This window comes from Podarcis raffonei, chromosome 5 (genome assembly GCF_027172205.1).
Source record: "Podarcis raffonei isolate rPodRaf1 chromosome 5, rPodRaf1.pri, whole genome shotgun sequence".
Taxonomy (NCBI): domain Eukaryota; kingdom Metazoa; phylum Chordata; class Lepidosauria; order Squamata; family Lacertidae; genus Podarcis; species Podarcis raffonei.
Window position 1 is genome coordinate 53451563 of NC_070606.1, and position 72089 is coordinate 53523651.

The 72089-nt window shown below is 39.7% G+C and overlaps 1 long non-coding RNA gene across 1 annotated transcript in view; it reads left to right on the forward strand.

Moving 5' to 3' along the window:
- Positions 1 to 582, forward strand: part of LOC128413430 (uncharacterized) — a 947-nt gene extending 365 nt beyond the window's left edge. Inside the window, exon 2 of the long non-coding RNA XR_008330339.1 lies at positions 139 to 582. This is a non-coding gene — a long non-coding RNA (uncharacterized LOC128413430). The remainder of the gene's footprint in view (positions 1 to 138) is intronic.
- The last annotated feature ends 71507 nt before the right edge of the window (positions 583 to 72089 follow it).

Here is a 72089-nt window from a genome sequence, read left to right on the forward strand (position 1 = left end):
TTTACGGGGTGCTTGAAAGGATAGACTGTGTGAAATACTGTGATGACTTGTAACATTTCCAACTAAAGAGAGCTCTAGTTCTGATTTATGATGGTTTTGGTGTGACGCGGATGGACTTGTTTCTGCTTTCGGTTTCAGAGAGGCAAAATTGAGCTGTGACGCACCTAGAAATGAGCTTTTGAAGGAGGGGCAATGTTGAAGAAAATTGACTGATTATAACGTGAAGGAAATGAAGAAGGTAAACAAATATTTCACACAGCTACAGGATATAATTTCCCTCTGCAAGTTAATGGATTTGGATTTATTAAACACAATCAAAAGTCATCACATCAGTGGCTGCTAGAACAAAGGATTAAGATAGGAATTGTGGAACTTGGACTAATTAAGAGAATTGGCACAGGATCAAGGAATATCAACTCCTGATAGCCGGAACACGGAAAGTCATCCAAATATGTTTCATTCGGAACTGTTTAATTGGCTCTTTTGATTTTATTGTGATTTCGCATGATTTGGCATTGTATTAATGTGGCCTCCATTGGATTGTTATTAATGAAAAATTAATAAAAATTATTATTATTATTATTATTATTATTATTATTTAAAAAGAGTAGCATTTCTTCAGGTGTGATCCATTTTAAAGTTTATCCAAGAACAGAGCAGCCTATTCAGAACTGGGGCAGAAATTAAATTTCACAAAATGTAAAAGTCAGTGAATGCTTAAATTTCAGCTTGTAATTTGGTGGAGAAATTCAGCCTTGGGGAATCCCAATTTGACAACAAAGTTAAAAAAAATCACCTGCTTTGACTTCTTTGAATGACTAGTACAAAATTCACTAAATTATATTGCAACTCATTTATCAGATGGTGTCAAATGTTGGCTGCTATTTGTCATCCACTTACTATTAGATATTACTGGTTTCTCATCAAAACTGTCAAATTCTGTCATACACAAAATATGGGAACTGTCTACATAAGCAGAATACACCTGGATGATATTCACTGTGAAAATTCTCAGAGAAAAATTTTAAGGAAATTCTGGGCAGATTTGTTTCAGTTATCATCATAATTACTGGAAACATCACAAGTGCAAAGCATGACTAATGAATATTTTTTGGGATCTCCCCCAATTAATTATAGGACGGTTTTATAGCAGCACATAAGAAGCTTGCAGCTGAGAGCCTTTCAGGTTTGTGAAAATAAATTTTTCATGAAGATATCATGTTGGTGAAAGTTAATTTCATTTGGTACGTTTTTATAGATTAAAAAACTAAGACACTGAGAATCAGTGGGAATTCCCAGCAATATGTTAATTATTTTGCTCCCTAATCCAAAATGTTGTCCTTTAAATGCGAACAATTGGACCATAACATGATGACATCTTTATCCAAAACCATGATAACACACAGTTCTAAATGTGATTGGCTGATATAATCCCACTGAGTGGAAGAAGTGATTGTGGAGAATGCGTCACCAATCAAGCCAGTAGTTGCTTGTTAACAGTCAATGGGAATGCTAGCAATAGTAGGAGCGGTGCGAGAACATGGAGAATGATGTCAAACTCTTTGAAGTCAAAACTAAGGCTTTTCAGAAAGTTTACAAAGTATTATTTGCTTTGTAAAGAAATTTGTATGGGTAGCTATTATACACACTTGGCTATTGTACTGCTTTTCAAACCATTTTTATGGAAATAGTTTTTTTCTAAACAATTCAGATACCAAGCTTAATCGGTCAACTGTAAACTGAGCTGCCTTTGAGATTTGCAATTTCAGTTTGAAATTGCAGTTTCAAAACTGCAACAATGATTGAAACCAGGTTGCACGGGAATCGTTTAAGTCACAATTATTAAAAGGGAGATGAATTCACGAGTGATTTGCTCTGGAATTGCTCTGGTTTTACTGGGGTTTGTTGCAGACAATCCTGGATTGTTTTCTCCACATTTTAAGGAAGGCTTTAAATGAAAGACATTGCTCCAGTCTCAGGTCCCTAGGCAAAAAGTTGTTGCATAATGTAACTTTTGCATTTCACAATAGCTTCTATTTAGTCCCTAACAAAAATCAAATATAGATAGGAAAACAAGGTAAGCTACAAGATGTTCAAAAGATCATTTGTGTCGGTTGAAAGGTGACATAAACTTGTGCTTTTACTCAAAATCATTCTTATTGTTTCTATTTAGAACTCTCTGACAGAGTAGCTCTCAATATATCTCTGAATAACAAACACTTTGCTCTTCTGCAACATTTCATTGTTAACTTCCTGTTGTTGTTGTTGTTGTTTTAATTATTTTTCAGTTGTAAAGTGCCTAACATTTTCACACATTGCACAGGGTTTAAAAGACACACCATCTCCTCTTTGCAGACTCATGATCTGAAATGTTTGATAGTAAAAGGAAACAGAATGGGGAGGGAAGCAAGCAAATTCAGGTACCAAGTCATACTTCAGCATCATCATCTCATCTGGAGTGGTAGGTCTCCTTGCCTTCAAGTACATGTACAGAATCCAGCAAACCATTACCCCTATTCCCTTGGTTCTGCAGTGCCAGGGCAACTCGAAGATGGAGCAGAGTGTTCTTTCTGGGAGAAAGGAGACGCAAGTTCTCAGCCACTGTTTTCTGTACACCACTTACAGATATTTTTATAGGGCTGCCATACGTCTGGGTTTCCCCAGACACGTCCATGAATTGTTCAGAAAAATGGCGTCCGGGCGGGATTTTGCTGAATCAGCAAAATATCTTGGAAAACCCTGACATATGGCAAGTTGGTCTATTTTTATAAAAAAATCTTTAAAAATCTAAGAAAAGCCCCAAAATGAATGTTGACTCATCTTTGACAGGCCCCCCCCCCCAAAAACCTCAACAACTCTGTCTGGATTTTCACTTTTGGGAATATGGGAACCCTATTTTGACACCATTGTCACTCTGCTGGCACATCACTCTCCCTTTCAGCTGACAAATATGCATGGATGGCGAAGGCTGTGAAAAAACTCAATATGGGGTTGAAATGGCCGAAATATTGGGAAATTGTGGAACAAGAGGGGGACAAATGGAAATTGCAGAGTTATGAGAAATTAAAAGATAAAGTGCGTGACTGGCTTCATTATTATCAAATAATGGAGGTCTTCAAGTCAGACAGGAAAAATGGCTTCCAGGTGGAAAAATCAAAACTGGAGACAGAATTGTTAGAGTCCAAAACTAAGAATTTGTCAAAAATGTATAACTTGCTGCTGAAATGGAATACACAGGATGAAACAGTTAAGTCAGCCATGATCAAGTGGGCACAAGACATTGGTCATAACATTATGTTTGAAGACTGGGAATGGTTGTGGACCACCGGTATAAAGTTTACGGCGTGTAACACCTTAAAAGAAAATATTATGAAAATGATTTATAGGTGGTACATGACCCCAGTCAAACTTGCTAAGATTTACCACTTGCCTGACAATAAGTGTTGGAAATGTAAAGAGAATGAAGGTACATTCTTTCACCTCTGGTGGACGTGCCCAAAGATTAAGGCTTTCTGGGAGAAGATTTATAATGAAATAAAAAAGGTATTTAAATATACCTTTCTGAAGAAACCAGAGGCCTTTCTCCTGGGTATGGTCGGCCAGTTGGTGCCAAAGAAGGACAGGACATTTTTTATGTATGCTACAACAGCAGCAAGAATACTCATCGCAAAGTATTGGAAGACAGAAGAACTACCCACCGTGGAAGAATGGCAGATGAAAGTTATAGACTATATGGGACTGGCAGAGATGACTGGCAGAATCTGAGACCAGGGAAAAGAGACGGCGGAAGAAGATTGGAAGAAGTTTAAAGACTATCTTAAGAAATATTGTAAAATTGTTGAATGCTAAGACGTTGTGGATTTGGAAAATATGAGGTTGTATGCTGTAACCATTATGCAATATGAAAAGAAAGGTTAAAATTATTTATTAGAAATTAGGGAGGGATTTGTTGATCAAAATTAATTAGGGATTGGAATGCAGTAAGGGGAGGTACGAGGAGGTCGGGAAAATAAGTTTTATGAAAATAAGGGATTGAAATTATACATGTGGTGTTTTTTGTGTTTTGTGTGTGTTTATGGTTTATGTTTTTGTTTTTTGTTGTGATATGTGTGCTTATAATGTGTGAAAAAGCTAATAAATATTTTATAAAAAAAAACACAAATATGGATGGATGGATGGATGTGCAGTTGGTGGGATCCCTGCTGGTGGAAACTGGCAGAAACAGGGCTCTCTGGGTCAGGGAGGGGGTGAGGCTGAGCTGGCCTGGCTACAATAGTGTGATAGCACCTGGTCTGATACAGACCCAATTGCTGCGCCAGCTAGAAACTTCAGCAAGAAGTTTGCATTGTTCTTTATTTTTTTAAAAAAAATCTTTTAGACTGTGCAGATGATGAACAAGTTATCTGTTGCATATTCAACATGAATTTTTAAATGTCCCTCAGTTGTTAGGAGGCCAGCAAGAAAAACAATAATAAGTGAACGTGTTATAGCTATTCAAAGCAGCTCTGGTTTATCGAGCTATAGAAGCTCTTCCTTCAAATTCCATTCTGGGAGAAAATCTCCCCTCACTACCATCAGCAAAAAATTACCATATGAACACTGAACATAATGAATCAACTACTTTTACCCAGGTCGTAGAGTCAATTCCCTTTGTAGCATAGGTCAGCTGTGTTAGTTCACCACAGAATAACGGATAAAATCATGAATGGAATATTTCCAAATTCCACTCTGGTGCTCCGCAGAAACTGTTAGTCTTTAATATATGTCAGGGAACTGCCATCGGCTCAGGGGTGAGAGGGGAAAAGGCGGATGGATTACAGAGAGCCCCCAAAGATCGTGGGAAACAGCACTTCCTCAGCGGAGGAAGGAAGCCACGCCTCTAGTGGGGAGGAGATGCAGGGCTCGGAGGATGCAAGGCAGTGCCAGGACACCTTGCCTGAGCAAAGCAGGGAGGAGGGAGGTCCCCCGTTACCCAAGCCTTCCTTGCGCAGTAGGCTTTTGCGCAGAGAGGGGAGGCGCAGACTAGGGGTCAAGAAACTACTCTGCTGGGGAAGATTTAAGGACCGCCCACTCTCAGATTCTGCCAGTGAATAAGCAAGACATGGAATTGAGGTGCTCTGCATTCTAAAGGGTTTTTAGCACCAATAAGAAAGCTTTAGAACAGACTAGTGAGGCATATTGCCTGATTGCTCTCAAGCAACCAACCGATACCCTTAACAATATAGAATATGAATTATAGGATTATATGAAACGGTCTTAGAGAGAAACCATTGTTTTCCATATATTTATACAGAGAGATTATATAATGTATGTATATTAAATTTAATACCACTATGGTCAGTGCTCCCAAACTGGCTTGACTACACTTACATCTTGCACCAGATCCTTGGCACCACTCAGAAATATGTCCAGCGTTACCTCCCCTCTGGTTCTTCTGCTTCGGCACAGACATTTAAGGTATCAAAAAAGTTTTACCTCTTTGTTGTGATTGGAACACATATGTAGTCTGCCTGTGTCATGATTGTGGAAGTCATCCAATACAACAACATTTCCTCTTTTGTCTGAGAGTGATAGCTCATCTCCAGTACAAAATGACTCTTAGGGCCCAATATTACAACCTACAGCAATTCTGCCCCTTTGGGGGTTTCTAGATTGTTGGACTCAGAGCTTTCTTTGATATACCTAGCAACACCACCTCCGGTACATCCTTCCCTGTCTTTCCTATGTATTTTATATCTGGAGATCACCAAGTCCCATTGATTCTCTCTGTTTTACCAGGTTTCTGTTATGCCCACTCTATCACTGCTTTCTTCTAAGAGCAAGCACTCCAATTTACCTAATCTAGTGTTAGTGTATAAGCACTTGCATACAGTCTCTCTCTCTTCAAGGGACTTCGGCATGTATTTTGACCTGTGGTGCTTTGGCCTCTCTTCATTGCTATTCTTTTGCAGATGTCAATGCTGAATGCGTGGATGTTTCATGGATGGAGATGGAATGGCATGAAATGTCAGGGATGGGGTTAGAAGGCATAGGGAAGACCCATTGGAAGACAGCTCATTGGCTTTATGAAGAAGGCCGGTGGATAGAAGAAGGAGACTTTGTGGGGGATTTGTTCAATGTGGTAACATCCAAGGGGCAATTTTTTTAAAAAAAAAATAGTAAAGAGAACTTTAGACAGTAAGTCTATACATGAAAATACAGTTTCTATGGATTTTTTTATAGAAACTAAGTTACTTCAAACATAAGGACAGTCAGCTGGTCTCCAAGACCAGGAGCAAATGGCTAGTAGTACTGTTTCTCAAACATGTTGTGGGATAATTTGAGCAAGAGTTCACATAGCTACTGGTACCCAAACCTGCTGGATAGGCTTTGTAGCAGTCCTCATGCTTCCAGCTGTGTAAAGGGCTGTGCAAATTGAAGAATATCTAACTTTTAGAAGACACTTGAAGGCAGCCCTGTTTAGGGAAGTTTTTAATGTCTGATGTTTTATTGTGCTTTTAATTCTGTTGGGAACCCCTCAGAGTGGCTGGGGAAACCCAGCCAGATTTGGGGGGGGGTGTATAAATTGTTGTTGTTGTTGTTGTTGTTACTACTACTGTGGACTTAAGTCTTACTTTTCTCCTGCATTGAGAACTTTTGTGAGTGGATGACATCTCCTGAATGAAAATAGGATTCTTTTGGATACATTCCAATGAAAACAGTGATCTTTTTGTGGCTTTATAAGTATGGTAAAGCTGAAAGTCAAACTTACTGCTAGGTATGTCCTTTAAGTCTGCAGTTCTTTAAAGAATTGCTATGCGTTTAAAATGAGTGGATTCTCTGCTATCTCTATATTTTTATGGAGAGACAGTCGCTATCTCTTGGCCCATATGCTCATTACTATTCACAGCAAAGCGTCAGCATAATAAGGGCATCTGTAATTACCTTCAGATCCCGTGTTGTACATTTCCTTGCCAACAGAACATTCTCTAGGGAAGCTTCCACCTTCACTCATACATTGCTTGGAGGTTGTTGGGGTGGTTTGTTGTTGTTTTTTGTTACATACAGAGATGCAGCAGTGACAGCATCCAATTGTTTTTTCTAGGCAACTCAGAAGAATACCGTATTTTTCGCTCTATAACACGCACCAGACCATAACACGCACGTAGTTTTTAGAGGAGGAAAACAAGAAAAAAAATATTCTAAACGAAATAGTGGATATATGATTTTTGTGGTTCATGCTGTGGCCACAGACATGTGATCTGACAGTGAGTTTGGAGTAGCCCAATGCAAAAATCCTGAGGATCCATGTGGATCCATGCTTTGTAACCACGGAGGAGGGAAGGAAGGGGAACCATGGATCCTCTGCTCACGACTGCAGCAGATCCCCCACCACCACCCGCAGGCATTCACTCCATAACACGCACAGACATTTCCCCTTACTTTCTAGGAGGAAAAAAGTGAGTGTTATGGTGCAAAAAATACGGTAATTCTGCTGAAGTTTATTACATCTTCTTGGTTTGGATCTTACCAGAGCAACCTTGGAAGGGTTGAGGAAGAAGTTGTGCCATTAGGATGCATCCACGGCACAGTTCCACCCCAAGTGTTATTAATACCCTCTCCCCAATATTTTTCCATCTTACCCACTCATGCTCCTACAGCAGTGATAGCCAAACTTGGCCCTCCAGCCTGTTTTGGGACTACAATTCCCATCATCCCTGACCATTGGTCCTGTTAGCTAGGGATAATAAGCGTTGTAGTCCCAAAACAGCTGGAGGGCCAAGTTTGGCCATCATTGTCCTACAGCATCAACTTAATCAACAATGTATCACTTCTTCTGTATCTCTCAAATATTTGTTGCTCTCCACTTCTTGAAGCTGGTGGATTCTGCCTCCATGCCATAGTCACATTCTTTCTCTTTTATACAGCTACATCTTACACATCTCAGATTGCATGGGTTGTGCGTAGGGTGACCATGTATCCTACTTTACAAAAGGCAAGCATCTTTCTGAAGGGCTGTCAGAGGATAGTCCTGTGTTCGAAGGTGTCCTCTGTTTGAAGGCCTGCCCTTCCTAAGCTCATTATAAAGAACTAAAGCCAAAAGAAGGGAGAAGAGCAGGGCCTTCAAAGTTTCCCGTGAAGAGTTAGCACCTAGACAGCAGACTGACACAGGTGATCAGCTACAACAGGCTTCTTCAACCTCGGCCCTCCAGATGTTTTGAGACTACAATCCCTGACCACTGGACCTGCTAACTAGGGATCATGGGAGTTGTAGGCCAAAAACATCTGGAGGGCTGAGGCTGAGGAAGCCTGAGCTACAGTCTTCCTCACCATGGTGAGACAAATTGCATTTCTATTTAAATTATACAATAGTAATAATTTCTGAATTTGCATCTCTACTTATAAATAAAAATATGCATTTTCCCCCTTCTGGGGGGAGATGCATACATGACCATCCTGCTTGCTCATCAATATATTCTTATCATAGCAACAGCTCTTGGGAATTGCTTGGGGTTGTGTCAAAGGTACTGCTAAATAAACATCCTTTCAGTGCAAGCATTGCTGCTTGTGCAACGGTCTGCACTCTCCCTGCATGCTCCCTAAATCTGTTCTAGGAGTTCCCCCAAGCCTCCGTAGATTTGGGAAGGGTGCAGGGTGCATGCAGGTGAAGGAAAAGGGGTAAAGTTTTCTTGCACAAGCAGAAATTGAATGAGTTGATAGCTGTGTAGCTATCAGGTTGCATCAAGGCCTGCTGGGGTCAAGAAACATAACAATGACTTGTAACCCTCTGTGAAAACACAAGACCTGGCTTTTAATCAGGTCTGTCTCCATCCTCGGATGAAGCACACAGGCTCCTTTGTAGGTAAAAAACAGGAATCAAGAGAAACTAGTCAGTCGTTATATAAGCAAAGTTGGAAATCAGTTGAAAGTTGTGTGCTGGGCAAAAAGTCAATAGAAACCAAACTGGATAGCTTTAACTAGCTACTCAGCAGGATGTTCCCTCAGATAATAAAGCCTCATCTTCAGGTGGCATGAAAACCTTTTCCTTCAGTTTAGGTTCCACTGCAGAATTACAGGATCCAGTATTTTCTATGCCACTCAAAAAAGTAAATGCAGCTATTTTGGCTCATATGAAAACTTCAAAATCCATATTAGGGAAATACCCTTATTAGGAAATACTTTATTAGGATCAACTTATCCCAAAATAGTATTAATGTTTGTCAGCATTTGAGGAGGCACTTAGGGATGCTTGAGTAATTTCATGCATATGGATTCCATGCCCAAAATACCCAATCTCCATCCTCGTCTTTACTGAGCCTTGCACCAATATTTTATTGTCTACTGGCTTCCATAGCTATTTGAATATAGTAACACAGCTCCTTAATTTTGTCTCTTTAAAACGCATAAAAATGGGGGTTTGGTCAACATGAGCATTAAAAAGATAATGTTTCTGTTTATGTGTAAAAGTAGATAGAAAGGCATTCAAGACAAACCATTACATTTCATCATAGCTAGTCAAGCCACATCTGTAAACAAGACAATAAACTTTTACTTAAAGTGCCGGATTTAAGCAAGGTAGGCTTTCAAATGCAAAATCATGTTTCTTTGAGGAGTCAAAATGAAGGAAAAGGTAGCATGATGATGGGTACTACAGGATACATACTAGTTCAGGAAGGGGAAGAAACAAAGGACTGAAAATTTGAGAATGCAAAGAAAAGCATGAAAAAGGAAAAATATGATAATATATGCAAATCATGGGGGAAATAGAATATGGAAGGAAAAGCTATAAAGAGAAGGTCAAACACAATCTTTTTTGCTCACATGTCAAGTGAAACTTAAAATGTCACAATATATACTTAACAATTCTTGTAGAAAAAATACATATTTGGGTGTTGGGTTTTTTTTTAATTCCCTGGATGGCTCTTCACTTCATTCCACATCTCAAGATCATATTGAGCAAATTCCTCTTTCATCTTTCCAGGCTGTTCAGTGCCCACTTTTGGTGCTATTTAAAAACAAACAAAGGCCTGGAGCAGGGTGGCTCCACGTTTCATACCAAGTGGGCCACAAGAGTACTTTGACATGGAACCTGTGGGAACACTGTCTTGGGCTTCCAAAAAGGCCTTAAGGGTTGCATGTGGCCTTTGGGCCACACTTTGGACTGTTCTGCCCTGGAGTTCACTCTTTCTGTTTTGTTTTGTTTTTTTAAATTCTTTTTATTGAGTTTCAGTTACAACATCAAAGAAAGAAAGAGGAAAAAAGAAAAAAAGAAAACCAAAAAAGAACACAAAAGACAAGACAACAATTTCAAAAGGAAAAAGGGAGAACAAGAAGAAAAGAAAAAAAATATCCACATCTAACACTAGAAAGCAACAATCTCTGTTACAATTCTATATCTTATTCTTTAAAACTTTATATAATTAGATATTTAGATCTTTCTTCTACACCCCTGTTGACCTCCTTCCCTCCCAATTTCGGGCTTCTTGATGAAAGGAAATTTTCCATTTTCTGCAGCTAATAATTATTGATGGTTTGCGCATCGTAAGTTTTATAACAGACCTGCTATAGTTTTTAGATTTCTATAGTTTCCTTCAATGTATACCATAAATTTATTCCAATCACTAATAAACTTTGTATTTTTTTGGTTTCTAATTTTTTGCGTCATTTTTGCTAATTCAACATATTCAAATTATCTTGTTTGCCAATCCCTAACCATTGGTATATTTGTACTTTTCCAATTTTGTGCAATTAGTATTCTGGCCGCTGCTGTCGAATATTGAAATAAAATCTTATCTTCCTTTTTAATTTCATCCCCAATTATACCTAGTAAAAAGGCCTCTGGTCTTTTAGGGAAAGTATATTTAAATATTTTTTTTAACTCATTATAAATCAAATCCCAAAATTTCTTCATTTCCTCGCAAGTCCACCACATATGGTAGAAGTTGCCTTCTTTGATTTTACACTTCGAGCAGGCCTTATTTCCTGTTTTGTACATTTTTCCTAATTTTGCTGGTGTGATGTACCACCTATATATCATCTTCTCCAAATTTTCTCTAAGGGTAACACTTGCCGTAAATTTTATTCCATTGTTCCATAATTTCGACCATTTTTCGTATTCTATATTATATCCCAAGTCCATTGCCCATTTTGTCATAACCTCCTTTATTTCTTCATCTTTGGTGTCCCATTCCAATAATATATCATACATTTTGGATAATAACTTGGTTTTACCTTCAATTATTTCTATCTGAAATTTGGATTTTTTTCCACTCATCCCTACTTTTTTATCTTCCATCCACATTGCATTTATTTGATGATATTGTAGCCAGCCTGTTAATTTTTCTTTCAGATCCTCATATGTTCTCAATTTCCAGCCGCTTTCTGATCTTATCAGTAGGTCTTCGTAGGTTAATCTTTCTCCTTCCATATTTGTTTTCTTAGTTATTAACATATCTGTTGGCGATAACCACCAGGGTGTTTTCCATTCTAGGAGTTTTTTATTTTTCTCCCAAACTTCATATAGTGGTCCTCTAATGATGTGGCTTGAAAACCCTTTATGTACCTTTTCTTTATTTAACCACAAGTAGGCATGCCAGCCGAACCTATTGTTGAACCCTTCTAGGTCTAATAACTCAGTATTTTCCAAAGTTATCCACTCTTTGATCCAGCAAAGGCAGGCAGCCTCGAAATATAGTTTCAGATTTGGGACCGAGAATCCCCCTCTTTCTTTTCGATCTGTGAGCAATTTAAATCTGATTCTCGGTCTTTTCCCTTGCCATATAAACTTCGAAAGGGTTTTCTGCCAATCTTTGAACATTTTGGAGCCTTTGATCACTGGTATGTTTTGGAACAGGAACAACATTTTTGGGAGTACGTTCATTTTTATTGCCGCCATCCTTCTCATCCACGAAAGTTTAACTCTATTCCATATATCTAGATCTTTTTTAATTTCCTTCCATGTTGTCAAGTAGTTATCTTGAATTAAATTTATATTTTTTGTAGTTAGCCAGATTCCCAGATATTTTATTTTTTTAGCCACCTTGATTCCATTCTGTATCTCTAATTTTTCTCTTTCATCCTTTCCCAGATTCTTAGTCATCATTTTTGTCTTTAATTTATTCAGTTTAAAACCGGATAGTTTGCTGTATTCTTCTAATATTTCCAGCGCCTTGCTGACACTTTTTTGCGGCTCTTCTAGGGATAGCATCAAATCGTCTGCGTAAACTTTTAATTTATATTCTTTCATTCCTACTTTAATCCCTCGAATCTCTGGTGTTGCTCTTATTTTGCTCGTGATTACCTCTAATACTATGATGAACAAAAGCGGGGAAAGAGGGCAGCCCTGTCTTGTTTCTTTTTTGATTCTAAATGGATTTGTTAAGTTGTTATTTATGATCAATTTGGCAGACTGACTCGAATATACTGCCTTTATTCCTTTCATGAATTCGCCCTCTATCCCTGCCTTTTCCATACTTTTTAATAGGAACGACCATGAGACATTGTCGAATGCCTTCTCCGCATCGATAAAAATCAGCACCGCAGGTATCTCATTCTTACACTCCAGATATTCAATGATGTTTATAGTATGTCTTACGTTATCTTTAAGAAACCTGTTTGGGAGGAATCCTGCTTGATCTTTATGAATTAGATTTACTAAACACTTTTTAAGTCTGTTTGCCATTACCTCTGTGAAGATTTTGTAGTCATTATTTAATAATGATATAGGCCTGTAGTTTTTGATATTTAATTTATCTGTGTCCGGTTTAGGGATCATCGTGATGTGAGCCTCTTTCCATGACTCTGGTATCTTTCCTCCCCCTAATATTTTATTCATGATATCACATAGCACTGGCATTAGTTGATTTTCTAATACTTTGTAGTATTTTGCAGACAGTCCATCCGGTCCTGGGGCCTTCCCTAGTTTCATTTTTCTTATCGCATTCGGGATCTCTTCTATTTTTATAGGTTTGTTTAGTTGAAATCTTTCTTCCTCTGTTATGGTCTTCCCGCTGCAGTCTTCTAAATATTTTTCTATTTGGTTTAAATCTTCGTCTTCCTTGTTATACAGTTTCTCATAAAATTTGAGGAAATTTTCCTTTATTCCTTTTGGATCTTCTATCAATTGCTCCCCTATTTTTATCTTATTTATCACATTTTGTTTTTGCCTTCTTCGCAATTGCCAAGCTAGTAGTTTACCTGTTTTATTAGCTGATTCGAAATATTTTTGCTTCATTAACTTAATTTTCCATTCGATTTCTTGATTTGTCAGCATTGAATATTGTGTTTGTAATATTTTTATTATTTGTAAGTTTTGTTCATCTTTCGGATTTGTTATTAATTTTTTCTCACATTCTCTTAGCTGACTGAGAATTTCTTCTTTCTTTTGTTCCCTTATTTTCCTCTTATAGCTATTTTGCTGGATAAAGAAGCCTCTTAAGACTGCCTTGCTAGCATCCCAGACTATCTCTATGCTTGATTCTGTATTAAGGTTCAAATCGAAATAGTCTTTTAAGGTGGCTTTAGCCTTTTCAATAACTTCTTCACTCTCCAATAGGTATTCATTCATTCTCCATCTGAACCCCCCCGTGATACACCTTTTATTTCCAACATTATCGAATTATGATCAGAGAGAGTTCTCGGTTGGATTTCACATTTTGAAGTTCTTAACGTAAGTTCTCTTGAGATCCAGATTTGGTCAATTCTACCCCAGCTTTTGTGTGTTTCTGAGAAAAAGGTGAATTGCTTCTCTATTGGATGTTTGTGTCTCCAGATGTCTATTAAATCTAGATTTTCTTCTAAATTATTAAAGGATCTTGGCAGCTTCCCTTGATTACGCTTTTTCTTTTCTGTTTGTCTGTCAATTTCTGGTACCGGTACTCCATTGAAGTCTCCCAGTAATATCGTCCTGTTACACTCTAACTCTAATAATACTTGCTCTAATTTCTTAAAGAATTCCAATTTGTTCGAATTCGGGGCATATATATTTATCACATTAAGTTTTTCACCCTGGAAATTAATTTGCACCCCCAATATCCTTCCTTCATCATCTTTATAAATCAATTTAGGTTCCCATTTTTCATTGACATATGTTACTACTCCTCTTTTTTTCTCTGCAATGGAATTTATGAATTCAACTCCCAGTTTTTTATTTATCAAAATGTGTTCATGCTTTTTGGTCACATGTGTCTCCTGCATACAGATTAAATCAAGGTTCTTTCTTTTCAAGACATTCACAATTTTATTCCTCTTGGTTTTCTCATTCACACCATTCACATTCCATGACAAAATTTTCAGATTCATTGTTATATTTACTTTCCGATGTCCAAATAATTAATTTATATCCGAGTGGTTTTGTTTTCTGTTTCCTCTTCCTCTTTTTCCACTTCCTCTTCCACTACTCCCTCTTCTCCTTCTTCTTCCTCCTCTCCTCTTTCCCTTTCCTTATCCTCCTGTTCTCCTCCCTTCTCTCTTCTTCTTCTTCTCTCTTCTAAATCACCATTTCTCCCTCCATATCTCTCCTCCACTTTCCCAAAATCTTTTTCATATCTACGTAGAAAGTTACCCACTTCCTGGCTTTCAGTGATCTTAAATCTTTTATCTTTATAGAAAAAGGAAATCCCTTCAGGGAATTCCCATCTGTGTTGTATCCCGTTCTTTTTTAGAACGCTTACTAACTGTTTGTATCCCTCTCTTTTGCGTAGGAGTCTGGTTGGTATTTCTTGGAGTTCACTCTTTCTGGAAAGTGATTCCAGCCAGGTAATGACAAATTAGGGCTAGTATGGTGATGCCACCACACTACATAGATTAATGAAGCAAATTTAGAGTGATGGCAAAGCTTCCTGCCTTCAGTCTGAATGGCTAACCACTTCTCTCCCCCCCCCCCAATAATACTTTTTGTTGAACAATAGATTTGATTTTATTAAAACTGTCTTGCTTGCCTCTGCATTTCCCTGACTCTCTGTAATATCTCATCACACACACAATTACTTCATGGGTAAAAAAAAGAACCCTGTTGTTTCTGTAGCTAAGTCATATTGTTTTAAAGAATGTTTATGGGGAGAATATGTCAAGAGAGAATAAGAAATGCAGGTGTGAGATATCTGGCCACATGGGGCTAAAAGTTTGGTCGCATCTGATGAAGAAGGTACTTTCAAGTTTGGGCTTGTAATTCAGTTAGGTCTGTGGATGGGTGATTTCACTGTTTATGCACTTTGTATAATTTCCCAATTCACTCAAGCAAGGGTGATGTGATCATTTCACTCCAGGAGCGAGCTAGCCAGGGCTTGTTTGCCCAGTACCACATACCAAGTTATTAACATTTTTCTCTTTACATGATCAATGAAGGTGCATTTATAATGGAGGTAGGTAGGGGGTCAATACAAATTTTCCAAGGGGAGGGAAACATGCTATAAACATAGTTGGTACATCAAGAAAAGTGAGATGCACGAAGGATCAAAGATGTGGCACAAATGGCCAGGGAATGTAACATTTTAGGCTTTTTGCTCACTATAGTATTGGTGACTATAAAGTTCTGTGAATCTGCAATGAGCTGTCTTGTTGCTACCAATTTACAAGTGAAGATGAAATGCAGAATAAAATATGCACGAGTTCTTTCCAGAAGGCAGAGATTTAACCTGTTTGAGCCCTGATCTACAAGACAATCTTTCTCATTAAAACAGTGCTCATAAATCAGGAGGTCAGGAATGGAATTAGTTTTTTAATATCTGAAGTTGGCATGCAGAGCTCTTATAGAGTTCTGATGCCGAGAGGAGCTGAACAGGTGTTCAGGGGAGCCAGAGCTAAAAATGTTTTAGATTCCTCTGCATAGTTCATAATAACATCCACCACACTCATTTATTGCTGTCAGCTACTGTGTGCCTTTATGCAATTATCTCAGAGCTGCCAATAATGATGTACTGATCCAAATGTTTCCATCCTGTTGTAGAACTAATCTATACCAGGTAAGCTGATAGAGCTGTGGAAAGTGAAAAGGGGCTTGCTCCTTTGTTCACATCTATCAATTCAGAAAGGAAAGATGGAGGGGAGAAAGAAAGACAGTTGGCTATATTTTTCTTCTTTTTATCTCCAACTTTCTGGCCCTATTTTTCACAGAAAATAAGTGATAATGCTGAAATGTTCCAAGGACACTTGTCCATGCCTTTACAGTTCAAGGCCTTAGATGACTTCTTTTTCTCAATTATTTGAACCAAACAAGACACAGTTAAGGTGAATTCTGCAAGATCGTCTCCGCTGCTCAACAGCTATTGGCTACTTTCTGGAAATAGCTCTTAGGTAAGAGCAAAACCAGTGGGCAAACCCCACTCCCTGCAGCCATTTGAGGAGGACACCATAGTCAACAGTAAATGGTAAAGGTAAGGGGACTCCTGACCATTAGGTCCAGTCGTGGCCGACTCTGGGGTTGCGGCGTTTATCTCGCTTTATTGGCCGAGGGAGCCGGCGTACAGCTTCCAGGTCATGTGACCAGCATGACTAAACTGCTTCTGGTGAACCAGAGCAGAGCACAGAAATGCCGTTTACCTTCCTGCCAGAGCGGTACCTATTTATCTACTTGCATTTTGACGTGCCTTCGAACTGCTAGGTTGGCAGGAGCAGGGACCGAACAACAGGAGCTCACCCCATCACGGAGATTTGAACCGCCGACCTTCTGATCAGCAAGTCCTAGGCTCTGTGGTTTAACCCACAGCGCCACCCGCGTCCCATACTCAACAGTATCAAAAGCCAAAAAGAGATCAAGGGGGTCACTCTTCCCCAACCTCTCCTGACAAATGTCATCAACCAGAGTGACCAAGGCAGTTTCAGTGCTACGACTGGGCCCAAAACTGGAATGAAATGAGTCCACATAATCAGTTTCCTCCAATTATGCCTGGGCTGCTAACATCCTCTTGAGCCCCTTGTTCCCAAAGAGGATACTCACTGCTGGGCAATAGCTGTTGTACTTACTCTTTTGTGTGCAAGGAGGCCCCCTTAAAGAGAAGTTACTCCCTGTGTTAAGCTAGATAGCACCCACCTCCCAAATGACGCTTTATTCAATAAGCCAAGATAGGCAAGGGTTAAGAGGGTTGGTGACCCACATCCTGAATCTGCAATAGTTGAAACTGATCCAGCACAGATGAAACAGTCAGTGCTCTGGATTCCTCCATAGTCTACCTGTGTCATCCAATTAAAAATCTAGTGTGACTTCACGGCAGGATGTTGCTGTTTTCAACAGGATACAGTGGTACCTCGGGTTAAGTACTTAATTTGTTCCGGAGGTCCGTTCTTAACCTGAAACTGTTCTTAACCTGAAGCACCACTTTAGCTAATGGGGCCTCCTGCTGCTGCTGTGCCGCTGCTGCATGATTTCTGTTCTCATCCTGAAGCAAAGTTCTTAACCCGAGGTACTATTTCTGGGTTAGTGGAGTCTGTAACCTGAAGCGTATGTAACCTGAAGCGTATGTAACCCGAGGTACCACTGTATAGTAAAAGCTCCTTATAACATAATAACAAATTCTGAGTGCCTCTGGGCTTTTCTTTACAATTAAATTGTATATTAATTTTGTTACATGAAATAAATTCTAAATTTTCTGTGGCTACCATTTTAAATGCCACAGAACAGCAAGCTTAAAAAAACAACAACCTTCCCCCCCCCCACTCTGCACAATGCAGCTCATGTACTGAGACTTGGGACTGCTCTTCTTGTGCCAGTTGAATTATACCCACATGCAGTCTCTCCAGTACAAATTTTACACTCCCATACAGAAGTAATACACAGTCATCACATGCCCCCTTCGTTTCAGCGAAGAGAATCTGTTCTAATTGGTCCTTCCAAATTGCTGCTTCCTAATTGTAACAGGTCTTCTCATTAAAATGTTGGACTAAATCCTAATTTTCTGCGAAGTGTTACCTGCAGGGAGAGATTTATATTCATCATTAGCTTCTTATCTAAGTAAACATGAGTTGGTTGAGAGACAGGGAAAAACCCATTGCATCTTATGTCAGGAGCTAAGCAGATCAGGTGAGCAACTGAGCCCAACTTGCTTCATGGTTAAAGCCGTTCTGTAGATGAATATTATTGCTTTGGGGTGCTCTGATTCATTAAGATGCCAGTCAAAATTTGGCAGTTTAAGCTGCATGTTTGTTTGCCATCAGAAGTGTTAAGCACATCTTATTAGTTAGACAATATATTTCTGGGACCAATATGTGCTCAAGAGAAACAGAGAATTCTCTTTGGGTAGGGCCTTAGAAAACACAGGATTTCCTATTTGAATATATATCTCAGCAGGGCTTTTTTTCAGCCAGAAACTCACCAGAACTTAGTTCCAGCACCTCTCAGGTGAGCACCATTGCTATTAAAAGAGAACAAGGGAGGTGTTCATGGTGAATTCTGGCACCTCTTTTTCTAGAAAAATAGCACTGTGTCTCAGATTATTGAACTTTAGTTTGACTTGCTCTGAGAAGGCTGTTCAAAATAGTAAGTACAGTAGATTGGTGGTTAAAGTAATTTTTTGTCTAGAATTGGTTTAATATTTTCATTGGAATTGTTGGTTTGACTTTATATTTGGTGTCTTCTTCTTCTTCTTCTTCTTCTTCTTCGAGCCAAGTAAGACTGTCTTCCATAAACACAGTTTTAAAAGTGAGTCCGCAAGTGACTGTGGAGGCCAATTCTGGATCAACACGTCCTTCCACAGTGGGGACATAGGTTTCCAGGTGGGAGTTAATCATGGTGAGGGTTTGCCAAGTGTGCCTTCCTCTTACCATGTCTCTCTCTTTCATCTTGAGTTCGAGCATCTTCCAAGTCCATGACACCTTTGATAAAGGCTGTTCTCCAATATAATTTCATATTTGGTGTACCATGCTCTGGGATGACTGAATCTCTTCTTCATTTCTTTTATTTCAGCAAAGTTCCTTAGGAGTCAAGAGTTCACTGCTGCTTTTCCAGCAAAACGTAACTTTTCTCCCACATTTGAATCAAGGTTAGTTGGGTTGAGAATGTTTCTGTGATCCACAGCTGGAGATACACTGTGGGTGCAGGTTAGCCAATGCAGTTGTGTGGAGTTAGTTGTATTATTGCATGATCATTAATTTCAATGCAGTGGAGGTGGTCAAAAGTGCTAGAGAGACTGCATAAGAGCGAAGTAGATGTGCTATTAAAACTGATACTCTGAAAAATGCTGCTCATTAGATTTAGCCCATTAAATTTGCTCTGGAATCAGTGATACAACATGTTTTGTGCTGGTGCAGAATCGAACATGATTTTCACATACAAATACCCTTTATTATCAATTAAACATTCTACGAACTTGAACTCCTGCTTTCTTAATGGAAACTATTTGCATTCATTGAGAGAAATACATGCCTGTGCCCTCTGACCGATGCTGTCAAATAGAGAATTGACTTTGGATTCTCGGACAAGTGGGCTAAGGTTGCCGTATTTAATGGATAACCTCATGCCACTTGCTAGTCCTTAACTATTCTGCAAGGTTGCTCTTCTTAAAATACTTCCATCTCATTCCTGAAAATCTGATGGCTATGTAAAAAGAAAGAAAGAACGAAATTAGTCAAAGGTCATCTAGGTCTCCTGCTAGATTTGATTTGTAAGCAATTGCAGTGCCACATGTGGACATGATCAAGCTGCAAATAAATGTTCTCATTTAATATCAGACCTCATGAATGCTTTTTATATAACAAAAAGTAGCAGTAAAATGAATACGAAGTATTAGAGTGGTGGAGGTGGGGAATAGCAGCGCCTGGAGTCCACTTCCACCAAAAAAGGAGGAAGACCATTTCTTTTCAGACAATCATTCCAGATGAGAACATGTTCATGTTTGGAAGAGGAGGAACAGGAATCAGGGTGTGTCCCCAAACAATATACGTACAGTAGATTCATTTGAAGGTCAGAACAGATTTTACACTGAATCACAAAGGAGGACAATTGTTTAGAGAATAATCAACTAGAGTCAAAGTACAGATTAAGACCCACAGATAGAAAGCATTTGTACCCATCCTCCTCCTTGTTACCTGATTGTTCAGCTGTAACAAAGAGTCAAGTAACATCCCAAGATGAAAGGGTTGAGTAATATGGGAAACTGGATGCTGATAAAGTTTTCCAATTCTTTTCACATCAAAGTATTTAGAATACCTGCTGCCCAAGTGTTGAGTTCTATATTTTCAAAACAATGTAACACATTTCTTTGTTCCACAAGCCATTGGAGCAACCTGAAATCTGTTTTGCACACAGCACAGTCTAATCCAGCCACACTCCCACCCCCAGTGTTTGGGACTGCAGGCCCCACTATCCATGGCTGATTAACTACTGTCCCAAACATCTTTAGGGCACCAGGTTGGGGAAGGCTGATCTAAGCTAATTAAAGTTGCAATCCTATGCACACGTTTTGCAGGGAATAAGCCCATGTACCCATTGGGACTTGCTGCTGAGTAAACATGTGTAGGGTTGAGCTGTCAACTGCCTAAAACCTCCTGTGCTTCATCTTAAGGCTGTTGCCAACAGTTGACTTTGACCCTTTCCATCATGTCCAGCTTCTTCTCTTCTCTCTAAGTATAATTGCTTAGCACCTAGCATGAAGAAAGTCCAGCAGAAGTCAATGAGAAACTCACTCATTACTTTGTGACATTTCAGTTGCTCCTAGTAAGGACATTACCCTGCCTTTCGGACATTCTCTTCTTGTGGAAGTATTACCAGTTTTATGTGCAGTCAATACTTCCATGAAGTAACATTATTGGAGTGCACCATTCTCCTATCGTTACTGCTTTTTACAGCTGGTCTTCAGTGCTAATTCTCAAGGTAAATGTGTGGATATGGGTGATTAGCTTGATCTTGGCTAGAAAACGGAGCAATTTCAAGTCTGAATAAAGTTGTATGAGTTGGTGTGATTGATAGAGCGGCTTTGCTGATCTGACAATCCTGGTAAGAAGTCCCTGAAAATGTGGAGTGCCTGTGGCTCTGCAGTTGTGTGAGCCCAACTCTAGCTGGGAAGCTACATGCTCAAGGATGAAAATTGTAATCCATTGACATCTGGGAAGCCATAGGTTCCCTATCCCTGGTTTAGACAGAAAATCAATTTAATTTCCTTTGCCCCCACCTGCAGTTGGCAGCTTTTAGAAACATTTATGAGGCATATGGAACACAGCGATCACATAAGTTTGGCACATATCTATGTGTAATAAACAATATTTGTATCCCAGCAACAAGAACACACAGGTATTAAACAAGAGTGGAGTTTACTACCCATCTATTCAATCTCATTAATGCCAACATTATAAAGAGAGAGAGAAAGGAGTAGGAAATATTTGCTTTATGTTTTAGTTTTTATTCTATTGCTCCTGCTGAGCCTGTATGGTGGGCGTGCTAGCAGGCAGACTTAAGGCATGTGTACTGTTGCACTGCCAAATGCCACAACAACACAGGGAGCCGTGTTTGTTTAGTTTCCCATTTTATCCCACTTGCGTTCTGAGCAGAGTTTTAAAAACGCAAGTCCATATAGTTCGGTGTCAACAGTTTTTAACAGTCTTTTTTTAAAAAATGAAGGAGATATATATGGGTTCATGGATAATGCCCAAATAATGCAATCATTCCAGTTCTCCAAAGAACACTGTGTACTCCTGAGACCCCGGTGAGGGTCACCGAAATTAAATGGAAGACTTAATAAGAAATTAGGGGCAACCAAGGCCTGGGAGCACAGCTGTGTCTCGCCAATAGCTCTTGGGAAGCTGCCACACTTATATAACTACAAGGGCAAGCCAAATTTATGACTTTAATACTTCTAAGCATCTTTGTGTAAGTGGGCACAAATGCTGCTATCAACTCATTACTAGGAGAGCAAGTTGTCCATAGGCTTGCAGGTTTTATACGAAGTTGTGTGCACAGCCCTAAATATCCTTAAGCTTAACTCTTACATTTTACGTATAAAATATTATGCTACAATAATGACATTTAAACAAAGCTATTATTCTGTGGCCAGGGTTATTAAGCATCTATTATTTTACCAGTTTAATCATTATAACTGTATTCATTATAACTGTATTCTGAAGCTGGTAAACTTTAGGGAAGGAAGTTTTATTGAATGTGAGCTGTTGTGTTTTATTCTGCCTATGTTCGGGCCCCCCATCTTTTTAATTGTTTTAATTTGTTTGGTTTATATTTTCAGTTATTTTGTTAAGTTGTTGTGTTTACTGTTATTCTTACCAATGTCAGGGTTTTTGTTAAACTGTAAGTGTCCACATCCTTAAATTAATAATAAAGTTACAAAGTGTATCCTTGGTTAATGCCAGGGCGACAGAACAGGAGCAGGCGATATAGGAATAGATTAACCACACTGAAATTTAAGCAATCTAGAATCTGGGTTGAATATTGTGGTGCTGGAAATTCTGTGTATGTTTTGGGAAGAGAGGGGAGTAAAGAGGCAAGAAGAAAGAACATGAAATGAGAGAAGCAGGAGGTGGCAGCAAGTATTAGGACTTGTCTAGTGCTAGGCTAACAGCAAGACAGATGGCCAGAAACTGGCATCATCAGAGAAATTGCATTTCCAATGTGTCATTTGGGTCTAATGGTAAAAATCAAGCAACAGGTTATCTGTGTGCAACCCATGATGCACCGTGATGAGGGCACTGTGATAATGACTCTGATGAAAAAAAGAAAAGCAAGGGAGTAGGGAGAGAAGACATTTTAATGGCAATGCTGGTTTTTTAAAAAACCAATACAAAACTGGCCTAAAATTCCCTGTATACCATGATTATTTTTACCCACTGGTGATTTGAAGAGAAAACAAGGAAATTGTTTGAGAAGTGTCTCCTGCTTTTATCAGAATCAGTTTAGAAATTGTCAGAAGAAAGTAAACTGTGGAAGAAGTTGTCAATAACGACTAAAGCGGGTACATGACAGAAATTCATCGATGTGCAAAAATGGAATAATTCAATGCTAACTTTGGAGCGGCAAATGCAGCTATAATGAAATGGCTTTTTTATGCTCCAAATGACCATCTCCAATGCATTCCTAGGTGGACGCTTTAATAATATTCCAGTTCACCAAAGACTGATCCACACTGTACCTAAAAACACATGCACACTTTACTCAAAGAATCCTGGTAATTCTAATTTGTTACCAGTGTTAAGATTTGTAGCTCTGGGAGTGGGAAGCTATAGGTCCCCAGATTCTTTCGAGGAAGTCATGTGCTTTAAATCTATGGTGGGTGTGCTTGGTGTGGATCTGCCCTCTGTGTTTGTGAGAGACTCTCCTCCCTGGAAGAGAGGGGAGTGGTTGTGGGCGGGAGCCCGAGCTCCGCCCCTGGCCGGGGACCTTAGCCCCCGCCCCTCCTCACCTGGCTGGCGCCCACGCCCACCGGAGGCAGCCAACCAGGTGTCTCCGGGGGGCGTGTTTAGCAGCTTAATGCTGCGGCTCCAGCTCCGCCTCCTCCTCAGTCGTCATCGTCCCGCAGCGAGTCACCCACCCTCCACTCCCATTTAGCTCAGGGTCTAGGTTTTTTGGCCTTGCTATGGACCTTAGGTTGGTCGCCCCGGTTATCTGGGGGGCCTGGTAGGAATTTTTCCATTTGGCATTAGGCTTTTTGGTTTTTTCGCCTACCTCGTAGCAATCGTCACAACTTTTGTGGTATTGGTGGGGAGGTTAGGCATTGGATTCATGTGTGTCAAGGGCTAGGTGTGGCCATCGCCTATGCTATCTACCGTGGGTTATTCCGTTAAAGGAATCTGGCGGTCGTGTATTCCGTCCGATGCCTGCTTGGCGGGAGGCCATGGCACGACCCTCGGTGACATCAGGGGTGAGCCTATAGTTGGATTAGCATCAACAGGCTCCACCTACTGTTGAATAAACCCACCTCCTATAGTCATCCAATGCCTAAGCCAATACCTTTTCACTGCTGTAATCAATAAAGTTGTGGCCTTTTCTTGCCCATTAACCTTATATCACGTGTCCTTGTGTGTTTATTTCACATAGCGGGGGTCGGGCCCTCGATCCACAATCCAGCAAGATGAATTATGTCTCCCTTTAACTGTTGAGCTACTGATCATAGGAGCACCTCACAAATGCCCTACTTGTATCTTTCAGTCTCCAGATCCATCCTGGAGCAGATATGTACCTTGCTTGTAGGCAAAGATGGATTTGTTACTATCCAAGTAGCAAAACTTTCTCTAGAAGCCAAGCAGCTATGAGTCAGGTTTTTTAAAAACTTAAGGGAGTGGGAGATGCTTCTGGATTAGTGTATTTTTAACCTCTTTATAGCTTATTGGAGAGGCTTGTGCGAATTTTCTGTTGTGTATATATATTTCTCAGTTGAATATGTCAAAATGACTTTTGCTTGTAGTATTTGTACTGTAGTGGCCTATGGATTTAAACAATAATGTTTCATTGTCATTGTTATTATTTATTAGATTATTTATTAGATTTTTTACTCACCCTTCATCTTGAGGTGTCAGGGTGGGTTACAACAATTCAATATACAACAGATTACATTAAAAAAAATGGCTAATAAAAACAACATAAAATAAAATCATACATAGGGACCAGAAATAAGATAAACTGAAAGCTTGGCAGAATAAAATAAGTAAAGACCACAAGAGGAGGTGAAGGAATTCTCAGGAGAGGGAATTCCAGAAGTGAAGGGCTGCCACAGAAAAGGCCCTGTCCCTGGCAGGCTAGATAGCAAGTCCTTTGGTGCTGATCTTATGGCCCAGACATGTGCATATAGGCACACCTCCAACCTGGTTGCAAACCATTCACTAGCACTTTAAATTGAGCCCAGAAATGAATGCGTAACAAATGCATCTGCAACAAAATTGACTTGATATAATCTAATCACTTAACTACTACAAGAATTCTGTCAGTTGAATTTCCTCCACCCGCCCTGGGAAATTTTGATGTAGCTAGGGCTTAACCACTGCATCCTTTAGGGTGACAGGAACCAACTTTCTTCTGGAGAAGGACTGATAACCACAGAATGCTAACAAGGATGTTTTTAGAGGCCAGTCTTCCCTGGGCAACATGGCAGCATGTGCGCGTGTGAAATTTTGTGATGACATTGGGGGCAGGGCCTGCATGCACATCTCTCTCTGCCATCCAGACTTCCAGCATTCATGAATTTAAGCAGACTCCTGAACATGCCTTATGTCTCAATGGAAGATGACCAACAATCTGCCGACTAGATGCTATTTGCACTGAATTACATAGGTTAATTCCCCCCGCCCATCTTGCAGAGATATGCTTCCTTTTACATTGCTCCCTTGGGTTGCTTCTTCAGCACTTTAGTTATTGTAGCTGAGCTTTCTTTTAGAAAGGTCAGTCAACTTGGTGTAGGAACTGCATATGAGAAGCTACTTCTGTGCTGCCTTGGGCCAGGTTGACCCCTAAAAGGACCTTTTTAGCCGTATAGCATAAATTAGACAAGGTGAAGAGTTTTGATTTCTTCAGCAGTCAGCTTCAAGTGTTTAGGCCCAAACTAGTGCCTTGAATTTTAAACAACTCCCCCATTCCAACTTGGCACTGTTCTAAGCTGTTACACAGCCTTGGTAGGATACACAACTTAACATTTAATTCCTGGTATCTAACCCACATGTTTTATCATTGCATTGTCAACAAAAAATCCAGGATAAGGGAATTATGGAGCCCTTAATCTCCAAAATTCATGCATCTACCCTTATGCAATTCAAGTTTCATCAGGTGGGAGAACAAGACTGCACTCGCCAACCCCGACCAGTGTTATTTAAGAATCCTGAGCAATTGGGGTTATAAATCACAGGGGAAATTGAGTGGGCCTGATTCCATGCTTCAACATTCAGCCCTCTAATATATGTAAGGTAATGCAGCTGGTGACAGGGGACACAATAGAAGGTGAGGAGCAAGCAAGTACAATTACGCGCCCCCCCCCAACCTATGCATGAATAGGGCTTGTACACTGTGTCACTCAATTCCAATTAGATCAACTCTCAAATGAATAAATCTAAAAGCTATCACTTATTCATTCTTTCTTTCCTGTTTGACATCAGTAAGGATCAGTGCTGCATACAGAACAAATCTATTTCTCTGAAGCATCTTTTCTCTGAAGGCCTATTGATTTTGATGAAGGAAGTTTTCACCTCAACATGTTTAGAACTGCAGCCTTTTTAAAAAAATTCCATTTTGTAATTCAGTTATATTATCCTTTGCATATGAAAAGTGCCTTTTGGTAGAGTAGCCACAGGGGTCCAGGAATGGGAGATAGGATTAGGAGTGAATTAACTTGCTCATTATCTGGTGATGCATAGATATTAGGACTGCAGCCAAACTGATAAGAGAGGCCACACGAACCCTACTGATCTTATGGACTACAGATCCCATACCTGTCAACAACCCTGGAAAAACCTGGGCATCCTGCTTTTTTCCGCATGGCCACAGTGGCCATTTTGGGTGTCTTGCTCTCGCGAAATTTCGAGTCTGCAATCTCACCCCGAAAACAGCACTTTTCCGGATCCGAAATCTCACACAGTGCCCCCAAATGTGTGGTTTTGGGTGCTGTATCCGAACAAGTTTATTTTCCAGGTTCACAATCTCAGGACTCATGCAGAAATGTGGAACCAGAACATGGCACCCCAAATTTGGGCCATGCTGAGTTGAAGGATATGGAATCTTATCACCACCTGGAACTGATGGGAGTTGTTGTCCATGGCATTTAGTTACCACCCTGAAGTAGGCAATTCTAGTAATTCTCCCAGATTTGTGTGCCTGTACCTAAGCTTCAGCCTCCTCCTCAAATCTGTTTTACAATCCAAAGAAAATGCTTTTGCAACAGCAGCAGAAGAAGATGAAGGTGGGGTGTAAAAGTTTAATTAACAGGTCTCCAGATTTCTCAGTACAACTGGCATCAACAGGCATGCTAAAGCACATGAAAAGCAGCAGAAGAGAAAGATAATGAAGGTAGAAATGTGATATGCATGTGGAAAGCATAATTTATAACGAGTGAAGAAAAATATCAGTAAGGTTGCTTGGATATGTGTAAAGAATACAAGAATGATTACCTTAGTACTATAGCAGACTTTGTAGGATTACCTGTGTGTATCTCACAATGAGTTTTAATTAGACAGTATTTAATTGCTTGGGGAGAGGGGAAAAAAATGAATGAAGACTCCGGGGGAGGGTGGAAGGGAGTTCCCCTAGCTGTGAAACTACCTCACTGCTCGCTGTAATGGGTTTAAAAAAAAAATGATCACAAGAAAGTCAAACAAGAGTCATGTTCAGTGCATTTCATCCACACAAAAATAGGGATTTTTATTTTATCTCAGTTAGAATTCTCAGTTCATCTGCAAGCTGATAATATGAAATAGCTCTTTGGCCAGCCTTTCATGCAGAATGAAAGGAACTGAATTAAAAAGAAACAAAAAAGAGAACAATGAAAGAGAGAAAACTGAAAACTGGAGTTCTAGTTCTCACCTCATGCCCATCAGACACTAATGACACATACTTACCAAGCACCAATCATCCTGAAAAATTGCATAAATGATGTACAAAAGTGAAAAGCATTTCAACCAAATTGCAGCTTCTGCAGTGGGTGTGGGGCTGGTTTTCTCTGGGGAAAAAAGAATATAACATCCTATATTCCAGAAAATAACATTTTAGCTATAGCGCGCCAAGTCTTGAATTTATATAAGTTTCCCTGAAACTAAGACTCTTGTCGGCGGTTCGAATCCCCGCGGCGGGGTGCGCTCCCGTTGCTCGGTCCCAGCGCCTGCCAACCTAGCAGTTCGAAAGCACCCCCGGGTGCAAGTAGATAAATAGGGACCGCTTACTGGCGGGAAGGTAAACGGCGTTTCCGTGTGCTGCGCTGGCTCGCCAGATGCAGCTTTGTCACGCTGGCCACGTGACCCGGAAGTGTCTCCGGACAGCGCTGGCCCCTGGCCTCTTAAGTGAGATGGGCGCACAACCCCAGAGTCTGTCAAGACTGGCCCGTACGGGCAGGGGTACCTTTACCTTTACCTTTTATCTGTACCTGCAGGAGGAGCCACTGCTCCCATCCCCTGCGGAAAAAAGAAAATAACCCTCCCCAGCCCACCAACTTCCCACTCCTATATGCTCCGCTATCTTTCTCACCCTGCTAAATCAGTCAAACCACCGGACAGCCTCATACATATGGGAGACCTTCACAAAAGCTTCCCACATTCCCGCTACGGATAGATTTCAGAAGACCGTTTATTACAGCCAAACTGTTTTCTTCCTCTTCCTCAGAATGTTGGATCAGATGCACAGCAAGCACCAATGTCCCAGCATAAAAAACAGAGATAACTTTTACCTTTAGGACCTAAATATTTATTGACATATAGGGAGCATGGGTGTCTAGGCAATGGAATAAGAAGCTATGCAAAGGATCAAGGAGCAGGCCGGATGGAATAAGTGCAAATCCACCTTCAATGTTTCTGAGGGCTCAAAAGATTACTAAAATGTTTTGTTTATCATAATATCTTAATCCTACAAAAAGACACTGCTGCCTATTTACCGGATTAAGGTCCAATGTGTTGTTAACTCCATTAAGCTGTGTCCTCTAGCAGTATTTTCTTGCCTCCAAACTTTTTTGCCTGGCTTTAGATTGATCCTTAGCAAACAATGGGCCTTCTAATGCGGTGGTGCTAGGTCTAGTCACCGGAAATGGATCATGGAAACCTGTAAATAATGAATTAACATGACTCATTCAGAATAATAATAAAAATATACCAGATTGTTTTTCCTCTGGTTTAAAGATCTCTGGATGGCCTTTTTGTTTTAACCTACCGGCAAAGTGAACTTTCAAATATCACTGGAGGCTGTGTGAAAGTCACAGGATAATAGGAGTCTGACCTTCATTGCTTGGAATCTTGTCATCCTATGGGGTAAGCATTTTCTTCCCATCACATATATTGCGTTCTAATCTCATTCTCGTAAGTGTTTGCTGAAAATTAGTGATGAATGCATTATGTTGTAGGATTTTGATTTCATCGTTTACTGGCAGCTTCATGCCCAGAATAACTTGAGACTTCTAAGGAACCAAAACAAATTGGGCAATTTTGATAGGTTCAGTCCACCATCCGGATGCAAACTTGTATCCAACTATAGATTAAAACTTGTTCCTTCATCTCAGGAGCCATCATGCAAAATTTGGTTACAACATCTGAAGAGGAGTCCAAATGTGAAAAAACAACTTTCCAAATTATATACACTGGACGCTCGGGTTGTGAACGTGATCTGTGAGGGATGCATGTTCGCAACCCGCAGTGTTCGCAACCTGCAGTGGTGCATCTGCGCACGTGTGGGTTGTGATTTGGTGCTTCTGCGCATGCGCAAATCCCGGAAGTAACCCGTTCCAGTACTTCTGGGTTTTGGCGGGTCCATAACCTGAAAAAACGCAACCTGAAGTGTCTGGAACCCGAGGTATGACTGTAGTAGATTTTCCAGGCTTCAAGAACTGGATTTTGACATGAATACCACCTATATTTTCAAAGTTTTTTTTTTTTAAATATTTTTATTAAACAATTTTTATCGACAAATACATAAACAGACAATAACAAAAACAAAACAAAAAAACAAGTACCATTTCATATCCTAATTTCTTAAACCTTTCTTCCTCGACTTCCTCATGCCTCCCTTTTCTGTATTCCAAATTCTAATCAATTACTCAGCAAATCTTCCCTTATTTTACTTTAGATTTAAGCTAATCTTCCTTATTCTCCTTGTCTTAACCATTGCTAATAGTAACCATTTACTTTCCAGTCCAACATCATTCTAACTTTCATTAATTTTGTAGTATTTCTTTAAATAGTCCTTAAACTTTTTCCATTCTTCTTCCGCTGCTTCTCTTCCCTGATTTCGGATTCTGCTCGTCATTTCTGCCAAGCCCATATAGTCCATCACCTTCATCTGCCATTCTTCCAGTGTGGGTAGATCTTGTGTCTTCCAGTACTTTGCAATGAGTATTCTAGCTGCTGTTGTAGCATACATAAAGAAAGTTATATCCGTCTTTAACACCCCTTGGCCGACAATGCCCAAGAGAAAGGCCTCTGGTTTCTTAGTGAAGGTATATTTAAATACCTTTTTAAGTTCGTTATAGATCATTTCCCAGAATGCCTTAATCTTCGGGCATGTCCACCAAAGGTGAAAAAATGTACCTTCCTTTTCTTTACATTTCCAACATTTATTATCAGGCAAATGGTAAATCTTTGCAAGCTTGACTGGGGTTATGTACCACCTATAAATCATTTTCATAATATTTTCTCTTAAGACATTACATGCCGTAAATTTCATCCCGGTGGTCCACAACTTTTCCCAGTCAGCAAACAAAATATTATGACCAATGTCCTGAGCCCATTTAATCATAGTTGATTTAACCGTTTCATCTTGTGTATTCCATTTCAGCAGCAAATTATACATTTTTGACAGATTCTTAGTACTGGATTCTAACAATTCAGTCTCCAATTTTGATTTTTCCACCTGGAAGCCAATTTTACTGTCCAATTTAAACACTTCATATATTTTCAAAGTTTTAGCCAATTTTAAAGTTTTGTCCATTGATGCAATCATTATTCAGTTTTTCACATGACTGAAACAGGCTTTATGTTTTCAAAATATCTGCTCACAGGTCCCAAACAGGCTTGCCTGATGTGGTGGAGCTGCAGCAATAGCCTACTGGGGGGGGGGGGGTGGAGGTTGTGGCAAGGTTGGCACTGCATGGGGGGGTCACTGGATGGGGAACACAGAATTGGCTCTGGCTCCCACTGGGAAAGCCACTCCCGGTGCCATGTATCCTAGATTGTGTAGCCTGTTACATAAGAGAATGGCATCTACTTTGCTATAGGCCACAATGCATCACTGTCTTCCTTAATGCTTTGTCAGGAGTTCAGTGTCCTTGTCCACTTCTAGCTTGTACCTGGCATCGCTGGATGGTTTTGACAATGCATGGGGTGGGATGGCAAAGGGTCAAAATATTGCAAGGAATGAATGAGCAAGACAATGTAAAATGTGGCTGATGTACCGTAAGTATGACAATAATGGATATTTGCTTAAGGGTAAAGTTGTGGAAGCTTTGTTGAAAGTATTGCAGATTTTGGCATGAATGACAGAGTTTTCAGGGAATATTGATAACTACCAAATTATGCTGTTCATTCTGAATGATGGGCTTTGCTCATCCTGATGGAGTCTAGCTAAAATCCATCCCCTTCCAATTTGCTAACCCCTTGTGGCTATTTCAGGCCTGATCTTCTCAGCATCCATTGTTCTAACACAAAAAAGACAGCCCTCTTGCTATAATCTGGATGGTTAGTCACGTTATTTCCACAGTCTGCCCATTGTCCATTTGACAGAGAGCCCCAAACTTCATTAAAGGATCAATCAATGTTGCAAAAACAGTTTATCCCAACCCAGTTATCTTCAGTACCTCCCACCCATTTGTCTAAATGTCATTTGACTCCACCATGGGTCAAAATATGCATATTCCAGAAAAGTATATTCACATAGAACAGTAAAAACTTCTTGTCTAGCATTTTCATATGCTTTCGTATGGTTCTAAAAACCAAATTATTTGCTGCCAGCATTGTGAAGGCTCCCCATCTGCCCTTAGACCAAGCAAGGTGAATTAGCTGTTCTTCACTTCCACGAATAGGTGGCGCTGTAAATTTTACCAATGAACAGTAGTATTAAAGAAAAAGTTCCTGCCCTTTTCTTATTCTATATTTCAGGCTGCACCCATCTAACAAAAACAGATAATGCATTAAGAATGTTCTTGCTCATTTTTCCAATCTTTGTGAAAATATATTTCTTGAACTGTCGTCTCCTGTTGGCCTGCAGAAATATAGGAGGCTGTTTCTATGTTAATGCCCCTTTTATGACCCAAAATATCATTTAATAAATGCCTTTTACAGAACCTGCAGGAACTGGTCTGCATTTCATTTTTGACAGGGTAGATGGTAAAAGTGAGGGAATTTATGTCCTGCTGTGTAAAGCATCTCTTCTGAACCTTTCAAAAAATGAAACATTTCATTGCAAGAGTGTTTGAGCCAGGAAGACTTTTTTTTTCTTTTTTAAGGTGAATCGACCCATATTGGACATAGAATGGTGACATAGATTGATTTCCTGCTTTCCATTTTCAAACCAGTCCCAAACCTCATTTTGGACTCAACAAAGGTTTATGAATAATTTCTTGTATTTCTTCCTCTCTCATTCTACCTCCCTCTTTAGTTGTTGTGCATCAATGTTTCTTCCTAATTCCTGACAGACTGGCCTTGGGTGTGAATTTGCCACTATATCCAGTCACCCAACACTTAACACGTATTTAATTCAAATCACCTTTCCTTAATATACATAATGGTAACCTTATTTACTTTTCTGATTGCTCTTTAAGAGGCCTGCTTCAAGATAGTTTGAGACATGACCCATTTCCAAGGTGGAATCTAGACATATATAAAAAAACACTGTGAAAATGCTGTAAAAAGAAAACATTTTAAAAATATATTGAATTTGCCATAAGCTTACCATTCCCATCTAGTGTTAAATCTTTATAATGCACTTAAAATGCATTTAACATTATATTTGCAGCTGTGTAGCTGAGTCCCAAAATTTCTAAATGATAAGTTAAAATGTATTGATTTTTAAAAATAGGATTTGTGAAATAGGGATTAGTTGTAAGACGAGGTGTCATTGAGCAGAGACTTTTGAGAGAAATGGGCACAGAATACACCCCCATAATATAATATCCCTTTTTAATTTAGTTCCCTCATCGTTTTATGAATCAATTTTCATATAAGTCTCAGGTTGATTTACATGCATGCAGAAAAATAGGCTAAAAAGCAATGCTGTTCAATATGGGTTTTAAATCAATACAAATAAGCACCTTAAAATTTCAAACAGTTGGAAAAGTTTGCTGGAACAAAAATTGCTTCTGGAAACTACCAATAGCTGGGGCCTGTTGTATCTTCTCAACAGGGATGCTATTCCACAGAACAATGGCCGCCACACTGAAAATCTTGCTCTGAGTTGTTGTGGAATGGGTCTGTGATATTTTAGGGGCTTACGGGCCACAGCTCTCCCACAGAACCCAGTGACCTACTGGGTATGGGAGGGGCAAGGCAGTCTTTAGTTTGCTATTTGCAAAAGTCAGTCGCAAGAGAAGAGCAGCAGTAGAAGATGGGGAATTGTCTCTCTTTCGCCTCAGAAGACATTTCTCTATGCATTCAATGAACACAAGGGGGTCAGGAGAACAGGATGGTGACCAGTAGCCATGCTGCCTCCATGTCAATGTATTTTCCAGCCATGACTCAGGTAGGTCATATCTGAAAAGAACCCTACATATGTACAGATATATATGGTCATTACTCTTATCAAATGTATGTACAGATATGCAAGCCAAGCTATTTCTGATTGGTTGTTGGAAAGAGCTGCTGGTAGGACAATTCTTAGCTAGAGTATAAAGGAAACAACTTGGGTTTCCAAAATAAGCACTGTAGAAGCTTGCAGATGGCAAAGGCGGAAAGTCCTCTGCAGAGATAATGGCCTGAGTTAAGACTAGAAACACTTTTCTTTTTCTCATAATGGCGTTCTTCAGAAAGTCAGCATCAATCTTTGGTGTATTCTGTGAAGAAGTCTGACAAATACTTGGTTCGAATTCATATATTGTCCAATCCCCATTGAGGGCCATGAAATAAAACTTACAGCTGGTTTACATCTGCATATTCAGGTAGCTGCAGGTTCTTTAAAATGTTGACTACAGCATGAGTTCATGACTTTCATGTATAATAATAATAATAATAATAATAATAATAATAATAATAATAATAATTTATTTATACCCCACCTATCTGGCTGGGTTTCCCCAGCCACTCTGGGTGGCTTCCAACTGAATATTAAAAACACAATACAGCATTAAACACATCCCTAAACAGGGCTGCATTCAGATGTCATTTAAAAGTAAGAACCATCACAATTCAGGCACCACTGGCAAAACTATTGATTGTATTTTATTTATTTTGTTTGTTTTAAACACTTTATTGAAATCACACACACACACACACACACACACACACACAGATGTCACTATCAGTATCAATAACTTAGTTAATTTATACATCATTAACTAATACCATATACAGGGTGCATGCTTTCAGATTGTTTTGTTTTATATTTATATACATTGTCAAGCTCTCCATTTTGGCTGTACTCCATCTTTTATTATGTCTTTCTACTTTAGAAGGCTTATCATTCTTCCATTCGTTCAACTTCACAGCAGCTAATTTTCTTGCTGTTAATGATAACTTATTAATAAACATTTGATTCAGCATATGCAAGTGATCACAAGGAGTCGCATACATGTCAGGGTGAAATGCCCTTTTCACGTGCCTTATTTATTCTCCCTGATTTCAACAGGCCTTACAGCTAATCTCTTGTTGCTGTAATGCGCCACAAACATACAAGAACTGGCATTGCCAAATGCCCTTTTCCATATCTTGTTTCTTTGTACCTCTGTTGTTTCTGCCTCCATTTTAGGACTTTCAATTCCTGCCAAGGTCAACATACTGAGCTGCATTCTGCATTTCAAATACTTTTTATTTTTTTATTCCATGAGCTATCTTGGCAGTTCTGTGCCTCTGCTCATGCCGATGCCAGCAGAGACAACTCTTCCCTTGCCATTTAGAGATCCTACGATAAATTAGCAATTTAGCATGCTTAACAAACCTCTTTCACTTTTCTGGGCACCTCAAACCAATGTAACTTTTTGATCTTCTCTTTGGGAATAGGCTAGAATCTAAACTCATACTTTCTGGTGCAACAGAAAAGTGGATATCTCATAACTATCATTGTCTACCATGGTGTTCCTCTGTTATGTTCTTGTATTGAGACCACCAGGGGGTGCTGCTTCCTCATCACATATTCCAGGACCGGTCCTCTTACCTATTCCAAACTTACTAATTCAAGTAGCCTGATCACTTTAGCTCATTCAAAACACTGGACCCAAGCGGGAATGAACAGCAGCCACTCAAATCCTTTGCTTACACGAATCCTTAAAATATACACAAATATGGAAGTTCACTCCTTGGAGCTTAATTGTACTTTCACATACCACAAGGTTAAAAACTGGCCCAGTCATGACATCTCTTTGTAAAAGTAGTACAGATTTAAACACTCATGTTCCTGAAGTGTGTAGAGATAGTGAGTGTCTTGCTGTGTTAAAGTTTTCCTTATGTGTCCTAAACTGCTTAGTTGCATAATTCTATGCTCCTTTAAAAAAATTTTTAAAAAAAAATAAAGGAGTGTTATCTAGGGATTGGGGGAGAATTAAATTTGGTATACATTCTAAGGCAAGCCCACCTAATTCACACTTTCTGAAACAATACAAGCACTGAAACACAGTCATCCTTTATTTTTGAATTTTGTAATGCGGTGCTCGAACCATGTAACAACAAAAATTCATAGTGTGCATAAAAATGCATGCGTTTGTAAAAATAGCACACAAAATTGCATTGTGTTAGGGGAGTTTGTTCTGCAATGGCCATGTTAGGTAGAATTCATGTGCATGTTAGGTAAAATTGCTTATAAGCATGCAGATTTTAGAGTTTCATGAGGATTAAGTAATTTTTATTTTTAAAAGAAAGATTGGGGGAAGTGTGAAATGAAGAGAACCCATGTAGTTAAACTGCAGAACTCACTCCCACAGCAAGCAGTGCAATTTGGATGACTTTGAAAGAGGATTAGGCTAAAAAGTCCATCAACAGCGGCTAGCCATGGTAGCTGTGTTTGACCTCTGCTGTATGCTTCTGAATACCAGTTGTTGGAAATCGCAGGCAGGGATTGTGCTGTTGTGCACACAATAGTCCTATGAGATAGGTTCATCTGAGAGATCATGACTGGCCCAAAGTCACCCTGTAGGTTTCATTCCTGAGTGAGGATTTGAACTCTGATCTCCCAGTCCAGTGCACTAACCACAACACCACACTGCACCAACACCTGGAGCGAACCACATTGTACACCTGAAATAGGAGATCTGTAAACAGACATAGGTAATGTCATTATCCATCCACCAGCTGGTTGCCATTTTAATGAACAGCCCAACACACAAGGACCATCCAGTACTGGTTACTCAATGATATTCAGTGGCAGGGTTGAGCCTTTCAGATTAAGGTGTGCAACAAGCTCTTTCAGAGTGATCACAATCCTGCAAGAACTGTGATAAATTGTACATAACATGCCACTGTGCTTTATTATTATTATATTATTATTATTATTATTATTATTATTATTATTATTATTATTATTATTCCACCCATCTGACTGGGTTGCCCCAGCCTCTCTGGGCGGCTCCCAAAATATTAAAAACACAATTAAGCATCAACCATTAAAATTTTCCCTGGATGTCCCATGAAAGAACTATCTATTGAGCAATGGATATCGGAAAACAAGAAAGTGAACTGGTGAACCAAGAAAGGGGGGGGGGGAGTCCCGAAAATACTTTTGGGAAGAAAGGACAATTCAGCAGAGCAGGCATTCTCCCAGCCTTGCTTCCTCCAGAAGGAAGGTACAAATTAATTTGAGTAAAAGATGGCATTGCAGATGCTATGTAGGTGGATGCTAGCCAGAGGATTCACTTCCCAAACAACTCAGCTGCACAGACAAACTGGCTTGTCAAATGCTGGCATCCGAGACCAGGAGTAGAAACAACAAGGAAGCAGGTGGGGATGTTAGCGCTAAGAATTATTAATATAATAATATCAAAGTGTGGTGTGTGTTGTGTGTTTTTTAAATAGCACTATCTATTTATGCAGGGGCAAATTGCACGTAGCTAAAAGGGAGGTGGGGAGAGAAGCCAACAGTCATTTCCTCCAAATGTTCAGTGCCAATGTATAAAATATAAGTTCACAAATAGAAAGTTTCAGCTCTTTCAAGATGCAGTGCAACCCTACACCTCCTAATAATCAGTAATTCAATGGGACTAATTCGAGGTAAGTGGATATAGAACTGCAGCCTTAAGGAACTACCTAACAGGGCAATTTCGTACTATTTGATGCTGCAAAATAAACAGTGGGGTGTCGTGCTTGGATAAAACTTCTTGCACTGCATTTCGGGGGAAGTTAATATTAGAAATATAAGAAATCCGGAATCAGATTCTAATGTAAGAAGCTTGCATTACAAAGGGGAAATTTCACACCGAGTTATTAAATCAGTATTTCAGTTACAACCCTAACATGGCTGTGACATTAATTTAAAAGAGAAAAACATACCTCATTTTTTTCTTTTTTAACGTTTAGCACCTGTGTTTGTCTTAAGATAACAACTCATGGATTGTCCAGATTTCTTCTCTCTGAAGCTTGGCACACAGCCCTAATATAAATGAAATGCCTGCATTTTTATAAGCGTACACCGAAACTCCTTTTTCTAGCTGTGATTCACTAACATTGGCCCAAAAGGACACTGAATCATCCATCTCCTTGTTTTGTATTGTGATGTAGTTTTATATTCTCTTCATATGATTGCTCACATTTGCCTTTGTAATTAATTGATGTCTCCACTTCCTGACTAGGTTTGATCAGCCCATAAAACATGAAGCATATATTTTTAAGAGAATGGAAATTGGCTCTAAAATTCATATTACCTGAAAATACCAATCATTTTTCCTTCTAATGGTCTACTTCATATTTGTGAGAAGCATTTTGTTTCAAATATATATTGATACAATATTCTGCCAGTTCTTAATAAAGCCAATCTAACATTTATTGGCAAGCATTGCACTGGAGATATTTGGCAGTGCTAATCCTGGCATTATTGCCTGATAAGGAATGGGTTGTGCATTTAAATTGTGCATCTGAAACACAGTTCAGCAGCCACTGACTGAAATCACTATAGGTTATTGTACATTTGATTGTGTTAATCAACAAAATGATTTTGTCAAAAGTGTAATGCAAGAGAGATTCAATCTGCTTTCACTCAACTCTGAAATCGTTTTTGTAGACAACATGAAACAATGTTTTTTCATGTTGTCTGAGCTGATTTTTAATACTTTCTTTTCCTTTGGCTTTATTTCAATAGCCACAAAAATATGGTTTGGTCATTGCCTTTCAAGGAAGCACACTATTGTTTTGCTCTTATAAAATCTCTTATGATAAACTGCTGTTGCAGATAAAATCCTGGATAAATTAGAATCCCTTTCTAAGCCATCTATTGGGGCTTCCCATTAGTCAGTCAAATTTTCAATTAAAAAGACCTCTGTTAAGAGACAGAAAAACCTAAAACCCTCACTGGAGTTCCATATCTGGATTCTAGAAATTAAACGTAAGAGCTGTTAAAGTCAGGGATACCTGAATATCTATCTATATTAATCTTCCCTCAGAAGAACTTTTAGCAATGTTTTCGATTCACCGCTATGAAAAGGGGTAAGTTGAGATATGAACTCTTTCCAGGTACTCAGTTCAACGCAACAAAATGGCTTCCTGGTGTCTACATTTCCCATCAGCCCCAGCCGACATGCCTATTCTGACTGGGAGCTGTAGTCCAAAATACTTGGCCATCACCAGATTGTCGAAGATTGAGTTAGAATGTCTGTAGGGACCCAATGGTCAAATTCCTAGAGACATTTTATAGGAAGATCCATAGGTTGGGGTGCTCTGTTCCAGTCTAAACAAGGAGTCTGCAAGGTGTGATGCAGGCAAGGTGAGCCAGCATCCATTTGCTCCAACAAATTAGAGAGGGCTTTTATGCTCTCAGGGCCAGATAATCTCTATTAGACTCTGTCCCGTCCTTGAGGGATGGAAGCCCTTAAAGAGGCAGGCCTCTGACTTATTCTTTCAAATAAGTCCTTCTAGGTGCATTGCTGGGGATGGAGGGGGGTCAATTAATTTGTATTATATTTATTTGTTTCTTATTGACACTGCAGTAAAAGGGTAGTTTGCAACCCTATTAACCCAGAAAATTGCAACAGGAAAGTGGCAAAAATTGGGGCAGTATATTGGCATACTGTTGTTTCCTGCCATTTTCATGGGTGAATCACGGGGGAACAGAAGCATGCATGGGCAGCAAGGGAGGGGAAATGGTGATGTTATCCGATGATATTCATTGTTTGGTGACACTGCATCCACTGATGTGAATAAAATTTAGTTCAACATGCCAGTGTATTCGTCAAAAAGCTACAGTTTGATAATGCGACTGGTACTGCATTGTGAATAAACATTATTATTGTTATTATTTAAATTTCCCCATATCCAAATGCAACCCAATATCCAGTCTTCAAGATTCATAAGTTGCCCTTTGGGTGATAATGCATATGGTTTTCTAGTTGTAAACTTGAAGAATAAGAGATACAGTTACATGGGAACTTGTCTGGAGCTCTTGGAACACAGCAGAAATAGAAAATACTTGGATAAAACATATAGAAGACAGAAAAGGCTTTGTTTGGGTTTAGCTCTCCCCAGTGAGGGCATCTAATAGCTTGCAGCATGGGTGAATATTGTATAATCACCTAAAATCCTATCCATCATTGCTTCAGAGATGTGCTGCCTTCACTGGTCTGCCACCATGAATGCTGGCATCCTATCAAAATGTTTGGTTCCTTTAATCTTTCCACATCACTCAGTATTTCCAGCACCACCGCCAAAGGCAACTATGGCAACACTGTTAATTCTTATACAGTAAACTGCTGCCCTACTATACTTGAGAGAATTCCAGTTAAAAGCAAGAAATTGCTTTTGAACCTTTTATGTTTCACGGGTGATGGTGGTAAATTTTCCCTCTCCTGAAAACATGTGTAGCAGGCATTAACCATATTAGGACTTTGTTTTCTGAACATTAAATCTGTCTTTCATTGGAATGGAATGTAGTTACCATAACTTTTCCCCATTTAGCACAGAATAATTGTGCACCAAGCATTTCCTGGTACATACAATTATGCTATCCTTTCATCACCAAATTAAGTCAATAAGTTAGAAATATAGGCATCCAGCGTATCACTGAATATATACTGGTATTTCTTGCATTGCTTCACTTAGAAGAAGTTGTGGGGGGGGGTTACATTATTTTGTCTGTGGCAGGCATGGCTTCTGGTCAGGGATTATGGGAGTTGTAGTTCAACAATATGTGGAAGGCCACAGGCTTCCATGATCTATAGTAATTGGGGGGGATCGGATCCAGGGCAAAGAGTTTGTTTCCTCACATAAGTTTGCAATTGATTATCAGAAACTCATAATTCAGCAACTAAAATGGAATAAGATTGCAACCATATACCCACTTATCACTTAAGTCAATGGGACTTATTTCTGAGTCAATGTGCATAGGATTGCTCTCAGAGCCAGATTTAGCTTTGATGAGGCCCTAAGCTACTAAAGGTAATGAGGCCCTTTATATGTCCAGCTGTCCTTTGTCAACAACAAATTGTCACTTTTTGTGTTGAATATATGCTATATGGTAATTTATGGACCTAATAGGTCCATACACAACACAAAATGCTGTTGCTGTATCTAGGTTTTATTTTATTTGTTTTTTATCTTATATTTTGGAAATGTACATCCAGGTTTTTTTCCTTTAATTTTTTTTGGGGGCCCCAAGAGAGTGGGGCCCTAAGCTATAGCTTGTTTAGCTTATACATAAATCCGGCACTGATTGCTCTACAAAGTGCCTAAATATAGGTACCCATGCTGCCGACCAAAAGCTGATATCTTTGTTTCATCTCTATTATATTCAAAACATATGTGGTAGTTAAAGTGTACTTGAAAAGTACATCTCCTCAACTGGAGTACCACTACCTTTATAAATAGCATCCTCCTCTTCTTCCGCAGACAATTAATGCATGACATAAACCAGATGAACATTCATTATTTCCTTTGTTGTAGTTCTATCACTGAGTGCATCATGTTAATATTTTTACTATTGGGCATAAGAAGGGTCTCTTTTATATTTACCCCTCTCTATTTATCTCCACGCAAAAGAGATTGGTGGACAGGAGCAGATTTCCTAGAGCAGATTTCTTCTGAAGTGTACATGCAAATAGCCACATATTAGCCTATCAACAAGCCGACTGAAATATCCTTGTATAAATGATGGAACAGTGTCCTTTTTAAGTGCAACAACCCTTTCTGAATTGCACATTCTGTCCAAACAATTTACATCTTTTCTCTCCTATTTCATCTGTAGCTCTGGCAAAATGCATATCTGCGACAACGTCCCAGCAGTTGTTTTTGCTTGATAACATTTATTTGAGAGCAACTCTACTTCTATCTGTGGCTATGTATACACTATGCTTTAAATACATTTGAAGCACATTATTTCCCTCAAAAAATTCTGGGCATTGTAGTTTACCCTTGCCCCACAGAGTTAGAATCCCCAGCAAACCTTTACAAACTGAAGTAGTCACTGCCAGGCTTGTTCTCTTGCAAAACCAAACCAAACCAAATCCTGCTCAATGTTGCTTAAAACCAAACCAGTGTCTCAGAGACAGATTTTCTTGTGTTAATCCATAAGTGGGGAGGTGGTGGGTACTGTCCTTATTTAAATATAAGTATATAAAGTATTGTTGTTGTTGTTTAGTCATTTAGTCGTGTCCGACTCTTCGTGACCCCATGGACCAGAGCACGCCAGGCACTCCTGTCTTCCACTGCCTCCCACAGTTTGGTCAAACTCATGTCAGTAGCTTTGAGAACACTGTCCAACCATCTCGTCCTCTGTCATCCCCTTCTCCTTGTGCCCTCAATCATTCCCAACATCAGGGTCTTTTCCAGGGAGTCTTCCCTTCTCATGAGGTGGCCAAAGTATTGGAGCCTCACCTTCAGGATCTGTTTTTCCAGTGAGCACTTGGGGCTGATTTCCTTCAAAATGGATAGGTTTGATCTTCTTGCAGTCCATGGGACTCTCAAGAGTCTCCTCCAGCACCATAATTCAAAAGTATATATACTATATAAAAAAATGGAGGCAGTGAGTGATTTTACTTTCTTGGGCTCCATGATCACTGCAGATGGTGACAGCAGCCAATAAATTAAAAGACGCCTGCTTCTTGGGAGAAAAGCGATGACAACCCTAGACAGCATCTTAAAAAGCAGAGACATCACCTTGCCAACAAAGGTCCGTATTAAAGCTATGGTTTTCCCAGCAGTGATGTATGGAAGTGAGAGCTGGACCATAAAGAAGGCTGATCACCGAAGAATTGATGCTTTTGAATTATGGTGCTGGAAGAGACTCTTGAGAGTCCCATAGACTGCAAGAAGATCAAACCTATCCATTCTGAAGGAAATCAGCCTGAGTGCTCACTGGAAGGACATATCCTGAAGCTGAGGCTCCAATACTTTGGCCACCTCATGAGAAGAGAATACTCCCTGGAAAAGACCCTGATGTTGGGAAAGATTGAGGGCACAAGGAGAAGGGGATGACAGAGGACAAGATGGTTGGACAGTGTTCTCAAGGCTACCAGCATGAGTTTGACCATACTGTGGGAGGAGTGCCTGGCATGCTCTGGTCTGAGGGGTCACGAAGAATTGGACATGACTAAATGGCTAAACAACAACAATATAAAGACTTTTAAATTCTTTCCACCCTCCTAAAAGAAGGTTATGAAGAAGAGAAGTAGAAATGACAATGATGCAGGTATTCTTGCACCATTGTGGCAGAATGCACAAAATCAATCTGAGTGCTGATAATGACTGAGTGTGAAGCTTAAAGAACAGGTCTTGAACAATATGTGTGTGCAATAAAATACTTTCAGAACCCTGGAATCATTTCATGGGTCCTACTGCTATGCCCCACAATTACTTCTGAATCTCATTTAGGATGAAATTCCTTGCTATGAGCCTGCCTTTCCCCTTAGAATTACCATGCAAGCCCCTTGCACGAGTATGAAATCAACCTGCAACATATGAGGCGTTCAGGGTTTAATTCATCAGCTGGAGCAAACAGCACCCTTATGGCAAGTGATTTCCCATAACCTGTGACAAGTACAATATGTCACACTTCTGAATCCTTCTGGTTGAAGTGTTCTGCTTGACTCTTCCTTTCCTCATTCTGCAAGTTTGAAACTAACTGGCAGATGGCGACTTCTTGCTTCAGAGACATCGCGCCAGCAAGCTGAAATAAGCCTCAAGTTACCTTGAGGCTTTTATGTGACAAAAGTTTGCTCCAGAGCTTACCGTATCAGACTTAGGCCTTTGCAGAAAACACCAGGTGCTCTTCTGTAAATTGAATTCAGTGTTTCTGAGGGGTAGGAGGTATTATTGATCAAGCATTAATATGCAGGAAGATAGATATCAGATTTGTTGAAATTTAAGCATATGACCCACATTTCTGGAATGTATCCTCTAGCAGATTAAAAAGCTTCTTTTCTTTTCCTTGTTCCCTATGCCCTATAACTCTTTTTAAATACATGTATACTTTTCGGCTGTAGGAGTTTCCCAGCAATGAGACAAATACAACTTATATTCTTCCATAATCAGGACTGGTAAGAAATTTAAATGTAAGGTTTTTGAACACACCATTAAAAAAAGTTACATTACTTCATCGATATCCCTATGTGATATTCAAAAATAGTGAAATTTCACCTTGTAAAGATTTACATTAAACAGAATAATAGTAAGCTGCTTTTTGACAAATACTCTTTTTTTAATAGAAATAAATAGGCTGTTTGATGTTCTTCATTTAGATGAGCATTCATGTATTATGTCCTTTTTGTTCATTGCACCAAAATCATGCAAATCCAGTTCTGGCTCCCCCTCCCCTCATTTTCCAGGTTAAAAAAATAAAACAAAACCCTGTTGCTTATTCAAATTTATTTTCTTCAAATGTGCGATTGTTACTTGGGGAACAAAATAATAAACAAACAAACAAACAATCGTGGATATTTGTGGTATCTCTCTCTCTTTTCCATCTTAGCACAGCTTGCCAAGAGACTGTGCTATATTTCAACCTTTACTGTACCCTTTAATTTTACTGCCTGTCTGTTCCACCTCTTCCTCATAAGCAAATGGAAGAGAACGGAATAACCTTGACTCTTCAGGAAAGCAAATCAGATAACACTGTAAAGGTCAGCACAATATAGTTTGCTATTAAAGAGGGGAGCATTAGCCACATCTAATCCTCATTCTTTTGACAAAGATTCTAACAAGATGAGAAAATGGCAGAGTCTTAATCCATTTGGGTACCTGAATCCAGTTTAACCCCTTCTTACGGCAGCTTTGTTGTTGAATTCCAAGTGTACATACTATAGATCCTGCGGTATTAAAGGGAGCTGCAGTGCAGGCAGAAAGCAAAAGAGCTCTATCAATGCAACTGAAGCAGAGCAAAAACTTTGAAAATATTCAATATACTAGTGCTTTTCTTGCTGACTTTCTATCTCTTTGTTAAATGGAGGGGTGCAGAGCAACTTGAGTTTGGTTTCATGTTATACAGCCAAGAGAGAACACAATGGTAGGTTGTTTTGCTTGGATCATATTTCTGAGCAATTGTAAGTCCCATTTAATATACCGTACATTTCTCCTTATATGCCCCAAAAGAACAGGATTTAAAGAACAAGATTCTTGTATTTATCTCCAACTGTTGACTTGTGTTGAGTAGTGAATATTCAGCTGATTAGAAAAGCAACATAGCCGAATCTGATATTTCCTTTTCTCCTTCTGCTTCCAATATCAAGAAGAAGGAGAAGAATGTATGGGTTTTATATCAGAACACCTGGATCAATATTGAGTAATAAAACAAATCACAATATATTCTGACAGCATACTCTAACAGAACATCATGCCCTCTTAGCCTGCACACTTAGATGCATCGTAGGGAGAAGGAGTAAAGCACAGAAAGCATATTCCATTTTATTTTTTTGCAAATAAAATGTACTAATTGTCTTGATCCCAGTGTTAATCAAAGGAGGGGAACACTAATGTATGAATATGGATCTAAGGAATGGCATATCATTAAGCCAGGTTTGAGTGGTTTGCATGAATAATGGGCTGTAATTGCAAGCATATTTAATTTCTCTAATATTGAATCTAAAAGCTCTAAGGAGGTACACTGCATGAAGTGTGTGTGTGAGTGAGAGAGAGAGAGAGAGAGAGAGAGAGATTGCTCTTTGATCTAAAGAGAGACAACAAGGAAGTTTAATGTTTAATTATTACCTCCTATAGTAGGCAATAGTCTGGAAACCTGGATATTGATCTGCTCCATTTAACTCTAAATTATTGCACAATAATTTAAAGCAGAGCTGGGGGATTTGTGGCCTTACAGATATTGTCTCCAACCATTGGTCATGCTGGCTAGGGTTCACGAGAGCTGGAGTCCAACAACGTCTTGAGGACCACAGGTGCCCCAACATTAATTTAAAGTAACTTTTTGAATGTTGTAAAACCTTGTTGTTCTTCTGTCTCTTGTGTTTTCCCCAACAACACATTGAACTGAACTACAGGTTACTACCGAGCACAGTCTTAGGCTATAGGAAGGTCCTATACATCCCTACTGTTTTTGTAAACCTATGGGATATTTTGGCTTTTTAAGCCAGGGATGGGGAACCTGTGATCCTGCAGATGTTGTTGTATTCCAGATCCCATCAACCTCAGCCAGCCTGGCCAAAGATGAGGGATGGGAGTCCAGCAATATATAGAGGGCCAAGGGCCCCCAACCCTGGTTTATGCAATAGTGATAGATTCTACTGCCAGTGTGGTATAGTGGTTAAGAGCGGTAGTCTTGCAATCTCGGGAACCGGGTTCACGTCCCCGCTCCTCCACATGCAGCTGCTGGGTGACCTTGGGCCAGTCAGACTTCTTTGAAGTCTCTCAGCCCCACTCACCTCACAGAGTGTTTGTTGTGGGGGAGGAAGGGAAAGGAGAATGTTAGCCGCTTTGAGACTCCTTCCGGTAGTGATAAAGCGGGATATCAAATCCAAACTACTACTACTACTACTACTCCTCCTCCTCCTCCTCCTCCTCCTCCTCCTCTTCTTCTTCTTCTTCTTCTTCTTCTTCTTCTTCTTCTTCTTCTGTGAATTAGGTTACTAGTTGTTTTTAGCATTATTATTATTGCTGCAGCTGCTTTTGCTACTATTACCATTGTGACTCAATCCCACACCCCCAATGTGTGGTATATAAATATTATGGAAGGAATAAAGAAAGCAGCCACAATACGAGATGATTCAAGTTTAGACCATAGTGCTGTAGGGTTTCTTTTAAACATTTCCTCCAGCACTGTTATTTAAATGAAAATTGCCCCCCTTTACGTGATGCTGAAGTACTGATCTAATTCTTATAATCTAACCCACTCCTACGATTGCTATCTGCTAAAATGTGAAGAGTCAGGAACTCTAATCATAAGGGTATAGCTGATATTGTGTAGAGTTCCACACAGAAGCAGGACTTCCACTTCTTCTCTCCCATGTGCCGACAAAATTTTCACTTAAGGGTCTCCCAACCCTTTGGAACAGATTTTGGGCATCCAAAGGGATGTTCCATTGTGCAAGTGGAAGTCTCTTGCATGAGCAGAGATGTTGATTCGTCTTGTTCAGGCACAGGCAAACTCGGCCCTCCAGATGTTTGGGGACTACAACTCCCATCATCCCTGACCACTGGTCCTGTTAGCTAGGGATGATAGGAGTTGTAGTCCCAAAACATCTGGAGGGCCGAGTTTGCCTATGCCTGGTCTTGTTAAACAATCATCTCATGTAGGGAAGAAGAGAGTTTGGATTTGATATCCCGCTTTATCACTACCCGAAGGAGTCTTAAAGTGGCTAACAATCTCCTTTCCCTTCCTCCCCCACAACAAACACTCTGTGAGGTGAGTGAGGCTGAGAGACTTCAAAGTAGTGTGACTAGCCCAAGGTAACCCAGCAGCTGTGTGTGGAGGAGCGGGGACGCGAACCCGGTTCCTCAGATTACGAGTCTAACCACTTCACCATACATAGGGTTGCTGTATTTTATGAAGTTAACATCTGGACGAATTTTTGGGGGGAGATCACCAGAGAAGTTCCTAACCCTTTTTGGGGAGATTGCCAGACAAGTTCTTGAGCTTTTTGAGGGCAGCTCCACCCCCTGCCATTCACAACCACCAATTGCCATTATCTACCAATCGCACGACAGGCAAAAGGTGGGCACTTGGTGGTTGCACCCAGGTCTCTTGTCAGGAGGACCTGCCACTGCTGCCTCTAGTGCTCCCAGCCCCTCCACTACTCACAAACTTTGGACTCCATGCAGGAAAGAGAAGCAGTGATGGTGGCGGCTTCCTTAGCAGCCACTGCCACCCAGAGCTGGAAATAAATAAATACCCCCCAAAGTCGGATAGTTCTATAAAATGCAAAAAAATTAAATCCCCCAGATTGGGGTGCACGCCCCCCAAAATAGGACATGTCCAGGATTTTCTGGACGTATGGCAACCTTCAGGGCTTCCTGCGCACCTCCCTGTGTCCATGCATCACACCAAACACAGTGAAACAGTTTCTTCACATTATGTGCTACATTCAACAACCACAGAAAATTCCACTGTTGAGAAAGGAATTTTCAACATAAAAAAATGAAAACAAATGGGTTGGACAAATGACATTTGTCTAACCCATTCACGAACGAGTGGATAATAGCCTTTCATATTAGATTATCCTGCATTATTCTCTCATTTTTTAAAAAAGAAAAAAAACACTCAAATTTCTGGCATTTGGCAAATATAATCTATGATCTTGGAGAAATCTAATTTTCTAGATTAGTGAATCACATCTCATATTGTAGATTGGAAAAGTGTTTATTATTTTAATACTGTAACATAAAAACAATATGACTAGCATTGATATTTCTGTCAGGTCAGCATTTAAGTAACATTAGCACTAATATGGGTAATTGTAATTTATATACAATTTCTGAACATAGTGTGCATATTTAATCAGTGCTTTGTGTCCTCTCCAGAAATGAAGGGGAATACTTATCAACAACTGATATTATTAGGCTTCAAATTACGGAAAGTAAACCTTTAGATCTTAAAAATGAATTTGGTTTTTGCTTGTCCCCTTATAAAGTGGCTTGCAGAGCAGTAGATGGATTATGTGCCTTTGAAAGAAACATTGATTTATTCATTTTTAAAAGCATGGATTATTAAGCAAATCTAAGCTTCCCCCACCCCCATTCTTAATAAGTTTTCAAAGTTGACTAGCTGTTGGTTGCTGCTTTTCACAGCAGTTTGCAACAAAAACTGCTGATTTGTGTTTGTGAATCTTTTTGTGCATGTAGAGGCAGAGCATACCGCTCCCCTGATGGCTTTCCCTTTTCCCCGAAACATGACAGAGAACTGAAATAAAATATCCTGTAATAAAAATTACCTAAAGTCATTTGCAAACAGACCACTATCTTACCTAACCTGGTGATGGAGGGGGAGATGGAATGTTTGCATCAGTTTTGCTTAATGATAGTTCTGTGCATAGAAATGGGAATGGTAGCATGGCCAATTGGCGTGGGTATATTTTCTGCACCTGCACAAAATCGCAAGAACCCTAAGCAATTAATGAATCCAGGTGTGTAGCAGACATCCTGTGAGTGTCTGTGTGATATTGATGAGAAGATACCTGCATCAGATGCACACCCACACTACAGTGTACATTTTAATGTAATCCAGATATGCACAACTCTCCATTCTGCAGGCCATAAATTGGTATGCTCATACAGGCGGCAAACATTTTGCACACCTCCAAATGACCCCCAGCTGCCGATGCATGATGTCACACGCACTACGGCAGGTGTGTGCGTGTGATGTCACACGTACTACATGCAGGCATGCGTGTGTGACATGGCATGTACATGTTGCTGTGGCAGGCATCCACAATCCTGGGGACAAGATCGCACCACTTTTAAGGAGCAAGCCTCACTGATGGCTTGAACCTTGCGGGTCTTGTTTCCACATAACCAAGCATAAAATTAACCTGTAAATACACAGTTTTCTCAAATAGTAGTCATTCGCTACATGCTATGGCACAGTGTGTCCTAGAACAAGTGGCAATAGTTGATAAATGCATCTGGTAAGTTCAGGTGATCCTGTTTGTCTTGGCTCAGGTCCCTCAGCATCTTGATTTTCTGTCAGCTTTGTTGCAAATAAGTGCTCATATTTCACCAGGCTGACAAAATCAGAAGTTGATGTTTTTCAGGCTAGTTATTCTAACCAACCAGGGTATAGGTTAGCTCAGGTCTTCACCTCGATTAACACAAATAACTGGTATACGTTGACTCACACTGTATCTATCCCATGGCACTCCCCTGCATCCTATCTTTTGAATCAATATTCATGGGGAAATTCTGAGCTTCACTTGGAAAAGGGCATTAATCTTTATTGTGTCCCTTTTTCTAATAACCTAGTTCTCTTAATCATATTGCAAGACAGACAAGGCTTAATCAAACCATTCATCACAAGTGGGTACACATAGTATCAGACTGGAACTTTTATTACAAGTTTTCTTTTGCACTCAGTAGTGGAAATAGTACACAATGTGTATGTGTCAGAGGCTCAGGAGCAGAAGAGCAGGGGAGAGAGCAAATAGAGAGCGGAGGAGAGGAATCAGAGGGGAGCGTAGGGGAATATGACAGTGACCCGAGAGATTCCATGAGCTTCTCCAGCGAATCAGAAGATTCCCAGAAGGGGGCGCCTATGGTAAGGGCGAGGGGGGTCCCAGGGGGGACGCTCCATAAACAAGGGACCAGAGGGGACTCCCAAGGGAGCAGCGGAGGATCAGGACCAGTTCCCCCACCAGAGCACAGTGGGGGGGAAGAGTCACATGAGTCAGGACCAGCTTCTCCTCCAGCGGGGAGAGAAGATGAGTCAGGGGTAACCACGCCCCCATCGGGAAGTGGGGAAACGGAGGGAAGGCCAGGTCCAGCTAGCCTCCCTGAAAGAGGGAGCAGTGACACAAGTGTAACGGTCAGAAGGAAAGTGGGAGGCTGCGCGCACGCGCCAAGTTCAAATGTAGAGGAGCGCGGGACAGCAGAAAACCCGGATTGGGAGCCAGGTCCGAAAGCCCGAAGGAGGGGGGGGAAGAGTCAGGGGACTCAGCGTCAGAGGAATCTAGGAGGGTTGAGACTCCGACTAGCAGGAGGACCCAGAGAAAGAAGGAACAGAGGAAGAGGTGGAGTAAGGTTAGAATCTTAAGCTGGTGTCAGGGGGGAGGAGATTCAGATGGAACTTCTACGGTCTAAGGCATAGACGTAGCGTTGCGCGCTGCGCGTCTGGAAATGAAACTGAACTTCAATAAAGACTTTTTTACTTGAGGAAGAAGCAGCGTTGGTCTTGTGTGAGCTGGGACCTTGGGCAGCGCTGACAGTATGCTTTTTATTACAGAGGAAATTAGACATTCTTGCTGTTGCAACCATAAAGGAAGTATAATAACTTTAAGAGCCCAGTTTATGCATGGCATAATTTTTGCAGTTATGAAATTATAAGCATCTTGCTTTTAGTTTACTTTTGATGGTAAGAGGCAGTAAATTAATCCCATGATGATACTGTTAGTTAACAGCAGATGAGATGAACTTAATTATAATAGTATATCTCTCATTAAGCCTCAGAGTCCCTATATAGAGGAAGAATCTGTTTGAGACATTCAAAGCTACTCCTTTGTTTTCACTTCCAAGCAAACAGATGGGAGAATATTATGTCCTGAATCCTGGATGGGGGGGGGTGAGGGAGCAGGGGAGCGGCCCCTCTGTTGTATCTCCAGAGAGACTGTACCTAAAATAATACATTGATTTTGTCACTTAGCTACAACAGATGCACCACGAAGAGTTTGACTATTATTAATTTATTATTCTGGCATTTAAATTATGCAAAATAAGCCTTTAGCATCTATTTGTTACTTCCAGTCCAATTATTCCAATTATTCTTTACTCTGGGTGCTAGTTTTAGATCTGTTATTATTACCTGCCACTCATTCTGTCGGGACAGATTCTGATGAGACGGAAGCATTTCATACGGGGACCTACATTGCCTATTACAATGGAAAATTAAATATAATTTAAAGGGCAGCTTGCTATAGACCAGGGGGAAACAACATGCTGCACTCAAGATGTTATTGAACTACAATGACCATCAGCCCCAATCAACATGGTCATCCTATAGTACAGGTCAATTCAGTGGCTTAGCAAGGTCAGGTGGTACCCGGTGTGGAAAATTTATTGGCATCCCTCCCCCTCACATGGAAATTATTAAAAGAAGGAAAAATGAGATACTTACAGTTGCAAGTGTTATTTCCAGGTTTTTTTACTTAACATTGTGAGCATAAGCACTTAAAACCTTTTTTTTTTTTTTTGGCGATGGGAATTTCTTATGAATGAGTTTTTTTACTTAATTTTGCTACAGTGGTACCTCGGGTTACAGACGCTTCAGGTTACAGACTCCGCTAACCCAGAAATAGTACCTCGGGTTAAGAACTTTGCTTCAGGATGAGAACGGAAAGCGTGCTCTGGCGGTGCGGCGACAGCAGGAGGCCCCATTAGCTAAAGTGGTGCTTCACGTTAAGAACAGTTTCCAGTTAAGAATGGACCTCTGGAATGAATTAAGTACTTAACCCGAGGTACCACTGTATTTCGCAGCTTTGGCTTAACATCCAAATACAAACAAATATTATGCATCATAACATTTACGTTACTTACCAAACTCAATTATCATAGAAAAGAGGATGATCACAATGAATCAATGAACTAAAAAATGTAACAAAAATTAAGTCAGCACAGCACTTATAAGCTTCAGTAATAATGCACAACTAACCCCACAGAATGACATGGGATGACTGACCGGTATGGCAGCGGATAGGATTGGTTGCTGGTTGAGTGATGATGAGTCACTGGTTGTTTATGTCTCGCTCAAGTACAAACTGCAGAGACAGACTTCGGTGAATCGGCAGAAAGAAACACACTCCCCTCTTCCTTGTCCATACACTTTCCACTACACAGCATGGAGTTCAGCTGCATTCCGTTGTGTTTGTTGACTGAAATAAAAAGTTCCAATATTTATTATGTTAACTTGTTGAGGTTAATTAATTGTCAGATGAAGTTATTAAACTTGTTTTAAATAATATTTTTTTATTTTAAAAAGTGTCGTGAGCCGAATTTTTTAAAAAATATTTTGCCATTTTGTTACCCACCTCAGTGATGATACCCGGGGCAAACCGCACCCACCACACACCCTTCCTATGCCACTGGGTCAATTGTTAAGATCCTTTCCCATGGTTGTATGAAAGGGCTCAGAAGTTATGTTTGAGCCACTAGCACCCACATTTAGATGGCATCAAAATTCTGGATTATTTCATTCCATTGACTTTGCTCAGGCCCGTATAAAAAAATACAGCACAAAGTGATGCTTACAATTTTGTCGACAGCATTTTGGTCATGTAGGTTGGCTTAATGCAACATGAACTTCACATCAGTCCATTAGCGCACAGTCCTGAAAAGTATTAATGCATAGCTACCAGCAATGTCAAAATCCTTTATAAAAAGTATATTAATATTGTAGCTGTGAATGTCACCACTGTCTGAATAAAAGCCCATTTTCTTGTCATATTGACCCTACTGCGGGATGGTCCTATTGTGAACATAAAGAGATGGATATTGAAGACAATATTTTAATGAGTCAGAGACTGCAGTAAATGGTCCAATTTTAAAATCTGATAATCAAGGAGTAGAAGTAGTGGCATTCACTGGACAATTTTCTATAATCATTACATCAGCTATGAGACTAAAGCTATTGCTTGCTAGATGATCAAATTCAGTACGATCAAACTCAGGAGGAAAATTAGAATCAGATTTTTCCATAGTATAATTGGATAAAGGTGATGGATGTAATTTCACTTATTTCATAAAATCAGATTCTCACATATAGCTGCACGTTATTGTAAGATCATGTTATTGTACGCCTACCATATAATTATGTGCTGCTTTGTTCTACCCATAAAACAAACCAGCTTTTCAGTGGCATACGAGGTATTTCAAATAGAAGTGAATAGATTCAGTCGGGTACAAATATTTTATTTCCATGTTCTTATATAACAGATGTTTGTGCATTCCTGAGGGTTGATCATGGAGACTTGAATCTGCAGTGCAACTTGAGCATCAACAGAAAAGCTGTCTTGGTAAGGTCCTTTGATGCCCACAATCTGATATCCACTTACCTAGGAGTAAACAATGAGAAAGAAGCACTGGCAAGGAAAGAAGTATGTTTAGATGAAATCTGCAGTTGACATAAAGTCGCTAACATACAGAAAAACAGCAAAGGGTAGGTGATACTCTCCCATGCTTATCCTGTTGCCCTGGTTACACAATATAAGCAGTTCGTGCAGAGATTTCCCTGTCTCTGTAACCCTTGGTTCCTTTTCACTACAGCAGTAGGGTAGTGTTAGGTAGAATCTACATACATATAAAAAACGCCGTGAAATTGAATTTGGCATAGCTCATTGTCGCCATCTAGTGTGACATTTGTATATTGCACATTACAACACATTTAAAATGTTTTATTTGCAGATGTGTTCTTTGACTCTGGGGTACACCTTATGTGCAATACTACACTAGCCCTCCTGCATTCCTAGCCCTCCTACTGCATTTGGAGGGTCTCCTGCTCATTCTACTGAGAGGAGTATTGGACTTCTGCCCTGTCAGCAAAACTGGTTCCTGTTGTAATGCCAAGCAGCCTGCAACACTGCACAAGTCCCATTGCACCAACGTGTACATCTTGGGGTCTAGAACAAACCACAGAGCCTGCCAATCCCGCTCCTTCTCTGGCCAGGGCCTTCTTCTAGTAAGCAATCTGTGGGCATGCTGCAGCAGTCACCAAATCACTCATATGGTTTTCAGTACACAATCTGAAAAATATATAACACTTTCTTCTGTAATAACAATCACTGAGGTCCCCCCCCCCATTTCTGCTTCAGTTCAGTAGGGACAACCAGAAAGATATGTAATATTTAATTGCTTTTTAGAGAGGATACAGGAAACCAATAGCGATAAAGATCATTTTGAACTAGGTCAGACAGCTTGAGCTGTGGTACAATTACATGCCATTTTTGGAAAGAGATCTCTTTCTCATACTCTCCTGCTGTTAATGATTCTGGAAATATTACCACACACCTGCACACCAATTCTTCTTTCTCTCTATTCATTTGAAGTTTTCTGTGTTTTCTTTGAGTACCGTATGTACTGCATGAAGACAACATTACTTTTAGGCTACTATTTCTAGAACTTCAGCCATTGGTTGTCAGATGTCAAATGCTGTGGGGCAGAAGAGAACCCCTATCTAGATTTTCACTGTGTAAAGGGAGACAGAGATTGCAGTCACAGTGACAGGCTCCACACGCACATGTCCAGTCTCCAAGCAACGCTTGAAATGTTTGCAGAGTGGCCTACCTGCTCGTGTGTTTCCTGTGAATAGACACCAGAACAATGCAGTGTGTTGATTCAGTCATTCCCATTCATATGTGTAAGTTGCTCACCAATGCACAGAAGGAGTGTGCAATCATTTCAGAGTAAGGTTACCAGACATCCCCATTTCCTGGGGACAGCCCCCGGATTTACAAATCAGTCCCCATACAAAATCCATTGAAGTTGAAAAATTAAACTGAACGGGGTCCATTTTCCTTCATTACAAAACAAATGCCCAGAGAATGAATGGATGTGATGGAGACTCCCACTGACACCCATTTCTGTAGTTTGGGTGGGTGGCTAGCCTCTCCCTGGCGCCGGCTGAACTCATATGGCTGTTCCTGACAGTTTCCATTTTACTTACCCAGAACTGTCAAGACGTTACACCCTGCTGAGGCATTGTGGGGAGGGGAAGGGAATTGCAGTTTCCAGTGTGGAATTGCTGTTTTCTTTTTTCTTTTTTTTATAAGATATTTATTAGGATTTTACAAAAAGCAAAAGTTAACAGAATAAAAAGAAGACAAGAAAAAAAAGAAACAATACAAAAATACATAAAAAAAGAAAATACAAAATACAAAAAAGAAATAAGTAGAAAAAGTTAAAAACAAATCCATTTTTTTCATATCTTTAAGCTCGTTTGCTTGTTTCCTTGACCTCCTCACACCTCCCTTTTTTGTATTCCCGTTCACATAGTCAGTTCAGCAAATCCTTACCCTCTTTCATTTATCTTAACTCTATATCTTAACATATTATAACTGTATATTTTCATCCATTATCAGTCCATTTTTACATAGTCTTATTGGCCTTGTTGCTAATGCCACTTAATTTCAATCCAACATCATTTTAACATTCATTAATTTTACAATATTTCCGCAAATAGTCTTTAAATTTCTTCCAATCTTCTTCCACCAACTCTTCTCCCTGATCTCGGATTCTGCCAGTCATTTCCGCCAGTTCCATATAGTCCATCACCTTCATCTGCCACTCTTCCAGGGTGGGTAAATCTTGTGTCTTCCAATACTTTGCAATGAGTATTCTTGCTGCTGTTGTAGCATACATAAAGAAAGTTCTATCCTTCTTTGGCACCAATTGGCCGACTATGCCCAGGAGAAAGGCCTCTGGTTTCTTCAGGAAGGTATATTTAAATACCTTTTTCATTTCATTATATATCATCTCCCAGAAAGCCTTAATCCTTGGGCACGTCCACCAAAGGTGAAAGAATGTACCTTCGGTCTCTTTACATTTCCAACATTTATTATAATGGTTATGGGGTTGCTCGTGCGTAAGTTGCCGCCACTCCTGGCTAGGTGGCCTGGTTAAACCTTTCCTGACTGGACAGCCCCTCACTTCGTGGCTGTTCAGTCGCTGGCAGAATCCGACAGTGGGCATTTCTTCAACCTTTTCCAACATAAAAGTTCTTTGACGCCCAGTCTCCTCCTAGCCTCCCTGCGCGGAAGCCTTCTGCTCTTCTTTATTGCTTCCTGTTGAATCAGAAACCCCCTCATAACTGCTTTGCTTGCGTCCCAGATTACTCTTTTTTCAGTAGTGGTGTTCAAATTTATCTCAAAATAGTCTCTCAAGGTTTTTTGGGCCTTCTTGATAACCTCTTGATCTTTGAACAAGATGTCATTCATCCTCCATCTGAAGGAACCGGTTGGTGTTAATTTCATCTCCATTTTCACAGCATTATGGTCGGAGCAAGTTTTGGGGCAAATTTCCACTTTTTGAGTCTTAGGTGCCAGTCCTCTAGCTATCCAGATTTGGTCAATTCTTGTCCATGTCATTTTGGCTTCAGAAAAGAAGGTTCCCTCTCTACCCAAGGGATTCTTAGTTCTCCAAATGTCAATCAAATCCATATTGTCAGTCAATTCAAAAAAAGTTTTTGGTAGTCTGCCATCTTTTGTAAGTACCTGTCTCTGCGACTTGTCCATGTTTGTAGATACCACTCCGTTTATATCTCGCATCATGATAATGTTGTAATCCATATAGTCTAACAATTTCTCATGCAATTTCTTAAAAAATTCAGATTTCCCCTCATTCGGCGCATATACTCCTACTGTGTGGAATTGCTGTTTTCTACGGCAGTTGCTCTGTGTCCAGGAACATCCAGGAAGTCAGTCAAACAAGATGTAGTGATGGCCAACAACCTGGATGGCTTTAAAACAGGATTAGACAATTTATTTATTTTTTGGGGGGAAATTATTAACAATTTCAACATAACAAATTATCCAAACAAATCATCTTCCTTGTCCCCCCCATTTCCCCCCTCCCACCTCCCCAACAAACCCTCCCTCCCTCCTATGACTTCCCTCAGCTCCTCTCTCTGATTTCTCTTCCAGTTAACTTCTGCATATTATAAAACTCTATACATCCTTATCTATCTTCTATGTTATCGCTCAATAAGTTTGTGTATGTTTATTCAAAACCTGCCAGGGAAGGATTAGACAAATTCATGATGATCAAGGCTATCAGTGACTACTTTACACAATGTCTATGTTCTTCATCCAGGGTCTTTTATTTTTTATTTATTGGTTTTATTTAAGCATTTTAAATTTTAAATTTACCAGTACACTTTCATATAAAATATTGCAATGTGGTATACAACCTAAAAGTACATTGTGAGACAGTCAAGATACAAAGGTGGATTTCCCTCATCGTTGTAACATTGAAGCATGCTGTCTCCTCATACCTAGGGGTGGGGTAGGGAATGCAGCGTGAAATAAATCTATGAATACTCTATACACAATAATTCCCAGGACATTTGTTCACTCAAGCAGTCTTGAGATGCCATGTAGCTAATATTTGCGAAAACTGAATGAGTCAGAACAAGTCAGGATTATCCTGGTTTTAGAAAACATGTTTTCACAATAATACTCTAGATTAACAACTATATATTACCTGTTTCATCCAGAAAGTGGCAACTTGACAATATTGTTTACAATTGGGACCATTCTTTACCACCTCGGTTCAAGAATTGTGTTCTGTGGGAAATTATAGGGGATTATATAGCAAATAGATATGTGACCCAGTGCCTGTAGATTAATGGGAATTGCTGTTAGATGTGAGTGACACAGCCAAGTTACTTCCCAGAACACTTTTGCCAGACATCATTTTAGAAACCATGTGTCATCCTTTTCAACCTTCAGAGTACTTTTAGTTAAAATGTGTCAGAGTACAAGTGCAGTGTACATCTTTGATGTTTCCTGAGCAAAGTTTGACTTTCCAAGGCACAGACTCTTTCAGTCTTTTACATTTTTGTAGATGAGTTGTGACCATCTAGCCAATTTTGCAAAAGCGATGAATTCTTTTTCCAAAAGATGTTCTGCACTGTTTGCCTGCTTTGGGACAATGCCTTAATTAATACTCCAGAGGACTGTTAAGCCTTATGAAGATATGAGGCTTTCCGTGCCATGAAGAACTATGGTGCTCTCTGCAGCTGTTAGTCATGTAAAATTGCCTGCAGGTGATTTACCCTTGTACATCCAATCCAAATTTTAAAAGCGTTAATTGACATTCCCATGTGTACTGAAAAGATCTTTAAACACTAGGCTGGTGCAGTTAGGCTGCTTGTTGATAAAACGTTACGCAACTGTTTTCTTCAAGATGGGCTTCCGAAATTAGCCACTTGTCAATTTTATGTGCCTATATAATTTGTTCATAAAAATTTAGTAATTAAGTTTATATAATACCATAGCTACCTGCTGGGTACAATACTTCCTACATTTGAAGCTGTTGAGCTTGTAAGATAAACAGCTGCCCTCCCCAGCTTCTTATCGTTGTAAAATGTGAGTGAGGGCTTCTCCAGATGGCCTGTTTCCTTTTCCTTTAAAAAATGATTTTATTTCATTTTCAATATATAATACAAAAGAACTGTTACAAGCATCATATAGCCTCTTTCTTGAGCATTCATCCTGATCTGCTTGCACAAAGCTTATACAGAGGTCAGACTATGTCTGGTATTTATTATGCATTTGTTCCGACTTTTTGCAGAGTGATAATACAACATGAGCAAGTGCACTGATTTGCTTGGGCAGTGCTTATGCCTCTTCCTATTAACCATTTAATTCTACACTTTTCATTTATTCTACACTTTTCAGTGCACTTTCCCCATCACTTTCCCAACTAGAAAAAAATTGGGTTGCTCATACTATGGCAACAGAACATTTCAATCCACTTTAATTGCATAAACCTAAATTTCTAGAATGCACTTGAATCCCTCCTTTAAAAAAAAAACAGTCTGGAAGTGACCAGAGACAGAACTCAGGTTTGGAGTTGAACTACAAGACTTCAGTGATATCTCTAATTTATATATTTTAATGTTTTGAGTTGCTTCTGATAAAGTTATATTAAGCTCATTAAGAGATTCTATCTGGTTAATAGAAGGATGCTTGTGTTCTCAGAAGTATGAAATAATGGATTATTGTGGTCAGGATAAATCATTAAAAACACTGTGATAGGGCAAGTTTGTCACAAACATGTACAATCCTATACATGTCTACTCAGAGGTAAGCTCCCCTGTGTGCAATGGGACTTTGTCCTATGTAAGCGGGTACAGAATTGCTACCTACAGTAAAGAGGCAATTTAAGACTATACATTTGCATTTCTCTAGGGGACCAAAGTACCTTTTGATTAATAGCAGATGTGATTCTTTGGGCATGTTCTACAAATACAAGGTAAGTAGCCTAATTTTCCTTTTGCAAGTACTCTGTATGGAGAACATGTCTCGTTGAGCAGATATGGAGAATCTGGACACAATTATTTAAGAAAAGGGTGATATAACACATCGGCTTATCAGAACAAAGAATTCTAGGAAGTAAGAATGTGTCTTCCATCCATACCGCTCTTAACATCTCTTACAATAATTTAAGTGTGGCCTTTGGTTTCTCCATTTCCTTTGAGCAACAGTTAGAAGTAACTTACAGTGTTTGAGTGGTTTGTGTGTGTCAGAATAGCATACCAATTTAAATTTTTGTGGACACTCCAGGTACAATCCTGTACTCACCACAGAGATAACAAAAGAAGCTTAAGATGCAGTCAAGACATCTCCAGCACACTGGTGAATACCCTTCCTTCCCTCCAACCCACTGCCTTTAAGGACCATCTACAAGATTTCATTTTCTTAAAGTGTACCACTGAATTTCCATCTTAAATAGTGCATCCAGAGATAAGTATATTGACAAAATGAGATAATACAACCAGCAGAGCTGATTAGAGAAAGTGGTTTGTTTTTTAAAGACTTTAAAGATTCCAACATCTTGCAACCTTTTGCTGACCTTTAGAGAAATAACACAAGTTTCAAAATATCAGAAGTGTCAGAAATTTGAGCGTTTCAAATCCTTCAGCATTCACCAGCATCCATTACTGACACTGTTGAAATGATAAGGCAGAGAGATGATGTTTCCATTAAATGCAACATTATTTTTAAAATAAAGGTTTTGATTTTCTTAAACTTATTGGGATACAATAAAGAGATCCAAGACTTGCCTCCTATTACTTTTGTAGATTTTGAAGTGCCTGATAGAGTGGAAAAGACTCTGGATAAATACAGATTTCAGGGAACTAATTTAGTAAGATATTTCAACTCCAGGCTGTCTGCTACACATACATATTGCCAGCCTCCTTAATGGTCCAAGAAAGTGCTGCGAACACATTGGGAATGTACATGGAAGTTTAGAATTCTATTGTGATTTATTGGGGGTGTGAGTTTCACCCCCTGTGAATTATTTTTCCTAGTGACACTCTTAAGACTAACCTTTTGAACTTGCCACTCCCTTTTCAAATTTACTCCACCATGTGACCCTCCAAACCCATCCTACAGGTGAATATGTGAAAATCCTCATGCAGTATTGTAACCTCCCTGCCACTACAAACTATAATCTGAGGACTGGAGAACTATTCCAATGAAATAGAACATGATATCCCTAATCTCTTCCTAAAACCACTCACAGGGAACCATCATTAGATCAATTTTGGACAATACACAGTTATTCAAATAAATAATAAATATAATAGTCATAGTTAGGGATGGTGAGGAATCTGGTTCACTTCATGTTTTGGAACAAACCTACCCATTTCACCTCCCTCAAATCCATGTGTGATCAGATCTATCGTTTAAGCCAACAATCAACATGGATGGGTCCCTGCTATACTTATGAGGTGGTCTGAAGGCTGCTTTTCCCAATTTAAAAAAACATTTGACTGCAGCTTAAAGCAGCTCTTTAATGTCTGCACAGAAACAAAAAAAAACTGTTCTAAAATGCACCCCTGTATGTGCTAATGTGCAGTCCCATCCTGGGGGAATTCGACAGAGAAAAAAGATGGCTGCTCTCATGCACCCCATATGGGAGCAACCATCTCTGTATCTGTACAACGTTCCTCAGGGCTGGCCCAACATGTTTCGGCACTTGAGCCAAACCATAAAATGGTGCCTTCCAGGGAAGAAGGGATGAGTGAAGATGTACATTAGGAACAAGGGGGGCGGGGAATAAAGGAGCAAGGAGCCAAATCAAATCAACCTTATATGACGGTTGAAGTGGGAATCAAAGGCCATGGCAGGAGGGGAGGGGCCTACTCTGAAAACATGCTAAGCAGATGCACAGTCCAGGAGACCCTGGAAGGAAGTCCCTGCCATTTCCCCCTAGAAGTGGGAAGAGACCAGCAGCGCCTCCTATTCACCAAGATGCTGCTGTAGAGATGGCAGATCTGGTCTCCAAGGAGTGTGACACAACTGTCACTGCTACCATGGCAGCAGCAGCAGCAGCAGCAGGTGATGCATTCCTTGGGATCTGGATCTGATGCCCCTGTGGATCCTGCTGCCCAAGGCAGTCAGCTCACCTAGCCTCATGTGGGAATGATGTTCTAGGTACTATTTCAAGCTCAGTCTTTGAGCATGGTGGGCTTCATCATTTGTTTGTTTCCAGCTTTTGGCTTGCACTCTGTTTCATTCTACAATGTTCATGTTGTATGGAAGCCTTGCCATTAAGTGCTTTATCATTCCAATAATTAGTGTTGGTTACAAAGAAAGGAAATGTCAACAGGTTTTTAGTAGTCTTCAGGAGATCGTATTTATTAGAACAATAATTCATTATATTTTTATTGTTTCAGAGAATATATGATGTCAGGGAAGCAAACCTGGAACAGACATTAATTATAAATATACTGGGTTTCCAGCGTATGAGATGCCACTCACTTTGTTGTAATCAATGTTTACATAATTAAGCATCCAGCCTTCATAACCTCCATTGTAATAATCATAGAATTGTAGGCTTGGAAGGATCACTTGACAGCTACGCAGTAGACTCTGGTGTGGACAAGCCATTATGCTACAGTTAAACTATGCAATAAATAATAATCTTTTAATATTTTAAGTAATAAGTATCATTTCGGATTGCAATGGGAGGGTGGCAGCAGCCACTCACTGTGAAGAAACAGTGCTTGAATCAGAAAAAATATCACCTTTGACCTGAAAACATGGGGATAGAGGAGTGGAATTCCAACTCCACACCCACAGTCCACACCCACAGTCTACAAAACGTTGAATTTTGCTCACATAACTAAAGATAAAAAGATATAATTCGGGAAAGGCTCTTCAGACAAGCAGTAACTCACTCCTATATGTTTTTATTGTACAAAGCTAGTTCCTACTACTAGTAGTACTATATTGTTACTCGCCAACCAGGCAGGTGCTATTATTTTCTTCTCAGTGACTGCACATATCCTCATTTATTGGTATTGTGCATTTGCGTGGTCTAGATGCCTCAGGCTGGCTCTTGACCCCTGCTGCTTTATGACATGTGTATTTTAAATCAGAAAGATGAGAGTATCATTAAGGTTGGTTTTACTGTATTAACCTGTCTGCTGACCTTATTATTAAAATCCTGTCTGGCCAATACTTCGGCTCACTTTAAACAGAATGTAACTTTTTCTTTTTTTAAAAGTGTGTTAAAAGATAGCCAGCCAGCTAGATGCGCAATTTAATTTCTTTATAACTGGAGGGCAAACGAAATTGCAACTCTGAAATATTTGATGCTAAATGAGTTGTGAATAGAAGTCTTGAATATATCCTCACATAAAATGGAAGCAATTCCTTTCCTTTAAATACACACACACACACACACACAGAGAGAGAGAGAGAGAGAGAGAGAGAGAGAGAGAGAGCGCAAATTCAGATGTATCTCTCATTATGCATATCTGTGCACAGTAGAGAACAGATCACACCATCACCCCCTTTTGGTATGTTTGCATATTCAGGCATGGGTTGGATTTGCACATCATGGTAAACCATAGTTAATGGTTTCTGAATGTGCAGATGGTTCTTACTTGGTTCATCCCCTAGTGTGAGTTGGAACAATAACTCCAATCCCTAGCCTATCTCTACGTTCACCCCAGGGCTGATGTTTTATTTCACTCCAAACCATGTAAAGCCATTGGCTTACCAATCACGGTTTGTCTGAATGAAACAAACCTGACATTGGGACTTAATGGTAAGCCAGGGATTGTGGTGTGTTGCTCCCACTCATCCTAGGAGAGGAATGAAAGAGTTTTCTCCAGGTTCACAGCAAACAATTTACTCCACTGTGTGACTTTGTCCATTCAACTACAGCTCTTCCATATATTAATGTTCTTTCATCATATTTAGTGTTTTTACAACCAGAATTTGTTCACACAACCACAGAGACTTGTGCAGAATAGGGATGTGGACCATTCCCAAACAAGTTTTGTTAATACTACTACTACTACTACTACTTACTTACTTACTTATTTATTTATTTATTTATTTATTTATTTATTTATACCCCAGCCAATCTGGCTGGGTTTCCCCAGCCACTCTGGGCGGCTTCCAGCAAAATATTAAAATACAATAATTCATCAAATATTAAAAGCTTCCCTAAACAGGGATGCCTTCAGATATCTTCTAAAGGTCAGATAGTTGTTTATTTCTTTGACATCTGGTAGGAGGGCATTCCACAGGGCGGGCGCCACTGTTTCTGTGCTGCCTTTCATTTAAACGGCTCAAGGTGGTCAAAAAATACATTAAAAGTATATTAAAATCTCCTTAAAGGAGAAATGAAATAGCAGTCAATGTTAAACCAAAGCTGACATATGAAGTTACTATGGTCAAGTAGTGTCAATGTTAAGTCTTACCAAGACTGCTTTCCCAAAGGAAAAACCTATATATTGGTTTATGCTTCATTTTAGACAAAATATGGTGACAACAAAGGCAAAAGCTGGTATGAACTGGGAAGAGGGATACCTCACTGAAGACTATTCCTTTACTCACAGTTCAGAATCTATGTGGCTCAATACTCTTCCCTGCTTTGTGAGCTGGCAATTTCTGTGTGCATACAGCCAGCCTGCATAAACTTAATGCAGTTGTTGTTGTTGTTGTTGTTGTTGTTGTTGTTGTTGTTGTAATCTTCTGTGTCGTAAAAGATGGAAGAGGTGTGGAAACAGGCTTTTAAAACTAGTTTGGTCTGTGTTAACTGCAAGAAAAAGGAATATTGTTGATTTGACACTTATTTTTTCAGCATACTATTACCCTGTGCTCTTCTTGTTTGTAACCAACACAAGACATTTGGGCATTCTTGAGCAAAACTGTCATTTATACATCCTCAGGGAGCATATGAATTTCAATCTGTATTTTATTGGCTCATTACTTAAAGCTCATTTTGAAGGCATTTTGCAGCCTGTGATGCATTCTGCCTGGAAATAGTTTGGCTTATGAAAATTTTCTTGATTTTTCACCTCTCACTTTTGTGCTGTTAGTATGAACCAGGGGGAAAGTATGATATTTTGTTTCTAATTCTTTTTTTCTGAGCATATTTAGATTATCAGTTCTCAGTTGATTCAACATACGATCTTTACGGGCAACATGTTTATCAGGCAACAAATGTGCACTTTTGCTCAATTGTTATATAGGAATCCTATTCAAAGAAATACTTATATCTGTGGCATTTTTGCCGAAGCCACAATATATTTTGCTTTTTTTTAAATGCGATTCTTTCACGGATGGGTCCATTGTGTGGGTAATGTGGTACAACAGTAAGAGGGAGATAGTTCTTTAAGAAACAAAGCAAAACTGCCTCTTTTACTAGATGCTAGACTATGGAAGATCAATACTGTCACACTAGTTAAGTTCCTGTTTCAAATTGAGCATTTCTCAGGGGCGGGGGAAAAGGCTTTAGTATTTTTCAAGTAGGTCACTAAGAACTTTCTGTCCATGTAGACTCACTGAGTGAATTAAATGTAGGGGGATCATTTGTGCAGTTCCTATTGACTTCCCTTTTCTTTGAACTTTAGGGAGTGGAAGGACCATAGCTCCATCACTGAGCATCTGCTTAGCATGCAGAAGGTTCCAGGTTGAATCCCTCACATCTCCAGGACAGAGTTGGGGATCACCTCCTGCCTGAAACCCTGAACCATTCACCCCACACTGATTGTACAATATGTCATTGCTGCATGGGATGGTCTGGCAATCAACTGCAGAACTGGTCCTGTATCCTCAGGAGTCTCATCACATGACACCCTCTTTTGTCATCCCTTGTGTCATCCTATTATTTGGACCCTTGGAGTTTCCCTCCTGCTATAACTCACCCTTGGTATTCCTGATGCTTCCTATAGTTCCTTCCTCCACTGTTATTTGCCTCTCTGCATGCTCCAGTTATTGCCACATCAGTCTCCCCTTCAACTATCACACCCACAGTCCTTCTGACATTCCAGCCACACTTTCTCTCTCATACACACTTTCTCTCTCCTCTCCTCTTGCTTTCACACTTTTCTGACTCAGCCACTTTCCCTTATCTTTCACCCTGAATCATGCCATGTTATTCATTCTGCTTTTGCTTGCTTCCTTCCTCTGCATATATTGCTTCTGCCTCATTGTCTTGGTGTGTGTCCTGTGGTTCAAGCACATTCATGTCTTCAATGTTCTTCCTCTGTCACCTAACTTCTGGTCTGTTCCCTCTCCCCTGCTAACATCTGAGGATGGTGACACAGCTCCTGCCACTCTCACCCCTCATACTGATTTAAGGGACAGAAGTGTGTCTTTCCTACCAAATCCTTTCTCTGAATATATATCCCAGCTGTAGCCCAAACTTTAGTCTCAAAACAATGTTCAAACAAGACAGTAAAGGTTCTGGTGATGATACACACACGTCAGTTCCTTACACACACACACAAATTGTTTTACAGTTTTGAGCAGCCCTAGAACATAATGATATTAGGTGAATCTAAAGGACATATTGATTTTACTGGAGTGTGAGTAGAACTGACTGCAACAAAGAGCAAGGGAATATTTCTGGGGAGAGACTGATCAACTAGAGTTCTGCATGCAAATCATGTATACTGAATGAGTCTGTTCTTTGGTTATTATTTGAAGGCTTGGGGATTTATAGAGAAGATAATACTAACAGCTGCAAATTGAAAATGATTGAGTTTTCCCTTCAGGTCGAGGCTCTAATTTAATTCTCATGCTGGGTTCTTCACTGTGTGAGTTGTAAAGCATCTTGGTGAGTTTAGAGCCTTATATTTTGGTGCTATCCAATTTCACTACACTACAGGGCTGGTCAGACAACCCCCTTAAGGAATTTATTTATTTGTTAGATTGCTTACCCGCCCTTTGCCTTAATATCCCAGGGTGGGTTACAACAGTAAAATTATACAATTAAGAAACAAATAAAACAGTTACAGCCATAAAACAATAAAAAGTATACAAACGATTAAGAAGCAATTCTGTATATATAACAACAAAGCAAACATAACAACCCATTTGAAGTTGTGAGATGGAAACAGTATGGTACCTGGTAGTCTCACCCTTGTAATCAACACTGTCCTATTTTGGTCCTACAGAGGACCCCATGGATAGGACAAATTGATTGCTGCAGCACCAAGGACAGCTCCTAATAAGCAAAGCTTGGACATTAAATGAGGTGTTTTCAGTCTGCTTTATTTTAGAGAACTAGAATCAGGCCTTTGGCCTGAGGACACTTCTCCAGTTTACCATGGTCTCCTGGCTGGTGCACTCTCTGTGCCTTTGGACTGGTGAGGTGGTGTAGGAGGCATTTAATTCCATGGGTCCAGATGATGGATGGTGCCAGTAAGGGTGCTGCCTCCAATTCTGCAGGGTGTGGGGCTGTGGGATCTGGTTCTTTGGTTTCTGCCAGGCAGCTGTGGGGTCAGTGGTCCCCTGATAATCAGCATCATGCTCAGAGTCAGAAACATGGTCTGAGGCAATGTTGTACCCTCCACCTTGCTGTCCTGCTCAGTACTAGATTCCAAGGTCATTGCATACATGCCCACTTGTCATTCCCTGGTGACTACATGCTGAGAGCTGGTATGAATGAGAGGCTATTTCCCTTCATGCATTCATTTGAACTCCTGAGGGCATTCTTATGAACAGCCCTTTTGATGTTCTCCAAATGTGGGTCCCTTCAAAAATAGCCATAATTAATTGATTGATTAAAAGGGACACTTTTTGGGGAGTGGGGAATATATCTAGATGCAGGAGATAAGGCTACCCAATGACCAGAAGGAATGTTCTGGATTGTCCTTTAACAACAGCTTTATCTGCAAAAATCCACAGGTGAAACTTTACATTGCATGGAGATAAAGATTTTTACCCAATAGTTTGAGCAGAAAAAGATGCCATGGCGACTAAAAACTGGCAGCCACAGTGGAGTGATAAGAAGCAAGCATGTAACATGTACCTTTAAACCTTTGGACTTATTCTCACACAGGTAGCAAACCCATGTCTGTAGGGACATAGATCGTGTGATAGAAAGTTCTTTCATTCATCAATTTCCCTTCACTTAGAAAACTAGATGCTAGGGAGAAGTGTAGCCTAACTTTCTTCCTAGCATGCTAGATTTCTGGGTACAGGGAATGTCTTTTGAATTGATTCCATCACCTGGATCATGATGGGCCTGCTGCCACTGAGACTGATAAGAAAGGAACACAAATGGGATAACGTTCATCATGGTACTATAGTTTATTGGGCTGATACTGGCCACCAATGCCTTTCTTTTAAACATAGATCTCAGCCACGTGGGAGCTTTTTATCCATGTCACTCTGGCCCATCCAGTCTTGGGAGGGAGGGAATAAAAAGTTTTGAAAAACAAGATTTCTTTACTTCAGAAAGTTAGATTCAAAGAACAATTCTAAACTGGGTGACTGTTTCTTCCCCAGTAGAGAGAGAAAATGTAATGCCACAAAGTAGCTATGCAATAAGCATTCATTGTTTCCAAGAAAATAAAGAGAATGTACCCAAAACTGAAGCTAATAGTACATTAAAGAGAGTACCAGCTGAATATTATAAAAAGCTACATAAGAGCGCTCTTAATCTCAATTGGTTTCACTTATTTTGAGTTTTTGTTAAGTTTAGTCCACTGGATAATACAATGAATAATATTATCCCACTATATGTGGAATTGAGCTTCATGTAAGTTTGATTAAGGCAAACTATTACCAAGCACATTGCATTGATTTTCGTCACAGAACAGAGGTAGTAATTCTTTCACACAGATTGTTACCAGAGCACAGTGTTATAGAATGCTAGCTATTGTTCAAAGAGAAGGGATGCAGGTCAAGTGAATTTTGTTTGGGAGCAGGCCCTTATATGCTAATTGCGGTCCCTGTAGTTTTAAAATTATGGCAAGAAGCATAGCACAAATGAGAAATTATTAATAAATGCTGTCATTCAAAGCATCATTGATATCCTTCAGTTTGATGTGTGAGTGCCGAAGATGGGGAACTAGAGGTCAAACAGAGCTGGAAATATGAGAAGTTTGGCTAAGTAAGTGCATAGTATTGTAATGAGTTTGTCATGGGGGAAGGTAGGGCCCCCTAAATTATTGGATTTAGAAATGACAGTGGGTTGCAACATTCAAAGAAATATATAATCTAGTTCAAAGATGTCCAATCAATAGATCGTAATCTACCGATAGATTCCTGGCTGATCCTGGTAGATTGCGAGACCCTTATCGTGTACAAAAAGTTACAGGAAATAAGCTTAAAAACTCTGTGCAATCCACCCCCCCCAAAAAAGCTCAACAACTCTGGGCACTTCCCTCCTAAAGCTCTGGGCAATGCACCCACCCACCCACGCTCCTCCTCCCTCCAATGACAATGGGTAGATCACTGTCATTTTTCATGCTGGGAGTAGATCGTAGTCTCTTGAGAGTAGGACATGCCTGACTTGTTGATAACTGTATAGCATAGCTTGCTGAAGCTATGGGATAAACAACAAGAGACACTATTGAGGTGTGATGTCTTCCACTCCCTCCATTAAGGCTAAGGTGTATGTGTAAATAAAACCATATATTGTAATGACACTACAGTCTCTGCTGTGCTCCATTTTTTCACACAAACACAAACCTTGGTAAAGTGCCAAGATCCCTGGAATCTCACACCACACAGCAAAGATTGGGGTGGCACATAACAGTAGTTTGTATGGATATCTGCAGTTATTTGAGTTTTTTTCTAAAATGTTGTAAAGTTTCATTATATATATTCACTGCTTATGATAGATGTTCATATCTGTATCCTTTGAGAACTTTGACCCAGTCTGAATTGTTTGTTTGATTCATATTTTCTTAATGCATGCTTCTCATTCACCTAATGGTTTTATTTCTCCCTCCCCTCCCCCAGTAATTAATTTCAAGTTACAAAATCGTGAATTATGAGTTGCTAAACTTCACTGCTTCTTAATAGTTCTCAATTTTGCAACTTGAAATTAATTATTTTTTTCATTTTGGGAAGCTAAGCATATATTACTTTTTCAGTTAATTTAGTTATTGAAGCAGCTCGTGTTGTATGCTAATACTGCTAGGTTAGCTACTTCTAAATGTTGAACAAATTGCCAACTAAGTCATCTAATGTAATGGAATAAATTATGCAGGGCAAATTTCAATGAAACCAATTAATTTGCCAATGTATCTCTTTTAATTATTTATGCTGCAAAATTGTAAAGCGGCATTCCCAGCTCAGATCCAGAGAGGGCAGGGGCTGATTATAACCACTCAGATTATAACCACTTGAATATCTCTGATTCCAGTAATTATGGAAGTCAGGAATGTGCACAAATTAACTTTTAAGAGGGTAGTTCTTAAAGTCCTTTACAGTAAACTGTGTCTTTATGTTAGATGTATATTTGAAATGAGGATAACTTCATTTAGGGATGTTTGAGGAATTCTGGTATGAATAGATCTGCTCCACTAGGTGAAGATCAGAACTTTGGGTTGGATCCATATCTGGCCATACACACAGAAATTAATGGGATTTTAGTTATGACATTTCTGTTTTCCCAGGCATTTTAATTTGTGGAATTCATCTGCTGTACTTTTTTTATATGCTATTTCATGCTAAGTTTAATCCTATAGGTTTTTATTGTTAATGTTATTGGTGACATCCTACTGAGGAACATCTCCCCCCCAATAGCAGGGAACTGCAGCAGGAGGAGAAGCTGTCAGAAGAGTGGATATCCACTTGTATGATGAATATCATAAAAGGTTTTTAGCAGCTGTCTTACATTATTGTTAATACTATGTTTTACTGAAGTGTGTTCACACACACACAAACCCCAGAATGTAAACAAATTAATAATTTTATGTGAGGTTATACAGATAGAAAAATTGTCACACAAGCCCACAGCAGGGACTGTGTGAGTATGAAACCTTAAAAGGGTCAAATCACAAGTCAGTTGAGTTTATTTAACCTGCCATAAATGCAACGTGGTTTTATTGGATAGCCATGCTGCAAGCTCGAGGTTTGAAACCATAAGGCCTGGCATCCAGAGTGCCTGATTTAAAAAAACTCACTTAGGAAAAGATTGCTTTCTGGCCTTTTGATATTATTCACTTGGAGAGGTGAGAAAGATCTCTGCCAGATGGTGACACCTCCATTTTGTTATGATAACTCGAAAGTTTCCCATGACCTCAAAAGGAATGAGAATGTTCCAGGGCTCTTTGCTATCTGAAAACATTCTTATCATATGGAACACAGATAAATAGACAAATGATTGCAGAGCAAGGGCCAATTCACTTGAGCAAAGCAAACAGGAAGTCACGAAATGTAAATAGGGCACCTGTACCAGCAGGTGTTGCATAAGGTTGTCAAAGTCAAATCTGAACACAACAGTACAAGGTATATTGGCAAAGATTAGCTTGGGAACACTTTGCCTAGTAAATAGTTCACATGTTCTTCTTAGATTCCAGGAAGTTCATTTCTAGGTGACAAATCGACAGTTTGGACTGGGTGTGCTCTGACTATAGCAATAGGGTAGCTCAAAAAAGCCATATCCACACTTAAGCGAAGCATTGTGCCATCTTGTACCATCTCTTGTATCATCACAACCACAACAAAGAGAAAAATGAATCAGTTGACCTTAGAAGCAAGAGCATTAAACACAAGTGGGACCTGAAACAATATGCTATGAAAATCAGGATGCTTCATCCTATCTGTGTGAAATTTAGCACATGAAATCTAAGTGGTGGGAATTCGCCATTTAAAGAAAAAAAATCCATTAAAAATTACTGACTGCCGCAGTTTAAAGATTTCCCCTGCTGAAGCTGTAGGTAGGTGGAAGTGTGAGAGGAGAGGTCTCTGTGTGAGAAGGAGGGAGGGAGAGATTGCGATTGTGTGTTTGAGATTGTATGAAGTGTAAATAGTTAATGTATAAGCAGTAAAAAAAATAAAATGTTCTGAATGGTTTCTCCAGACTGTCACTATTTTGCAGAAGGGATTCAAATACACACCAGAATTAGGTTTGTACAACTGAAGTGGACTACAGCACTCTTATCACCCTAGCATAGCAGCCCCTGCAAGCAAATCAGGATCAATGTTCATTGTCATATAACCACCTCATAAACCATTCAGATTGGATCCTCAGTAAAGAATGGACACTGTCTAACTACCATGCAAGCTTTGTGCAAGCAAATCTGGGAGAATGTTTAATAAACAAATCATCTGCAGGAATACATAACCATCACATACTGTGCTTGCTTACAACTTTGCCTCCATGCACCCACACTTCTCATTGGTCTATTAACTTCACTCCGCTTCCTTTGCAGGTTGGGACAGCACGGAAGCATCGGTTCAGTAATCAATCGATCTTTCTGTCAACCAACTTATTGCATGGCTAATCTTTAAATCGCAGAGCACAAAACAGATAAAGATGCCAGGGCAGGGACAGATCCTGGAAGCTTTTTCATGCGGCACATGTCCTTGACACACTGAGTGATCATCCTTCCCTCTACTAAATGAATGAAGGAATGAAGGAATGGCCTCTTTCACATGAGGCAAATGTTGCTGATCTCTGACATGCTGGAAAAAGCACACCCACTTAAGTACCCACCCAATGCAGAAAGGAATGGAACAATATTCTCTCCACTTCAGTATATATGAACAGAGCTGGATGAGAAATTTGTCAGCGTTTTAAGACAAACCAACCTAATCTGCCATTCCTGGAGTTATACATGGATCAGAACTCAGTTATCAATTGGGTTATGCACTTCTTTGAATGTTGCAACTCACTGTCATTTTAAAAAATGAATCAAAATGCATATTTGATGGAGGAAATATATACAAAGCATAGAAAAATGTATATTTAGTAGCGGAAATGCATATGATTTAAATGCAATTTGTGTTCTAAATCACAGAAAACAGGATTGAATATAATTATGTATCACTGCCTGTGAAATGATGCAGTTTCCCAATAGATGAAATGTATAAATATATCTTAATGAAAAATGTAACTCTTGTTAAATTCAATAGTATGAATAGATGCTT